At 36.4% G+C, this 72,089-nt stretch overlaps 2 protein-coding genes across 2 annotated transcripts; one reads left to right on the forward strand and one right to left on the reverse strand.

The window, feature by feature from the left end:
* Window positions 1-38,939: 38,939 nt before the first annotated feature.
* LOC127137389 (transcription factor bHLH146) lies at window positions 38,940-39,785 on the reverse strand. Its single transcript, XM_051063858.1, has one exon. The coding sequence runs from the start codon at window positions 39,548-39,550 to the stop codon at window positions 39,020-39,022; it is 531 nt and encodes a 176-aa protein (XP_050919815.1). The 5' UTR covers window positions 39,551-39,785; the 3' UTR covers window positions 38,940-39,019.
* A 7,992-nt stretch (window positions 39,786-47,777) lies between these two features.
* Window positions 47,778-51,686, forward strand: LOC127107700 (DNA repair protein RAD5B). Its single transcript, XM_051045020.1, has 14 exons — window positions 47,778-48,686; window positions 48,856-48,989; window positions 49,154-49,289; window positions 49,373-49,420; window positions 49,552-49,701; window positions 49,795-49,946; window positions 50,037-50,115; window positions 50,209-50,409; window positions 50,552-50,695; window positions 50,782-50,934; window positions 51,078-51,145; window positions 51,255-51,377; window positions 51,477-51,576; window positions 51,621-51,686. Exons 1-14 carry the CDS (start codon window positions 47,778-47,780, stop codon window positions 51,684-51,686), a joined length of 2,463 nt encoding a protein of 820 aa, XP_050900977.1.
* The last annotated feature ends 20,403 nt before the right edge of the window (window positions 51,687-72,089 follow it).

Raw genomic sequence — 72,089 nt, forward strand, 5'->3', positions numbered from 1 at the left:
TCCTCATTTGTAAACTCTTTAACGGTAAATATATGATGAAAACTTTGTTTCTATTTAAAACTCTTTGTGTTGGTATTTGATCGAGAGATGTTTACCGATTCTTGACCTAGGTTTTCATCCAAACTTGTTTGTTAGCTAGAGATAGTAACGAATGATTTTGTTCACCATAAGGTTGAACCAAAAAGTTGTCATTTTGATAGATTATGTTCGAGAGAAACAATGGATCAAAATGACAAAACTCACAATGGGTGTTCGAGAGAAACGCATTGAGAGGACCTTGTGAAATAATTTATCATCTAAAGGAGTTTATAATATTGTTGACCGTGCAAAAACATGCAAAGCAAATGTAATCATTGAAACCTAACTTTGACAATATTTCTCATATTAATCAAAACATAACTTTTACCGCAATTAATTACTTTGTATGCAAGATAACTTGATTAAAACCAAAACCCTAGTGTTACATTAAGTTAAGATTAATTCAACCATTGAACGGCAGTGATATCTTACAATCTCTGTGGATACGATAACAAAACCCGACACTTAAAAACTGTCACAACAAAATGGCGCCGTTGCCGGGGATTGTAAATTGATATTGCGAGCATCGCATTGGTTGTTTTAGTTTTAGCTTGTGAATTTTTGACTTGTGCTTGTAATTCGTTTGGTTTAGTGTGCAGCTTACGTTTTATGCGAGGGAAAATCCCTGTGGACGAACTTCTTTTTGATCCGGAGATCGAAAGAACCGCAAGGAGGCTCAATAGCAAAACAAGACGTAGGAGGCAACAGGCTAGGCAACGCCAAGAGCAAGGAGAAAGTTCTTCAACCACAAATCCACACCCATTCGTACCAAACATGGAGCCACAACCACCACCACCGATTTCTACTCCATGTATCAACAGTCCAAGGAACACTGCTCAGTTTGCCAACCAAACTGGAAGGCAAGCTGAGATGAAGACGGGAACTCTGAATTTATTGTATGGGAGTCCATTCACCGGAATGGACCATGAAGACCCATTTGCTTTTCTCACAAAATTCTATGAGATAGCATTGGCTGCCGGAGTGGATCAGGCTCAGGAGCTTCCGTTGTTCAGACGTTTATTTCCTCACGCTTTGCTCGGTAAAGCAAAGGATTGGTATCTCGATCAAACACCTGCCGTAATGACAGATTGGAATGTGTTAGAGGAGAAATTCATTGAAAGATTTTTCTCTCATAACCGATTCATGGAATCAAAGACGGCCATCTCGGTGTTTTCTCAAGGAACCAGTGAATCGTTGAATGAAGCGTGGGAGAGATTCAAGTCCATGCTAAGGAAATGTAAAGGGCATGGATTTGATGAATTAACTCAAATCCATATCTTCAGAAATGGACTTCAACCAAACTGTAAGACGTTGTTGGATGCCACCTCGGGTGGCTCGTTGATGTCAAAGAGTGCCGAAGAAGCCACCAACATTATCAACCGTATGGCTTTGAATGATCTTCAAAGTCAAAGTCGTGGAAGTTCTTTGAAGAAGGTGGGAGTGCTTGAGTTAGGGACGAATGATGCCATACTTGCCCAAAACAAGCTCATCTCACAACAAGTGGAACTTTTAACGTAACAAATCAAAGAGTTAAGAGAACCGTCAAAAGCTAAACAAATAGCTTGTTGTGAACTTTGTAAAGGTGAACATGACACCGGATTTTGTCCACCTCCCGGTTTTGACGAAGTAAATTACATGGCCAATCAACGGGACTATCAACCAAGACAACAACAACCTTATCAACCGCACCCTCAACAACAACAACAACAACAACAATTCCAAGGGAACCAAGGGTTCCAACCTAGAAGCAACTATTATCATAACCAAGGTTATGGAGGTGGTTCTTCTAGCCGTCAAAATCCTCCCCAAAATCCGTATCAATCTCAACAACCGCCGGTAGTCAATTCTAAATTGGAAGAGACATTGACGCAATTCATGCAAATGTCAATGGCCAATCAAAAGAGTAATGACGCGGACATAAAAAATCTTGAAACTCAAGTTGGGCAACTTGCCAAGCAACTAGCTGAACAACAAACCGGTCCTTCTTTCTCGGCCAATACGCAAACAAATCCTAAGGAGCATTGTAAGGCGATTGTGACGAGAAGTGGAAGGGAGTTGGGTAGTGAAAATGAAAAAAGAGTGGAGAGTGAAAAAAGAGAGAAAGAGAAGGAGATTGAGGAGAAAATAGTGGATGAAAATGTTGACGGTGAAGTAGGAGTGTGGAGTGATGAGGAAGTAGTTGAAAATAATAAAAATAATGGTGAAGTTGAACAAGAAAAAGGTGTGGAGATTGAGGAAAATAATAATGATGAGGTGCTAAGGGAGGTAGTGAAGAAGCCTAGATGGAAAAGTGCTAGAATTGCAAAGGGAAAGGAGGTAGTGAGCGCTACTCCGGTTTAAAATCTTCCTTACCCTCATGCCCCTTCCAAAAGGGAAAATGAACGGCATTACGCCCGGTTCATGGATATTTTTAAGCAATTACAAATAAACATTCCGTTTGCTGAAGCTTTGGAACAAATGCCAAAGTATGCCAAGTTCATGAAGGACATACTAACCAAAAAGCGGAGGTATACGGAACCGGAGACCATCGTCCTTGATGCGAGCTGTAGTGCCATCATTCAAAGGACGCTTCCTAAGAAAGAGGTTGATCCGGGAAGAGTTACATTGCCGGTTAAAATTGGTGATGTGTATGTCGGAAAGGGACTTATTGACTTGGGGTCGAGCATAAATCTTATACCTTTGTCAATTATCAAGAGGCTTGGCAACATCGAGATTAAGTCCATCCGAATGACATTACAATTGGCGGATAAGTCGACGACCCATCCTCATGGCGTAGCCCAAGATGTGTTGGTGAAGGTCGACAAATTCTTTTTCCCGGTGGATTTTATTGTAATTGATATGGAGGAAGATGATGATGCTCCGCTCATATTGGGCCGACCATTCATGAAGACCGCAAGAATGATGATTGATGTTGATGACGGTTTAATGAAGGTGCGTGTTCAAAATGAGGAGGTCACATTTGATCTATTCGAGGCGATGAAGCATACCAAGGATCGAAATGATAGCTTTCGCATCGATGTGATCGAAGACGCTATTATGGAAGTTTCAAAGCATATCCACGAGATATCTCCTATGGAGTTAGCTCTCGACGACTCATTGGAGGTTTTCACTGTTGAGGAGGAGCTAGCTCTTGAGGAATGTTTGAAGGAACTTGATAGCTTGGAAGACCTACAACCGTGGGAAATAGAGGAAGAAAATTTGAAGAAGGAGGTAATTGATGAGAAAGCGCCAATTGAATTAAAAGAGTTACCTTCGACTTTGAAATATGTGTTTTTAGATGAGACCGAGGCAAAGCCGGTCATCATAAGCAACCTCTTGACAAAAGAAGAAGAAGCCCGTCTAATCATTGTGCTCAAAACCAATCAAGAAGCTATGGGTTGGACTCTTTCCGATCTTAAAGGAATTAGTCCATCCTATTGTATGCACAAGATTTTGATGGAGGAGGATTTCAAGCCGGTGGCTCAACCACAACGCCGCTTAAATCCTACAATGAAAGAGGTTGTAAGAAAGGAGGTGGTGAAGCTTTTGGATGCGGGAATGATTTACCCGATCTCGGATAGTCCGTGGGTTAGTCCCGTGCACGTGGTTCCGAAGAAGGGTGGAATGACCGTAATCCGTAATGACAAAGACGAATTGATCCCGACTAAAGTTGCCACGGGATGGAGAATGTGTATAGATTATAGACGGTTGAATACCGCGACTCGTAAGGACCATTTTCCACTCCCATTTATGGATCAAATGCTTGAAAGACTATCGGGCCAACAATACTACTGTTTTTTAGACGGCTACTCCGGGTACAACCAAATTGCGGTTGACCCGGTTGATCATGAGAAGACGGCTTTCACGTGTCCGTTTGGAGTGTTCGCATACAGAAAAATGCCTTTTGGGCTTTGCAATGCGCCGGCGACATTCCAACGATGTGTCCAAGCTATTTTTGCCGATCTAATAGAGAAAACAATGGAAGTCTTCATGGATGACTTCTCGGTGTTTGGTGGGACGTTTAGTCTATGCTTGGCAAATTTGAAGACGGTGTTGGAAAGGTGTGTGAAGACTAATTTGGTGCTAAATTGGGAAAAGTGTCACTTTATGGTGACCGAGGGGATTGTGCTAGGCCACAAAGTCTCTAAAAGGGGGCTTGAAGTGGATAGAGCTAAGGTTGATGTAATTGAAAAATTACCCCCTCCGGTCAATGTGAAGGGCATCCGTAGTTTTTTGGGGCACGCGGGGTTCTACCGGCGCTTCATCAAGGACTTCTCAAAGGTGGCTAAACCTTTGAGCAATTTACTCGCCAAAGATCAGGTATTTCTCTTCACCGACGATTGTTTGCAAGCTTTCGAGGTTTTAAAAGAAAAATTGGTTACCGCTCCAATAATAGTCGCTCCCGATTGGAATGAAAATTTTGAACTAATGTGTGACGCGAGTGACTATGCCGTTGGAGCGGTACTTGGCCAAAGAAAGGACAAAACTTTTCATGCTATACATTATGCGAGCAAGGTTCTTAACGAGGCTCAAATAAATTATGCCACAACGGAAAAAGAACTACTCGCAATAGTGTATGCGCTAGAAAAGTTTAGGTCCTATCTTATAGGGTCTAAAGTCGTGGTGTACACCGACCACGCGGCGATTAAATATCTGCTGACCAAGCCGGATTCGAAGCAAAGGCTCATCCGTTGGATCCTCTTGTTACAAGAATTCGATGTCGAAATTAAAGACAAGAAGGGATCGGAAAACTTGGTAGCGGATCATTTATCCCGCTTGGTGAATGTCGAGGTTACCGCATCTGAAAAGGAAATCCGGGAAGAATTTCCTGATGAAAAATTGTTTAAGATTCAAGTTAGGCCGTGGTTTGCAGACTTTGCAAACCACAAGGCTAGTGGTTGTGTGCCGGCCGATCTAACTTCGAACCAAAAGAGGAAGTTCCTTTCGGATGCGAAGTATTATGTTTGGGATGACCCATACTTGTTTAAGTTGGGTAGCGATAACCTGTTAAGGAGATGCGTAACTGGTGATGAAGCCCAGAGCATCCTTTGGCATTGTCACAACTCGCCTTATGGCGGACATTATAATGGGGTTAGAACGGCCACTAAAATTCTTCAATCGGGATTTTATTGGCCAACTATTTTTAAAGACGCACATACCCATGCGCAAAGTTGTGACAGTTGCCAAAGAAGTGGTGGGATAGGTAAGAGAGATGAGATGCCTCTCCAAAATATCCAAGAAGTGGAAGTGTTCGATTGTTGGGGCATAGATTTTGTTGGACCTTTCCCACCCTCTTACGGGAATGAGTACATGCTTGTAGCTGTTGATTATGTCTCTAAGTGGGTTGAGGCGATTGCCTCACCTCGGGCGGATGCCAAAACGGTGATAAAATTTTTAAAGAAAAACATCTTTTCCCGTTTTGGAACACCCCGAGTGTTGATTAGTGACAGAGGGTCACACTTTTGCAATGCACCTTTGGAAACAATTCTAAAACAGTATGGTGTGTCGCATAGGGTGACAACTCCGTACCACCCTCAGGCTAACGGGCAAGCGGAGGTCTCTAATCGAGAGATTAAGAGAATCCTAGAAAAAACCGTGTCTAATTCTAAAAAAGAGTGGTCCCAAAAATTGGACGAAGCATTATGGGCCTACCGTACGGCCTTTAAAGCTCCAATTGGCCTAACTCCGTTTCAATTAGTATTTGGTAAAACTTGCCATTTGCCGGTTGAATTGGAGCACAAGGCCTTGTGGGCCCTAAAATTTCTAAATTTTGAACATGAGTTGGCCGGTAACAAAAGGAAAGTACAACTACTTGAGTTGGAGGAGATGCGCAATGCCGCATACCACTCAAGTTGGTTGTACAAAGAAAAAGCAAAGAAATATCATGACAAGAAGATCCGAACCAAAGAATTCGTGCCCGGACAATTGGTCTTATTGTTCAACTCCCGGTTGAAGTTGTTTCCCGGGAAGTTGAAATCAAAATGGTCCGGGCCATTTCGGGTGAAAGAAGTAAAAGAATACGGGGCCATTATCATTGAAGACATGGACGAGAAAGACAGTTGGACCGTGAACGGCCAACGATTGAAAGTGTATCTCGGCGGTCATGTGGATCGCGAGAGTTGTGCTCAGCCGCTCGATGCTCCTCTGTGAGCATCGCACCGTCGAGCTTAGCCGACGTTAAACAAGCGCTAGTTGGGAGGCACCCCAACATTGTAAGTATTTCCTGTTTTATGTTTGATGTTGTATGAGTATTGTGTGCTTTTTCAGGCTGGATGACATGCAAGTGCTGCATTTGCAAAAGCACTTGCTGTCATGCTCGCTTGCAGCTCGCTAGGCGAGGCTGCAGCGAGCGCGCTCGCTGGTTGCTCGCTAGGCGAGGCAGTAGCGAGCGCACCAGTACTGTTCTATTTAAATAGTTCAGCAGGGCAGTTTTGCCCTTACCCTAAAAATTCTTCTAAACTGCTCTGCTGAAGAGTGCGATTTGCCTTCTCAAATTCTCTACTGTGCATCCATATCAACAACATTTGTGTGTCGGTCAATTGCAAACACTTCCCACTTCTCCTTTCCAAATCCGTTTACCTCAAGGTTTGCCCTATTGCATGTTTCTTTTGTTGCATTATTTATTTCCAAATTTGAATGGTAAATAGAATAGGTGTGATAGGAACCTTGAGGTTGCATGCAATTTTGGGAGTTTGCAATGTTGTGCATTTAGGTTTTTAAATTGGGGATTTACTCTTACTTAGGTTTTCCATGAAATTAGGTATCCCCAATAGCATAGAACAATTCATAGTCATGAGAAATCATTGGGTTTTGCTGTGGAAACCTTGTATGTACGGGTTTTGGGGGAAACAATTTTGAAAATGCAGAAAACCCCAAAACCCGTAAGGTTCGCTAAGCACTCGCTAGGCGAACCTGGGGCGAGCATTCGCTGCCACTTCGCTAGGCGAAGCAGCAGCGAGCAAACCAGTCCCTTATAAAAACTGTTTTGGTTCTAATCTGTTTGTTTCGTGTTTGTTGCTTTATCTCTTGTTTTGCAGAATGGAGTCAAGATCTAGTGCTGGCAAGAAAAGAAAGGGAGCGGCAACTACTTCACGAACCGTGCTGATCCAATTCGATACCGACAAGTTTGTCGGTGCAAAGCAAGCGGCACGGTACATCGCTTTGGAGAAGCGAAAAATTTTGCCTGAGAAGCGTTTTCTGATCAACCCACAGGGCACGTATAGGAGTTTTGCCGGGTTGATCGATACAAAGAAATGGGATAGGTTGATAAATCCCTTGGAACACTATGACATCGCTACAGTGCGGGAGTTCTACGCTAACGCATTGCCAGATGATGATGAGCCCTTCACTTGGGTCTCTAGAGTGGCCGGTCGGCCAGTTCCTTTTGACAGGGATACGATCAACCAAATTCTCGGGGAGCCGCTTCAGCTGGGTGCTGACCAAAGAGACCAGTACCATATTGACCTCCGGCTGCACAAGGATGTCCCAGCAATTACGGCCGCCCTGCTTTTACCTGGGAAATCAGTTGAGCCGAACCCATCTGGGGTTCCTGTGAGATATCATCGGGAGGACATGACTCCCATGGCTCAGCTGATTCTACTTCTGGTTTTGACCAACATCCAACCCAAATCCCACACCTCTACTGTGCCGATCCCAGTGGCACATTTAGTACATTCCATCCTCGCCAATGTCGAGATTGATGTGGCGAGGATCATTGCCAATGAGCTGAAGACGGTAATAGAGAGCGGACTGAAGTCGGGGGCTCGGGTGAATTGCCCCCTTGCATTCCCTTGTTTGATTATGAGTCTGTGCATTAAGGCACGAGTGCGACTTCCGTCTCGGGGTCAGGTTAGGATCCCGGCTCCTATTGATGATCGGTATGTAGCTAAGTATTGTAGAGCTAAGGCTACCGCTGGCAGTACGGCCTCGGGAAGTACTCGGGCTGCTGATGGTCCTAGTGCTTCTACTCCCAGGGTCGATCCATACCTGCGGGCTGCGTGTGAATTCAATTTCGAGTGGATGGCAGCATCGCAGAGGGCTATGATTGACATGCACGACTCGACGCAGCGTTTGCAGCTGCAGGGTAGTGGTGCACATGCTTTGATGACACGGGAGCAGTTTCTGACTAATGCAAATTGGCCCGTGGACGTGCCAGTCTATTCTGAGGGGGTGGGAGCTGACGCTGATGATGATGATGAGGATGATGATGAGGCGACCGGTTCTGAGGCCGGTAGTGAGGAGGAGTCTTGAGCCCTTTGTGGGTTAAGTTTTTGTTTTTGTATTTCAGTTTTTATTATGGCATTTTTATTTGTACTTTTGAATTTTGTATTTTGACCATGGGTTGTACTATTGGGGTGTTTTGTCCCCCACGAACAAAATTTTATTTTTCAGTTAATGTTATTTATGTTTGTTGTTAATTTTGTGTGTTTAATAAATTTTTGGTTGAATGAGTGGCAAACCCTTCTAGATTGGTTGCTCCTCAAGAAGTACCCAATGAAGGTGCATCCGAGCTTGGATGGCAATGATAAGAATAACAAGTGAATGAAGCTAAGGTACATGGTTACCGTCGGCTAGAATTTTAGAATGCATTAGGAACTTTACTCTTTTTGGTAAATAGAATATTGTCTTTTTGCAACATAATTGAATGAATGTTTCATCTAGAACTTAGAACCATATATTGTGAGGAAACCTCCATTGTACACTTAAATGCTGGAGTCTAATAAGTTTTGTTGATTCATTTGATTCATTATTTGTCTGTTATTATTGTGAAATTGTGGAAGCAATTAGAAATGATCAAGGCACTTGTTTTCTTTCGAGCACAACTACATCCAAAAACAACTTACCTGTGAGCAGAGAGAGTATTTGTTAACCCCTTTGAGCCTAAACAGTTGAATCTCGGCTTGAAATAAAGCGAGATCTCAAAAATCTTTTTTTTACAACCCGGAAAATATTGATTATTGTTCTTTTGCCGTAAGAAGTTAAGAGCATTCACTTAGGTTGTGGAAGAAATAAGTTGGGGAGAACGAAAAAGAATCGGTAAATTCCACAACTCTTGAAAAAGAAAAGAAAAACCGAGCAAGCATAGAAAAATATATGTATAGAAAATGTAGAAAATAAACATCTGTTTTGTATATTTGATGTGAAAGAAAAGAACAAAAATAGAAAATGAATGCTTGCTTGGAAGAAAAATAGTGAAAAATTGAGTTGTGGAATATGTGTTGTGAAGGTTACAAATAAGAAACAAAGGAAACAAAGTCGAGTAGTGTGAATATTACTGTGAATGTCTCTTTTGCATCGGCACTTTCGTTTCAATGGCCTTAGAAATGACCCTTGTTTGTTAACCCGACCAAGCTTCAACCGAAAAGCCCTTAGTGATCTTTTTGTTTCCACAGTACAACTTATAATTGTTAGACATTGTATGAATCTGTTTGATTCATTATTTGTTAGAGAGTGAGATTATTCCCGCGGTTGCAAACGCGTTAAATCTTCAATCCTTATTCGAAGAGGAGAGATAGGGTGATTCATTCAGAATAGTATTGTTGCAGATAGATAAATATTTTGCATTGCTATTTAAGTTTTAGTTCTTATGTATTATTTTATTCAAAACCGTTGGAAACGTGTATTTGCGGATTTCGCTTGTGTTTGAGCCGTTTATCCAACTTCGGAGAAACCGTTTTCTTAAAAGCAAATCCTCTTGTTCTTCAAAGAGGCATACTTTGCTTGAGGACAAGCAAGAATCTAGTTGGGGAGAGTTGTTAGATGCCCAAAAGTGCTTATTTGAGCTATCATATGTGGGCATCTTTCACTCTTATTCCTTGCTAATGTGGTCAAAACCACATTCATTTTACATAGAATGCATCACATTGATAAGCAAGCTTGGTGCCTTTGATTTGTGTGTTATTGTGCAGGAAAAGGCATGAACTAATTGAAAATGAAGACACAAGAAAATTGGCAAAGGAACCAAGTTCACAAGCATTCTATCTGCCAGCTCGCTAGGCGAGGATGTGGCGAAGCAAAACCTTCGCTAGGCGAGCTCCTGGCGAAAGGCTCCAGTAAATTGGTTAATTAATTCGCTAGGCGAACTGAAGGCGAAGTGGCAGCGAATTCAGTCTGCTTTGGTGAAAAGAGCAGCCAGCACTAGCTCGCTAGGCGAGGCTCTAGCGAGTCCCCAGCGAGCATTCCAGTAGCAAAACCTCTCAACCTCGCTGGGGCGAAGGTTGAAGCGAGTTCTTCGCTAGGCGAAGGTCTGTTCGCTAGGCGAACATGACAGTTCCACAGGCCCAGTTTTCTCTGGGCGCAGGGGCATTTTGTGCCCATTTTTGGCCTTCGCTAGGCGAGCCATTCTGCTCGCCTAGCGAACGTGACAGTTCTGCACTTGTCTATAAGTAGCAGGTGCCACTTTTTGAGCCCATACCACTTTTTACCAACTTTTCCATTTTTTTTGTACTTTCTCTTAGATATTTTACAGCATTGTTTGGAGGGATTTTTGATGCCCTAATTTCATTTCTCTTCATCTAGCAACCATCTTCCACAAAAAGAAGGTGGATTCCCATCCAACTTCGATCATTCGACTTGGATGTTGATCAACCCTCTTTTCTTACTTGCCGACCAAGCTACCATGAAAATGAGTAGCTAAGTCTCCATTTGTCAAGGTTAGATGTAGGTGATTTCCAAGCTTTGTGTGTAAATGTAAGGATCCTCATTTGTAAACTCTTTAACGGTAAATATATGATGAAAACTTTGTTTCTATTTAAAACTCTTTGTGTTGGTATTTGATCGAGAGATGTTTACCGATTCTTGACCTAGGTTTTCATCCAAACTTGTTTGTTAGCTAGAGATAGTAACGAATGATTTTGTTCACCATAAGGTTGAACCAAAAAGTTGTCATTTTGATAGATTGTGTTCGAGAGAAACAATGGATCAAAATGACAAAACTCACAATGGGTGTTTGAGAGAAACGCATTGAGAGGACCTTGTGAAATAATTTATCATCTAAAGGAGTTTATAATATTGTTGACCGTGCAAAAACATGCAAAGCAAATGTAATCATTGAAACCTAACTTTGACAATATTTCTCATATTAATCAAAACATAACTTTTACCGCAATTAATTACTTTGTATGCAAGATAACTTGATTAAAACCAAAACCCTAGTGTTACATTAAGTTAAGATTAATTCAACCATTGAACGGCAGTGATATCTTACAATCTCTGTGGATACGATAACAAAACCCGACACTTAAAAACTGTCACAACAATTAGGCATAGGAGCAGTGATGACATTAGGAGTCTCCGGAGGCTCAAATTCAATTTCTCCAGCGTCGATCATATCCTGAATCTTATTCTTCAACAACCAACAATCGTTTGTATCATGCCCGGGGCTATCGGAGTGATATGCACACCTGGCATTGGGATTATAACGAGGAGAAGTAGTGTTGGGATTTGCAGGAGGATCTCTGAGGGTAATTAAATTTGCTTTTAGCATACCCTGCAGTGCTTGTGCTAAAGTCATATTGATCTTGGTAAACTGCCTTCTTGCCCTGTCTTGTCCGTGTTGGAAGTTTTCAGATGGCGGTACTGCAATCGTAACTGCTCCAACAGTATGGTCACGATTTTTCTTGTTATGACCCCTTTGACCGTACACATCATTTGATTCATTCTTCCCCTGATAGGACTTTTTGGTGCTTGCAGAGGTAGCCGCCTGTATCTTTCCACTTCGAATGCCGCTTTCAACACGTTCACCCGTCAATATAAGTTCAGTGAAACCCGATGAGGAACTTCCCAATAGATGGCTGTAGAATGGACCAGTCAGTGTACCCATGAACATGTCCACTAATTCTCGACCAGTCATAGGGGGTTTGACTCTGCCAGCCAAGTCTCTCCATTTTTGAGCATATTCTTTGAAGCTTTCTTTAGAGCCCATAGTCATATTCTGCAGCTGTAGCCGAGTAGGCACTAATTCAAAATTATACTGGTAGTGCTTGTAGAAAGCTGTCGCTAAATCAGTCCAGGTGCGGATGTTAGAGCTCTCGAGCTGATAATTCCACTCTAACTGTGTGCCAGACAGACTCTCTTGGAAGAAATGGATCCATAGCTTCCTATCAGTGGTATACGGCTGGATCTTTCTCACATAAGCTCTCAGATGCATCTGAGGACAAGACGCACCATCATACTTAGTGAAAGCGGGGACCTTGAATTTGCGAGGAATGACCACATCAGAGACCATACCTAAGCTTTCGAAATCCAGATTGGGCGCCTTCTGACCCTCCATAGCTAGCATACGTTCTTCCAGCAACTTATACTTATCATCCTTCGGAGAGTACTGTTCATTTTCATAATTTTCGTAGTCGTCCTCGGGGTTGAAGGGATCAACATTCTCATCTTCCGAATCATTTTCTGTCTTATCTTCTTTATCCTTCAGAATTCCAATCTTGACTCCTGGAGCCTGTCCTTTAAGCCTTCTTCCCGGGTTAATGTAACTCACAGATTTCTTGTCTTTCTTCTTCTTGAGCAATAGAGTCTTCAGTTCCTCCTTCCCTTTGGATAAGTTCAAGATCATCTCCTGGAATTGAGCATTCTGAGCCTGGAGATCCTTGACAGTTTGTTCGAGGACCATTTTTTGGGGATTTGAGAGGAAGATCGTGAGAACATTGATCCTTTAGAGTACCTGTTATGCAATGTTATGTTATGCTATGCAATGTATGAAATGTTTTCAAGGACTTTTGGAATTTAACTTTGCGTAAACCACCAAAAAGGGGAACTTTTATTAATAATTTCTTTAATCAATGTTCATTACAAGAAAAAAATGAAAGCTCAAGTCTCCCAGGGACGGCTTCTTTTTGGGCGGAGATATGCATTGAGACTTCGTTCCTCATTAAGCTGGCTGGTGAGCTCTAATACTTTCTTCCTTTCAGCACAGAACTGAGCTTCAAAAGTATCCCTTTCCTCTCTCAACTGGATCCAAGATTTCTTCAATTCTTCAACATTGGTAGGCATATCTGGATAAGGAATGATCTGAGGGGTACCTCCTTCAACTTTTGGTTCAACAATCAGAGGTCCGATTGCAAGATATGGCATGATAAGCTCACGAGCTCTGGTGCGTACCCATCTGAGATAAGGTTCCATAGGAATAGAGTTTTTCTGTCCTAAAGTACTTCTTTTCACCATGCCCCGAGCTCGTACAAACCTTTGACGGAGACCTTGAGAATCGTTTTCATAGTCAAACACAGTGCCTTGGATAATTATTTCATGTGGACCATCTCTTCAAGCATAACCAAACTGACGTAGGGCTAAAGCAGGATTATAAGTAATACCTCCTCTTATCCCCAGGAGTGGTACGTTAGAGAATTCTCCACAACGGTCAATGATGATAACATTTTCTTTGGGTTGGGGACACCAATGGATGTCTGAATGGTAGAGTGACATTATCCTTTGAGACCATTTCAAATTTTGCTCATTCTTCAAGACTGATTGAGGAAGGTGCGAAATAAACCACCTAGATAATAAAGGTACGCAGCACATGAGAGTCCCTTGCCTTTTCATAGTACGAGTGTGAAGGGAATGCAAAATGTCTCCAAGCAAGGTGGGCACAGGGTTATGAGTGAGAAATATCTTAACAGCATTCATGTCTATGAATTGATCTGGATTAGGAAATAGCACCAAACCATAGATTAGTAATGCTAGAACATCTTCAAAAGCATGGACACTCATAGCTTTTAGGAATTCTCGGGCCTTATTTATCAGAAATTTGGCAAGTAAACCCTTAACTTCACTTCTTGTTACCCAATTAGTTTCAATGTCGGACTTTGTCATGTGTAAAGCCGTGGCAACCTCTTCAGACCTCGGAATCTTTTCTAAACCACTGAAAGGTGTTTGATCAAGGATAAGTATCCCAAGCAACCTGGAAAATTCTTCTAATGTGGGTACCAACTGATAATCTGGGAAGGTGAAGCAATGATGTTTAGGATCGAAGAACTGGAATAGAACTCTCATCATATCTTCCTTGAAACCGGTGGTAACTAAATTGAGGAGATAACCATGTTTCTTGATGAACTGAGCATGATCGGGAAGTTCCGACGCTAAATCCTTGAGTTGAGGAAAGGTCGCTACAAAATTGATCTGGATGGTCTTCCGGGAAGCCATACCCTTACCAAACAAAGCAAAGTTAAATCCCTAAGTCCTCGAAATGGTTAGTACAATGCCATGATGTCATGATGTTATGATGTTATGATGTCAAGTAAGTAACAAGCACAAACAAGTCACACCACAATCATTCCTAGGTTTTAAGGCTTGCATGAGTTCCATAGGTAAGTACCCTCCCCACTGAAGTTTGGTTGGTTCAACCTGTCCCAGAATAGTAACCGGGTTCTAGAAGGATCTCAAATCATTGACCTTTCCTTAAGTCCACTTCAGTGAAACATCAAGCGGTTGACCAAAATTTCCCTAAAGTCCAATCTCAAAGAGTGTAGTATCGAGTATCAACCAACCCTAGTCGGAACCGAAGTCAGTTATCTCACTACTTTCTAATGGCTAGGATGAGTCAATTAGGGTTCTAAAGGTCTGGTTAGTGCTTTGATGACACCACGCAGATGCCAAATTTTTCCTCAAGTAAACATGAGGAACATCAGGACATCCAAAGTGTCACATTAATCGTAGCCATCATTTTAACCATTCCAGTATACGCCGGACAGTCGCGATGATCTCTTGCTACTTACCTAAGGTACACTAGATCCGGGTGTAGGATCTTTCACTCAAGCATAGAATACCCAAACAATCCCTTAAAAGTAAATCAGACAAAGAAACAATTCGAAAACATAAGTGATATTATCTTTAAGGTAACCTCTCTTTTTAAGAGTCCCCAGCAGAGTCGCCAGTTCTGTGATACGGTGAACTGACTTTGTGTTTTTGCTTTGAAAAGCAATATTGCGGATAGCAAGAGTCGCCACCGACTTTTCTTTTATCCAATAAGGAAAGGCGAAAAAGAACAGGAAAGACCTTGATTAGATTTTGAGTTCGGGAGGTACATTATACAAAGGGAAGGTGTTAGCACCCTTTGTATCCATGGTTATCCATGGGCTCTTAATTGCTTAACTCACTTATGTTTTCCTTGTTTGAGAAAGTGTTTGAGAAATGTGGTGTGTTTAGAAAATATTTTGAAAGGAGAGTTTAACTTTGTAATGATTCTTGTACGAATTATACAAAGTGTGTATCTCGTTTGGTTCTGAAAGATGTTTAGAAAAATATAACTCGGCGATGATTCTGGTGCGAATGTATACCAAGTGGTGATTTTCTAAAAGATGTTTTGAAAAGTGTGAGGTGTGAAAAGTATTTTAAGCTGTGAGCAAGCATTTAAGAGTTATACCTAACCAAGGTCTTTATAGGTATTTCCTATCCTTAGGAGGGTAAAACTGTCCTTACTATTGAGAAGTAAGTAGTCTTATCCTTTGGATGTAAAGGGACATCGCGGGGTCGTCGATTGGCCATTGAAGGCAACATTTGTAAGGATACCTTAGCATTCAAAGGGATGATCATCATTTAATCGTAGGCTACAACGAAGGGTCATCGAGGGACAAAGTCATATATTCGAAGGCAACGTTCGAGGGACAAGGTCATATATTCGAAGGCAACGTTCGAGGGACAATGATTTATCTTGTAGGCACATTGACCTTTTGATCGAAGGGACTATGACTTATCTGTTTAGGGATGCTGATGATTTAATCGAAAGGGTCTTTGCTAAGGGTATCCCCACATTCGCGGGACATGACCGTAATATCGTAAGGCAACAAAGAGAAGGTTACCCTAGAGGTGCAAGTGTGGAAATGATTGGATTCGGATATATTATCTTGAATTAATTTATCTAAGTTCGATTATTTATCTTTCCATGCAATCCTATTAGCATACATGTAGACAGTTATATTCACAGTATGGAAAAATTAAAGTGCGAAAAACAAGACTACGCTATTACATGGCTTCGAGATGGGGGGTACATAATTTAAAAGGGGATATATCTTGTAGGGACATTGACCTTTTGATCGAAGGGACTATGACTTATCTGTTTAGGGATGATGATGATTTAATCGAAAGGGTCTTTGCTAAGGGTATCCCCACATTCGCGGGACATGACCGTAATATCGTAAGGCAACAAAGAGAAGGTTACCCTAGAGGTGCAAGTGTGGTCATCGAGGGACAAAGTCATATATTCGAAGGCAACGTTCGAGGGACAAGGTCATATATTCGAAGGCACCGTTCGAGGGACTATGATTTATCTTGTAGGAACATTGACCTTTTGATCGAAGGGACTATGACTTATCTGTTTAGGGATGTTGATGATTTAATCGAAAGGGTCTTTGCTAAGGGTATCCCCACATTCGCGGGACATGACCGTAATATCGTAAGGCAACAAAGAGAAGGTTACCCTAGAGGTGCAAGTGTGGAAATGATTGGATTCGGATATATTATCTTGAATTAATTTATCTAAGTTCGATTATTTATCTTTCCATGCAATCCTATTAGCATACATGTAGACAATTATATTCACAGTATGGAAAAATTAAAGTGCGAAAAACAAGACTACGCTATTACATGGCTTCGAGATGGGGGGTACATAATTTAAAAGGGGATATATCTTGTAGGGACATTGACCTTTTGATCGAAGGGACTATGACTTATCTGTTTAGGGATGATGATGATTTAATCGAAAGGGTCTTTGCTAAGGGTATCCCCACATTCGCGGGACATGACCGTAATATCGTAAGGCAACAAAGAGAAGGTTACCCTAGAGGTGCAAGTGTGGAAATGATTGGATTCGGATATATTATCTTGAATTAATTTATCTAAGTTCGATTATTTATCTTTCCATGCAATCCTATTAGCATACATGTAGACAGTTATATTCACAGTATGGAAAAATTAAAGTGCGAAAAACAAGACTACGCTATTACATGGCTTCGGGATGGGGGGTACATAATTTAAAAGGGGATATAAAATATCTAAATCTTAATTAACGAGTACAAAATTAAAAGGGCATACAAAATAATAAAACCTAATTACACTAAAAAAGAAAGAAAAAAAATATAATTAGATTTTTATTATTCAAAATAGCCCATTTTAATTAATTAAGTGATATATGAAAATTTAATTAATAAACTAGATTAAATTATATCCTAGTTTAAATAACTAATATAATATATTAATTAGAAAATTAATTAATGAGTTTTATTTTAATAATAGAAAAATAGTGGTGAATTAATTATAGTGGAAAGGGAGTAAACATAGTATAGCCATGCACAAATCAAGAAGCTTATATTATTTTACTCATGTATTAGTTCTCTTTACTGCAAGTGATAATGATAAAACAAACCTTACACATACATGTTAAAGACAACCAAGGATTTATATTATCACCATTATATCATCATCATCATTATTATGTAATAACATCATGTGAAATAAACATAATCATGCTAGAAACAACACTCATATAATAATAATTAAATGACAGATATAATTCTTTAATCATGCAAACAGAATTTCTCCAACATGCTATGACATATCAAGAACAGATGCATACTTGAATAAAGCAATATCAACATCCACCAAATCACGAATACATCATCTCAATATATATATTAAACCAATATTATTCATGCATGAATTAAGGAGTATTGCAAGGTAATCATGCTGGATGCAAATTCCCTAATAAACACTTATTGGGGATTTGATTCTTCTAGCTTGCTCACTGTATGTGTGCTGTTCTTATTCAGGCTATGAGTGCTTTATGGTTGCTTCTCTTTTCCTTGCCTGTGAATCTTCTTGCTTCTGCCTCGCCTTGTGTATCTTCTTCTACTGTATCTCCCCTCTTTTTCCCTCTTCCCTCTCGCTGCAACCATATGAAGTATTTATAATGGTGTGGATTAGGGTTTAACCTTGCTAAATATTTGGATCCCTTCCTATACTTTAGGGTTTAACCTTGCTAAATATTTGGATCCCTTCCTATACTTTAGGAGAGTTAGGGTTTAACTTTGCTAAATATTTGGATCCATTTCTATACTTTAGGAGAGTTAGGGTTTAACCTTGCTAAATATTTATTAAATACAAATGTTATTATAAATAATGAATAATTTAAATAAAAATTAATTTAAATTTTAGTTACATAATTGAATTAAAATTTAAACCTATTTCTATTTTTACTTTCATCATTTAAAAAAAAATCAAAATTATTCTTACTTATATCAACCAAAATTATTTTGTAATTTATGGGCTTAAAAAATGTTACTCTTATAAATAAATTTTATTAAGTAAAACACGTGAATTACTAAATAAATACTATTTATAAATAATGAATAAATGGAACATGAGTCACTAAATTATAAAAAATCGTTATTATAATTTAATGAGCTTTAACAAATAAAATTAATTTAAAATTTTAATTATACAATTAAAATTCAAATCTATTTTTATTTATCATTAAATTAAAACTATTTTATTTATATATATAAAATTTATTTATATCATACAGATAACCAAAATTATTATTATTTTTTATATCTGTATCACATAATAAATAAATTAAAATTTATAATTTATATGAGAATGTATGCTAATGAATGAATGCAAATGTGGAATGAATGCCATGCATGAATCAATTTATCATAAAAATTAACAGGCAAATTTTGGGGTATGACACCGCCCTTTCGGGTTTTCAACTTAGCGAGTTGTTCTTTTTCTTTTTAGGCGAAGTATTTCTTGACTGCATCAGCATTCACAGGACGCGTTAACTCTTCACCATCCATAGTTATAAGAATCAAAGCATCGCCTGAGAATACTCTCTTAACAACATATGTGCCTTCATAATTAGGAGTCCATTTGCCCATAGCATCAGGTTTGAAAGATAAAATCTTCTTGAGCACGAGGTCACCTTCTCTAAACACACGAGGCCTGACCTTCTTATCAAACGCTTTCTTCATTATTTGCTGATATAACTGACCATGACACATGGCAGTCAATCTCTTCTCTTTAATCAAATTCAACTGATTATATCTGGTCTGGCACCATTCAACTTCTATCAACTTGGCTTCCATCAAGACACACAATGATGGGATCTCAACCTCCATGGGGAGCATAACTTCTATACCATAAATAAGAGAGAACGGGGTTTCCCCTGTTGAAGTGCGAATGGATGTACGATACCCATGCAAAACAAATGGGAGCATCTCATGTCAATCTTTATATGTCACAACCATCTTCTGAATGATCTTCATAATGTTCTTGTTCGCATCTTCAACAACCCCATTCATGTTAGGTCAGTAGGGAGAAGAATTGTCATGGGCAATCTTGAACTCTTTGCAAAGAACTTCCACCATATTATTATTCAAGTTAGATCCATTATCAATAATGATCTTACTTAGCACACCATAACGACATATAATTTGATTCTTAATAAACCTTACAACAACTTGCTTGGTCACATTTGCATACGATGCTGCTTCAACCCACTTTGTGAAGTAATCAATAACCACCAGAATGAAACGATGTTCGTTCGAAGCTTTGGGCTCAATCATACCAATCATATAAAATCCCCACACGGAGAAGGGCCACGGAGAGGAAATTACATTCAACAGTGTCGGAGGAACATGAATCTTATCTGCATAAATTTGACACTTGTGGCATTTCTTCACAAACTTGCAACAGTCAGATTCCATTGTCAGCCAATAATAACCTACTCTCAACATCTTTTTTGCCATAGCATGTTCATTGGAATGAGTACCAAAGGAACCTTCATGGACTTCAGTCATCAACAAGTTTGCTTCGTGTCTATCGACGCATCTGAGCAAAACCATGTCAAAGTTACTCTTATAAAGCACATCACCATTCAGGTAGAAGTTGCCAGCTAATCTTCTCAAATTCTTATTATCTTTCAAAGATGCCCTTGACGGGTAAATCTGACTTTGGAGGAAACATTTGATATCATAATACCAAGGTTTTTCATCTTTGGCTTTTTCAACGATAAATACATGAGTTGGTCTATCAAGACGCATCACGGTCAAATTGGGAACTTCATTCCAAAATTTCACCATAATCATTGAAGCCAACATTGCAAGAGCATCTGCCATCCAGTTTTCATCTCGAGGGATATGATGAAACTCAACCTTTGTAAAGAAAGTTGAAATCCTCCTCGCATAGTCTCTATATGGTATCAAACTGGGTTGATTCGTCTCCCATTCACCCTTGATCTGATTAACCACCAAAGCTGAATCTCCATAGACGTCAAGATATTTGATTCTGAGATCAATGGCTTCTTCGAGCCCCATAATGCAACCTTCATACTCAGCAATATTGTTTATACACTTGAAGGTCAATCTAGTTGTAAAAGGAAAATTAGTGCCTTGAGGAGTAATAATCACTGCCCCAATGCCATTACCATATGAATTAATAGCTCCATCAAATACCATGCCCCAATGGGAACCTGGTTTTGGCCCTTCTTCAAGCAGTGGTTCATCACAATCTTTCATCATCAAGTACACAATCTCTTCATTAGGAAAATCATATTTCACTAACTGATAATCTTCAATCAGTTGGTGAGCCAAATGGTCATCTAAGGCACTACCCTTGATAGCTTTCTGAGATCGATATTCAATATCATACTCAGATAACAACATCTGCCAACGGGCAATCCTCCCAGTTAAAGTAGGCTTCTCAAAAATCTACTTGATTGGATCCATTTTGGATATCAACCAAATAGTATGATTCAACATATACTGGCGCAAACTCTTAGCATCCCAAGCCAATGCGTAACACGTCTTTTTAGCATAGAATACCAAGTCTCACAGTTAGTGAACTTCTTATTGAGGTAGTAAATTACATATTATTTCTTTCCAGATTCATCTTGATGACCAAGAACACAACCCATACTCTCATCAAGCACAGTTAAATACATGATCAATGGTCTTCCTTCAACAGGCAGAGACAAAATCGGAGTCTCAAGAAGATACTCTTTAATACTATCAAAAGCTTTCTGAAATCTTCGGTCCAATCACAAGACTGATCTTTCCAAAGAAGCTTGAAAATTGGCGCACATGTGGCAGTCATATGCGATATAAATCTTGAGATATAGTTCAAGTGGCCGAGAAAACCTCTGACTTACTTCTCAGTTTTGGGCGCAGGCATTTCTTGTATTGCTTTGACCTTGGCAGGATCAACTTCAATACCCTTCTCACTGACAATGAAGCCCAACAATTTACTAGAACGAACACCAAAAGTACACTTATTGGGATTCAAGCGGAGTTTATACTTTCTTAAACGCTGGAATAACTTCAACAAATGCTCAACATGTTCTTCTTCATTACTTGATTTAGAAATCATATCATCAACATAAACTTCAATCTCTTTATGCATCATATCATGAAAAAGAATGGTCATAGCTCTCTAGTACGTTGCACCAACATTCTTTAGACCGAAATGCATCACTCTATAACAGAATATTCCCTAGGGTGTAATGAATATAGTATTCTCTATATCTTCAGGTTCCATCTTAATCTGATTATAACCGGAAAATCCGTCCATAAATGAAAAGACTTTGAATTTAGCTGTATTGTCTACCAACATGTCAATGTGTGGTAGAGAAAACTCATCTTTCGGATTGGCTTTATTCAAATCTCTATAATCAACACACATACAGACTTTTCCATCTTTCTTTGGAATAGGCACAATATTGGCCACCCATTGCGGATACTCAGAGGTAACAAGAAAACCAGCATCAATCTGCTTTTGTACTTCCTCTTTGATCTTTACTGCCATATCATGATGAGTTCTTATCAACTTCTGCTTGACCGGCGGGCATTCTGGCTTCAACGACAACTATGCTCCACAATCTCAGAATCCAGACCAGGCATGTCTTGATAGGACCGAGCAAACACATCAGAATAATCTCGAAGAAGATCAACCAACCCCTTCTTAGCTTCTGGACACAGTTGAGACCCAATCTTGACTTCCTTCACATCATCCTCGGAACCCAAGTTGACTAATTCAATCCGCTCTTCAAATGGCTGAATGACTTTTTCCTCGTGCTCAAGTAAACGGGATAACTCATCATATACTTCTTCATCATCAATCTCTTCCTCAACTTCAAACACAGGGATATCAAAGTTTGGAGAGGGAGTAAGATCATTGTATTCAATGGGTTTGAGAATCAACCTGCATAATGATTTGATATTTTGATTTTAGAGAAGTGGAGTGCAGACAAATATTATGCAGATGGAAAGATTATTATTTATTTATGTTTTCTTTGCGATTACCATTTTTAGAAAAAGCAAAAAATAAAACATCATAGATGTGGATGAATAAAATTATATTTTATTGATGATAATAATAAAAATGCCCAATAATGTTCATTTCTCCCTTAGGCACAGGAGAAGGATTTTTCTTTAAAAAAAAACAAAAAACAAATTACTTAGAACAGTGAATGACAACAGGAACATCAACAGCAACCCAATTATTGTAAGTCTGGCCATGCGTCCCAAAGTTGGCACAAACTTAGTCTTCATCACCACTGTCTTCAATAATGGCAGTTGAGTGTTGATCATTCCCATGAATGAACCCTCCACTGCTGAAAATTGGTTGCATAACTTTGGCTTTGACGTTGAACGGTCTTGGTTGAAATCCTAGCCCAACTCTATTTTTGTTCTCGGCGATCTCCACAACAAGACCCCACTTGTCAATACTGCCATCCTAAATAGCCTCTTGTGCATCCTTCAAAGAAGACATGGGTGCCCCAGTTTTCTTCAATTCATCAGCAATAGATAAGGCTTGGAACGGTGTTCCAACCTCCTCCTTAGCATCAACATACGTGAAATATGACAAATGGCTCACCAATAATGCCTTCTCTCCACTAACAACGACAAGCTTGCCGTTCTTCACAAATTTCAGCTTCTGGTGAAGAGTAGACGTCACAGCTCCAGCTTTGTGAATCCATGGTATTCCCAATAAGCAACTGTAGGCCGGGTGGATATCCATTACTTGGAAAGTAATTTGGAAATCACTCGGACCTATCTTCACTGGAAGGTCCACTTCTCCAATGACGGTTTTATGAGAATCGTCGAACGCTTTGACAACTATGCCAATATACCTCATTGGGGAGCCTTGATAAGAGAGTCTTGAAAAAGTTGATTTTAGAAGCACATTCAATGATGAACCAGTATCAACCAACACATTGGACAGAGCGTCCTCCTTGCAATTCGTGGAAATATGTAATGCCAAATTGTAATTTCTGCCTTCCTCAATAAGTTCTTCATCACAAAAACTCAAATTGTTACAAGAAGTTATGTTGGCAATTATGTGGTCAAATTGATCCACAGTAATGTCATGTTCAACATAGGCATGTTCCAACACTTTCTGCAATGCTTCTCTGTGCGCTTCGGAATTTGTCAGCAGTGACAACACGAAGATCTTTGACGGCGTCTGGAGCAGCTGCTCCATAACATTGAATTCACTCCTCTTTATTAACCTTAACACCTCATTATCATCGTTAGTCTTCAACTTGTTGGATTCACCAGACTGACACGTTGGAGCACTAACTGGATTCGCTACAGGAATCTCTGCTTTCTTAGTCACTGACACATCTTCTACTTCTTTTGGAAACACTGGACTGAACACACGACCACTACGGGTCACCTTTGCAATATCTGCAATATTCACTACTGAGTCTGCAATTGGTAGAGGAACCTCTCGACCATTTTCAATCATAGTGGCATTGTACTGATATGGCACAACTTTATCGGATGAGTAGGGGATAGGGCCCGCCAACCGTATAACCAACGACAATACCGATTTGTTGACATTATTGGTGTTTCTACTATCAAACTGAATGACTACCCGCTCAGGGGTCTTGAATATTGGCATAATGACATTCACATCATCTCCCATATCCCTCGACTGTTGAATATGGATTACATTCTCATCCATCAACTTCTGGATATCCCTCTTGACAATCGTACACCCACGGGGATTCATGCTACAGATTACACAACCATCATGGTCATGTTCATAATCACTGATTAAACACAAAGTCTTATGCATCTCCACCAAAGATCTTCAGATACGTCTCACATCAAAAACTCGGAAATTCCCTGGACAACCGTCCACCATGTTGATATAAGCGCTACCATGAGCGGGCAACATATTGGCTTTATTCAGCGCTTTATCCTCAAAGGACACCATACCACTCTTTACCAGCTTCTAAACTTCATACTTCAGTGGATAGTAGTTCTCTATATCATGACCAGGGTCTCCCTGGTGCAAAGCACAATGAAGACCAGGCTTGAACCACCATGGTAGTGGCTCAGGGATTTGTGGAGGATTTCTTGGCTGAAATAGATTCTTGAGGACCAATGACGGGTATAACTCTGCATAAGTCATAGGAATAGGGTCAAAGGAGACATTCTTCCTCTCAAAGTTTTATTGATGATTATTGTTATTGTTGTAGTTGGTTCTTTCTTACGGTTGTTGCTGATGTTGTTGTTGTTGAAGTGAAACTGATTAATTAGAATTATTGGAAAAAACCGGAATTACTAAGGAAACTTGATGTTGATGTTGACGAGGTTGAGAACTTTTTCTGACATGAGACCTCCTCTGCCTCCCTACTGACACTGAATTAGTTTCTCACTCCTTCCTCTTGGAGAAACTACCATCGTACTTCTTGATGGCTGATGCCTCTTCTTTAGACAAACGTCCTTCTTCTAGCCTCATCCCCATGTTTACTATTTCTGTAAAATCATTGGGGGCACTTGCAATCATATGTTCGTAATAAAACAGATTCAGTCTCTTCAAGAAGATTTTCGCCATTTCCTTCCTTCAAGAGGTGGACTTATTTGGGCAGCCAGTTCTCTCCATCTATGGACATATTCTTCGAATGTCTCTTTATCCTTCTGAGACATAGACCTCAACTGGTCTCTATCAGGCACCATATCCACATTTTACTTATACTGCTTGACAAAGGCCTCGCCTAAATCATTGAAAGTACGAATGCTTGCATTGTCCAAACCCATGTACCACCTCAAGGCAGCTCTAGTTAAACTGTCTTGGAAATAGTGAATCAGCAACTGATCATTATCAGTCTGAGTAGACATTTTTCTAGCATACATAACAAGATGGATTAGCGGGCAAGTATTCCTTTTGTACTTTTCAAAGTCTGGGACCTTGAATTTCACCGGGATCTTAACATTGGGGACCAAGCAGAGTTCAGCAGCACTCTTCCCAAACAAGTTTTTCCCTCTCAGAGTCTTCAATTCTTTGTGCAGCTCGAGGAATTGATCTTTCGTTTCATCCATCTTCTTGTATACATTTGGACCTTCAGATGGTTCAAAATGGTAGATAGTGTCCTCAACACGAGGAAGAGTGTGAACAACCGGAGGTTGCACTGACATGACCGGGCTAGATGCTGACAAAGAAACAAATGTGGGCTCATACCCTTCTGGCATAAAATTTGATGGCATTCCCCAAGGGAATCCAGTAGGCATAGAAGGAATGGATTGACTGGCAGTGGCAACTGGAATAGTTGAAGAAGCAACCTCAGAAATGACAGTCCTCTGAGGAGGAGGAGTTGCAAGAGTTGGTGATGAATGATTTTGGGCGGCAATGATAGACTCCATCAATGTCGTAAGTCTGGAGATCTCGTCCTTCAGCTCTCGGTTCTCTTGCTCCAGATGCTCCATTCTCTTTGGTTGATAAGCACGGGTGTTATAGCGATGAGTCAGCTTGGCTGATGCACAAAAGAAGAACTGATAAGACATCTGGTGGAAGAAACCTGTTATGCAAATGATGCATGAAATGCAATATTTTTTAATTTTTTTTTAATTTCAAGGAACATATGAAGTCCTATTTTCATATATATATATATATATATATATATATATATATATATATATATATATATATATATATATATATATATATATATATATATATATATATATATATATATATATATATATATATATATATATATATATATATATATATATATATATATATATATATATATATATATATATATATATATATATATATATATATATATATATATATATATATATATATATATATATATATATATATATATATATATATATATATATATATATATATATATATATATATATATATATGGAAGGATCACAAAATCTTTTTTTATTTATAAAATTTGGAAGGATCACACTGAGTACAATTTCAAAAACCAAAGTACAAATACAAGAGAAAAGGAAACTATCATCCTAAGGATCCCTTAACAACTGCACCAGATGACTTGGATATGGGTGCACACTTCCTTCGGATGCGTCGAATCTCGGACTCAAAGGATGTCTTCATCTGAGCCTTCTCAAGGACTAACTGATCAACAATCTTTTTCTAAGCACCCGAAGGTTGAGGCATGCTAGAGGAATATGAACCCTCTAGCTCTCTCTGTTTCTTCACTGCTCGATCTTCAAGAATCTCAATAAGCGCATCATTGTCTTTTGACTCAAGCTGCAACTCTTCATGCTTTTGGCTCAAAGCATGGAACCGTTATTCCCACATATCTTTTTCTTGCTTCATCTTGATAAGTGTGTCTTCCAACTCCTCTACATCTTGGTTAAGGAGAGTTGATGGCTCAACCATAACCACAGACATAGGTCTTTCACAAGCATACAACATCTTGAGCTCCCAAGCTCTCTTCTTCACCCAAATGGTGTAAGCTTCCAAAGCTATACAGTTGCATGGATCAAACTCGGATCTTCCTTTCCTATGCACATTATGCCAAGCATGAACCATCATTTTCTTCAAGTGTTGGGGATCTTTATCCTCTTGATAAAATAGACCTTCGAACTGGGTGTTATTAGGTTTATCTCTCAAGGGGAACCCAAGTTGACGACGAGCCAAAGCAGGGTTGTAGTTGATTCCTCCTTGTGTACCAATGAGAGAGACATTAGAGAACTCACCACAACTATCAATAATATTCAAACTATTCAATGAAGAATCATACCAAACATATTCATCATTAGTGAGAGCAATAAGTCTCTGAGACCATCGTAGACATTGTTTGTTCTCCAAAAAAGCAGGCGTCTGAGGCAAGTGCGAAATAAACCACTTGTACAAAAGAGGAACACAACACACAATAGTACCACCTCCTTCAGAATTCCTCAAATGCAAAGAGAGATACATGTCACCCAACATAATAGGAACATGATTCCCAATCAAGAAGATTCTGATGGTGTTAACATCAACAAAACTGTCAATGTTAGGGAACAAAGCTAAACCATAGATGAGAAAAACAAATATGGCTTCAAAAGCATCTATGCTACTGGCCTGAGCAAAAACAATAGCCCTACCAATAAGAAACTCAGAAGTTAACCCAAGAATTCCTCCTTTCTTTACCAAATAAGCATCAATCTCAGATTTCTTCAGATGAAGAGCTTTAGCTATGATATGAGATATGGGAATCTCCTCTAATCCACTAAGAGGTACTTTGTCAGATACGAGTATACCTAAGAGATGAGCATACTCCTCCAACATAGGCACAAGCTGGTAATCTGGAAAAGTGAAGAACCGATAAAGAGGGTCATAGAACTGAACCAAAACACTCAGAAGTCCTTCAACCACATCAGCAGATAACACAGATAAAAGCTTCCCATGGCGTTGCTTGAAGTCCAAGGGATCTAATACAAAAGATGACAACTTCCTTAGCTCTTTCAAATCAGGGCATCTGAAACTGTACTTCTTAGTGTTCCTTCGCCCACAATCCATGATCTGAAAATATTTGCAAATAAGACCTTAGTTCCTTGAAATTTATTTTCTGTGATGAATGTTATGATGCGCATGTATGCATGAATGCAACAATAACACACAAGGAAAACATAAACAAAGGTCAATGGATGGATCAAGTCATCATCAAGATCAATCATCCATTTTAGTTGATTATAGTTTTCACCTTATCAACACCTAAGTTCCATTGATATTGACAAGACTTGATCGGATCAACCAAGAATCAAAGGGTTTGTTGAGAGTCACGAGCATGGAATCAGGTTAAGAACCATCCCAAAGTAGTGTACTAAGGATAAAAACCTATAGATCATGTTCTAAGAAGTTCCAAGAGTCTTAATCTCATCTATTGGATATTATAGGTTAGGATGACTGACTCCTCAACCCATAATATTCTCAAGAGAAACTCGTCTGAGTGTAGTATCGCATAACAACTGTGATCAAGTCTACACCTGAACAGTCTCCGCACTACGTCCTAAATAGGCCAAGTTGGGTTAAATGTTCTACGGTCCTCAGCTTCTCAGACCCCAAATCAGAGAAAGTAATGTCTATCCACAAATAACTTGTGTGACATCAGTAACTCTAAAGAGGTCTCCACTGAGTAGATGGGTCTCAATTCAACTTGTTAAGGACTAGTCCACACAAGTTGAACATGACTATACCATCCTCCTATCTTAATTACACTCAAGTTCGGGTTAGAACTTATCTCACCACTCAGAGATCCCCAAGCACAACAGATAGATTATATCACACAACAAAATATACAAACATCAAATATACACATATATACACATAACAAAGTAGGCTAAACCCACTGAGGACTACTCCCCAGCAGAGTCGCCACTTAATTTCTGTAGCTGTAAATTCATGACCATCAAGATATGGATAAACTTGACGTCAATAAAACCAGAGTCACCACCGAGCTTTTATTATTTCCGAAGGAAAAGTAAAAAGTACGAACAAAATCCAAAGATAAGAAGTTTTCAAATCAAAACTAATAAAATGCCAGAGATTACAGGTAAGGGGATTGAAATTCTAGTTATCAGACTTTGGATGTCACACTGGTTGTTATGACATCCAATTCTGCACAGACAGGGATTATGCAGAACTTAATTGTAAGTGCAGTAAATAACACAAGTAATTGTTCACCCAGTTCAGTCCAACATGACCTACATCTGGGGGCTACCAAGCCAGGGAGGAAATCCACTATTAGTAGTATCAATTCAAAGCTAAACTCACCCGTTTACAACTTATCACTTAATCCCTACCCAATGCAATTTCAATCTTAACCTAAGATCAGAGTTCCTACTCACTCCCCCTCAATCACCTCAGTGATATTAAAAACACTTTGAAGTCACACTTCAAAAACAATTCTTGATTATGCTTCACAGCTTAAATCAAGATACACATCACTCACGCTTAAAAGCTTTGAGTGACACAACACTTACAACTCAATGAACACCCTATGCCAAAGCAATCATCTACTTGATAATGGCTTGGCTTACAAGATACGTCTAATACAAGACTCACAAAATACAGCAGTGAAGTATGATGGACACACTGACTCTTCACGCTTCAAAAATCCCCGAGACTGAATGAAGGAATGCCTTCCTTTTTATATTGCAGCACCTGGGCTTTTGCACCTGTATTTTCCTGAATTTTAGGTCACACAAGTTCCCTCAAATTCAACATTTAGGTTGCTAACAAATAGGCTATTTGTTAGGTTCATTGAATGTAGCTTGGTTGTTGATTTCCTGGATTTTCTCTCAGCTGTTGAATCCTTAAAGAATAGCCTGAGAAAAAGCTGAAACAGAAAACTGAACAACCTACAAAATAGCATATGCTGTCAGGCACGAATGTCACGACATTCAGCTTGACATCAAGGTCCATATGCTGAGTCTGTTTTTCAGAAAACAGACTGTACAAATTTGCTGACCTCTACATGATCAAAATGACCATACTACAGTAACAGCTTACATTAATAAATGTCAAAGTGTCCAACTTAACATTTACACAATTGGCCTTAAGTTAGTTCTGTAATTCTCTTGAAGAACAAACTAACTAATATGCTGAAGTATAGCAGAACACCACTCTGCCTAATCTTCACCAGCTGCTGTTAATGATGAATGTCACAACATCCAGTTTGACATTCAGTCAGTAGGCCTTATGCCAGGTCTGGTTCTTCCTTGATAACCAGACTGCAAATGAATACTAAGTTCTAACAGAGCTTCTGTTCCTTAGTATCTGTTGACAGGTATGAATGTCACAGCATTCAATAATCCTGTGTTAGCTAGTCCTGCAGTAACTACAATGTAGTTACATATACATGTCATGACATCAGTCAAGACATTAGTGTTTTACCATACAATGCAGCCAATTAAACACCTACAGGGGTTGGTTACACAGAGGGAAGATGTTATCACCCAAAGTGTCCTAGGTACTCCTAGGGAGCCCTTTTTTATGTGTGCATGTATTTTTGGTATAAAATATGTTTGATAAAAATAGAGTGTGAGGATGAGAAAAGAATTTATTGATTATATTTTTGTGTTTGGCAAGACCTTCGGTCTTGTGCCTATGTACCAACATAAAAATGAGGGATCAAAACCTCGTAGTTCGTGGTAAAAATTTCAAATAAGTTGGTGAATTGCTTTTAAAAAAAGTTAATAAAAGAAGGCACAAAGGGCCAAAAGTTTGAATGGAGTTGTTAGTTATTTTTTGTCTTTTGAAATTTTAAGTGAATATGATTAAGTTTATTTACAAATTTGATTTAAGAAAGAGTTTGAAAATTCAATGGCATAAGGCCAAAGTTTCTAATCATTAAAACAATGTCTAAATTTGAAATCACAAGAAAATAAATGTTTTGAAAAGGGGGAGAGATTTTGAAATTTAAGAAGTGGGAGGAGATGAAGAGGCTATCTTAAGCAAAAATTTAAAAGTTAAGGGTTGAAAAGATATGACCAATGGGATGCAATCCAACAGACAAAAATGTCATATAGAAAACCCATTTTCCTTTAGACTTTAATTAAGCAATAATCAATAAGCAATGAACAATATCCAGACATCATGAAGATCAAATCATCAAATAGAGATGGCCACGTCCAAGCAAGCACTTCAATAGCTAACAGTCTTCATTGTCTTCCCAGGTATCAGATTAAATATTCCTTGAGCAACTTATAACAAAACATAAGACACAAGATCAAAATAACAATTAAGCACAGAGACAGAGTAGCAGATGAACCCAAAAAATCCTTCAGTCTTGTATTAGATGAAGACACAGTTCAAAGTAGCTCAGTCTCAAGATGTTGGCATTGACCAAGTACTTTTTAGCACAGGGAATGTTGCTTAATCCTAAGTCCAAAAGTTCAGATCAAGTTCAACAGTCCACCAGATGTTTTTTAGGGTTTTTTTGTTGTTATCAGGTGTTTTAAGGTCCTAAGACCACAAACAAAATCAAAAACACACAAACAATATATACAATCACAAGATATGGCTCAAATGAGCAAAGTGAAAAGGACATAAACATAAACAAGTTATATGAAATGTAAATGGCAATGAATGATAAAGGACTGAAATTTAAATTACATAATAGTAAATGACTTGGAAGTAAAGCAATATTAATAAGAGTTAGTTAAATGTTAGTCAAAGGTTAGTGGTGTTAGAGGTGATTTTTAATTTATTAATTAATTCTTTGGAGAACACTCAACCATTCATTCACAAGTATGAATCCTTAAACCAAGACATCTTCCATGAGAAGGGCTCCAACTTGGATAATTCAACAAGTATGCCACTAGCTCCCATGAAAGGTAAAAAGGTGAAGTCTCCACATAATTCCATGAAGAATAAGAGACTTACAATCTTACTTACTAGAATGATATGCCTTGAGGGTCAAATTTAGCTCTATGTTAAGCAATCGTAATTGGACTTATGTAGAAGCCATAACTATCTGAGGTCGGGCAATAAAAATTTAGGTGTTAATGCATGTTAGAGATTTGGTATGAAGAACCAAACTCCTAAAACATACCACACACTAAAAGAAAAGTCAAAAGGGAGAGACATATCTCAGTCATGCTTGTATTGATTCATCTGACACAAGGTCATTGATGAATCAATTAGCCTTTAGACATTAGAGATTTCATTGGTCAAATGAGGAAATGGGAAAGAATAGGGATGAAGATGAAAAGGGAGGGGGAGATGGAAACACAAATTGATCATGGGAGGAATTTCATCAAATCAAAACCATCCATTCATTTTGGGAGATGAAATGTACATTTCATCAATCCCCTAAATCCAATGGTTTTGATCCAACAAAAGTCAAATCAACCTTGACCAAGGCCCAAATAGAAAGTCAAACAACACAAGACCATAAAAATGTCTCAACAACATTTTTAAACATTTAATCAATTAAAAATCAATTTAAAAATGAATTAAAATGCATTTTAACTTAGTCAAAACCTAAAATCCCTTCAAAACACCAAATAAATGGCCAAGGGATTTATCCTAGGTCAAACAAGGTCAAAGGGCCTTAGAATTTTTTTTTCACAATTTTTAAAAAGTCAGAAGTATTTTTAAACAATTAAAAATATGCACAAAAACATTTAATTCATGAAAAATATCAAAATTACTCAAAAACATAATTTTAATTCAGAATATGGAAGATAAAAATATTTAAAGATTTTTTTGGTGAAATCCCATATTTTTTGGATTAAAAACGAAATTAATATGAATTACACAAAATAAAGGGATTAAATAAAAAGAAATTCAAAAAAACAAGGGCCATCAGATCTCCCTCATTAATTGAGGTGGCAGATCTGATGGCCAAGCGCTAGAGTGCACCAAACACCTGAGTCAAACGCGTAGTAACATGAGTCAAACAAAACAAGGGCCAGGATTAAAACGTGGAGGTGAGATCAGATGGTTCAGGTCATGCCAACGCACCACCAGAGCCCTAGCTCCGATCATCTTCTCTGGTGAACCTCACCAGACTGGTCCACTCTCAACCAAATGAAAATGAAAAGTGAGTACATGTTTTTGAAGGAAAAATGCTCAGGAGCACGAATCTGACCTCCATTTCTTCCAATTCCAAGTATATAGAAAGATACATGGATTTGAAATTTGAGGTTCATGATCTGAGTTGCTTAGATTTGACCTTAAAGTAACTCAATTTTGTTGCCTACATTGGTAGGACTCCAGCCAACCAAAAATCAAAGAGAATGGTAAAGAATTGAGAGAGAATCGAAGAGAGAAAGTTTGGCAAATTTCACCTTCTGTTTGCAGTGATGAAGCTCGATCTGGGTCTCAATTTTCTTGGGCTTGCTTCCACTTGATTGTAGGAGGTGAATTTAGAGCTCAAATGGCTTGAATTCTTGGAGTTTCAACTTCAAAACAAAACTGAAATTGAAGCTCGATTTTCAATTGAAAACCTTCAAGCTTATCCTCTAATGGTGATGGAAAGCTTGGGCAAGGCTTGCATGAGCGTGTGATAGGCCCATGAAATGATATCAAAAGGTCCAAAGATGATCATGAGTGATGCTGAAAGTGTAACATGAATCCATGCATTTGAAATTGAGAAGTGGTCATGAGATTCATCCAAATGGAACCATGAAGAGTAACCATGTGCAAGTCATTCAAACCTTATCCAAATGAATTGATTTAGGAATTTTTGGAAAGGTGAGATCAAGGTGAACAACTTTCATGTTGAACACTTTTGCATTTGAAGCTTGGATCATGATGAACTTTGAGGTGGAAGTTTCGAAAATCAAACATAATTGAAAATTTTCTAAGTCCCAAGTCAAATGTTCACTTCTTCCACCTTGAATACCTTTTGCTATGAGCTTCAAATGGAAAACGTTCTTTCATAAAAGTTGTAGGTCTTTCAATCATATTAAATTTGGTCACAAATTTGACCTCATTTGGATTTGGCATGAAGGATTTATGCATTTTAGAAGTTGAGGAAAATTGCTTGTTAAATGGTATTGGCCCAAAATGCTATAATGTTTCCTCTTGGCACATGCCTTTTCAAGTTGAATTTGAAGTTTCTCAAAGAATCAAAGTTGGAGAAAACATATTGAAATTGATCATGAAACTTATATGGATTTCATCTCATAAAAATTGAGAAGGTATGGTCCTTAGAAGTTGACCTCCTAACTAGGGCACAAACAAAATGACCTATAATCTTTCACCATAAAAAATGACTTTCCAAGAAAACCTAGATCTTTACCTTAACATGAAAGTTGTTTGGAATGTCATAAGTAATAACTTTTCTCTTGTAATCATTTTCATATGATAAACATTGTAGGAGATAGGGTCCAGGGAGCCCCAGTTTTGACCAGTTGACTTTCTCTGGTCAACCACCTTGAACCATCTTGCAAACTTGAATTTCTCTTGATCTTTAGAGCTTATGGAGGATCATATATGCATAATATGATGTATAATTAAGTATCCCTTGATATATTTATTCAATTTCTGAAGAAACTTGTTGAGGAAGTCACACAAGATACCCAAATGAATTAGGGATTCCAAGACAAACAAGCTTCAAACTCTTGATGATTTCTTGATCAAAATGATAACTAAAGATTATAGGGACCCATATATGATGTCTATAAATAATGTGAACCATCTCTTGATTAATTTCCTTGCACTAAGGGTCTCAAACCCTAATTGTGAGTTTGATGAGGCATTAGTGGATGCACACACTACCTACAAAAGAAACAAAGCTATACATAGACATATTTTTTGTATCTTGGTTAGTAAATAATGAAAAACAAAGTATGATACAATCAAATATGCTTGGTGATCTCTCCCAATGTAAACCCAATGAATGAGGGGTAAGGAGGATGCCAATGTGTGACCTCAAAGCCAATGCATATGATGAGATAACATGAGGGATCTTAGGGTCAAAATTGGGGTCTTACAGCAGCACCGGAGCCCTAGCTCGGTGGACCTCACCGGACTGGTCCACCACCAACTTCCATAAAAATGAAAAGTGAGTACACCATTTTGAAGGAAAAATTGACAGGAAATCAAATTTGACCTCAAAATCCTCCAATTCCAAGTATATTGAAAGATACATGAATTTGGAAATTGAGGAGTATGAACTGAGTTTCTTCGATTTGACCTCAAAGCAACTCAATCTTGTTGCCTACATTGGTAGGACTTCATCCAACCAAAAATCAAATGAAATGATGAATAATTGAGGGATAATCAAAGAATAAAAGTTTCACAAAATTCACCTTCTGTTTGCAATGATGAAGCTCGATCTCAATCTCAATTCGCTTGGGCTTGCTTCCACTAGCTTGCAGGAGATGATTTGTATGCAAAAGGGCTTTGAATTCTTGGAGTTTAAATTCGAAAACAGAATGGGAATCAAAACTTAATTTCAAGATAAATCTTCAAGAAATTCTATCAATGGAGGGTGGGAGTGTTTGCATGCCAAAGTTTGGGCTAAGGGTCCTTGATTCTGAGCAGAATGAGTTGCATTTATAGACTTCCCAACTGATTTCCACACACTTCCATTCAAATGCCAAAAATAGCAACTCTAGTGTGCATGCTTGCATGGGCGTATGATAGGCCCACCAAATGAGCATTAACTGGCGAAAACATAGTTATGTTATCGGAAAAAGTTGACGTATTCTAGTGCAAATCCACCACCATCGTTGTTGGCATACCATAAGGTTGCTCTCGGCGAAACATAGGCAATGTTAGACTTGGGCTACAAGGTCTAAAGTCACTTGCCATAAATTGTGTAACTCCGGGTGATACGTGAGTACTTGACACTATTGATGAGAGAATTTTTGCCCCATCTTGCATAATCGAATGCGCAACCGTCATACTTATTATGTAGGCGCTTGCTCCAGTCGAAGGTGCAACAATTATATCTCCACCCGTAGAACCAAGTGATTGTTCTTCATTAGTGTTGATATTTCTAGGATTTACCATTATAATGTATCTTCTTCTAGTTGGAACGAGAACTTCCTTATTGGTTATTTTACCACTTCTCAATCTCATACGCACAAAGCATTGAAAAGTTTAATGAATGAAGAACTTTGATCAGACAATGTCTGGATAAGTAAAAAAACAAGAAATATTTCGCACAAAAAAGATCTCACTGGGCGTGCCAATTTGTTTACCGTGAAATTTTATAAATAAAGACAAGTTTGATTTTACTTAAAGGATTAAACTCGAAAATGTCCCAGGATAGATTTATGCAAAAATTATATGTTTTGAGAGATTTTATATAAACATCAAGAACATTGAATGTAAAAGTAATGTAGTAAAGTAAAGGGATAAAAAGGGAAAATTTAAAGGAGAAAATTAACTTTATAAATGGAACGCAGGTACATACATTGAAAACTCATTTCTCACTTTCATAGTTGGATACTTTGAGTGTGTAATGTGTAAAACTATGGATCCTTAAAACTATAAACAACACTTCTTATATACTAGTTCAAACATAACCGTCTATAATGGTCGACTTAGCAAAACTTGACACGTCTTCGTCTTCATGCATCATTCGTCTTTGGAAAATCTCCACGTGCCCTGGGATAACTGTATGATCTTATCCATCTTTCTTCGATAAAAACATGATAATCACGTAAACTAACAACCCCAAATGTCACTAAGTCTTTTACTTCGACCAAGGTCTTCAAATGACTTCTCGGCCAACTTCCAAACTCCCTTCGATAGGAAATTCTTCTTAAATGGTTAGGTGGTCTTTTGGTCAAAAATGACTGTTTCGATTCTGGGTGAAACCTTAAATTTCCACTATAGCTAGATTTGACCCTGAATCCTCACGTTAATTACTTGTGTCAATAATATGAGGTAACACAAAGTAAATTTAGAAATTTGAAAATTTGAGTATTTTCCTACGCTTTGGTTGTGAGGATTTATATATGGTTTTATTTATATGTATATGCCCTTATGTGTACAATTGAACAAATCAAAATTGAATTGTTGAAAAACAAAGGGGCAACCGTGAAGAATGTTACAAACAACAAAAGAGATTGTGCTAATAAATCAAAGATCTAACATAATAGGCATCATTAGTATGTTCGACTTTTATATTTTAGATGTCTAATAGGCATCATAATATGTAAAAAATGAAGATAAGTATTATGTCACATAGTTACAATTTAATATTAAAATTTGAAAAACCATTAAAATTTGAAAAATCATTCAAGTTATATTGTGATGTAAGACAATCATATATTGCTTTAACAATAGATTTTAAAAAGTTCATTGACTTATAAGTTATTATTATTTAAAGATAATATATATATATATATATATATATATATATATATATATATATATATATATATATATATATATATATATATATATATATATATATATATATATATATATATACATATGAATTTTATGCTAAAAGACTCAGTAATCAAATACTTGACATATAAGGTCTTTCATATGATTGTTGTCACTAATGATGTCTTAAATTAGTGAGAGTTACTTATTCTTTATGTTTTTATAACATTATTTTGATATCGATACATACTTTATCTTAAAACTATCTGCAGAAATAAAGTTTACGATGTTATTATTATGATAACCATTTCTGTATCATTTGTGCAAATATTAAATTTGTAAACTTTAATTTGATCTCAATAAAGACTTTAGTTGGACCAGTTAGAAATAAGCATGATTCAAAGATCACTTTATGTGAAATTTCCATACCACTCATCCATATGAATCTATGTCACTAAGTACATTGACGTGGTGTTCGTCAGAGTTTTGTCACGTTGTACGTCAGTGACAACAACCAAGGGGGTCCCATTATTAATATATAAGGTGGAAAAAGTTGTAAATTTGAAATCTAAAGATAAATATCATAACCGGACGCGCGTCTAAAGAACCATGATATAATTATTAAGATATATTACACAAGTGAAAAATTATTTGAATATTTTATTTTTAAATATTATTTAGTTATTAATATTCCAATAATTATTATGTGGGCATATATATTTACATTAATTACTTATCAAATTAAGAAATTTAACTGATTAATAATTAATTTATTTTGAACAATTGAGATGTCTTAGACTTCTATTTAGTGATTAATTAATTAATTAATTAGTTGGATATGAATTCAAATATGATTGAATATCATAATGATTCATTTTAGAATAATAGGAACTCTAACTAACCATCATATATATATATATATATATATATATATATATATATATATATATATATATATATATATATATATATATATATATATATATATATATATATATATATATATATATATATATATATATATATATATATATATATATATATATATATATATATATATAATATAAAAGCTATGATTCTCAATATAGCATACTACATCTATATTATCTCTTCTCTTTATCTAAAGAGTGCTTAAGACAAATCATTTTTCTCTACACTTTTACCTTTTAAGATTTCCATCATTTATGCTTATACAATTTTCTCCTCATTTATGCTTATACAATTTTCTCTTTAGATTTCATCTGATGTTTAATAATTTCTCATAAACTAATATATCGCAAATCATTGAAATACATACTTGTATTTGTATGTTTACTTCGGCACTAAATTAAAGTTATAATTTTTAATCTTAATGTTGAGTATGTCTTATATAGATTAATTAGTAAATGAACTCCAATAGCATATACTCATGTGTGGTGTTGTACGAGAGAAGTTCACTCGTGGGGAAACATAACAAGTATCTTTCTTGTAGAGATCGAGCCTATTTATGTGACTTGTGTTGATCTAAATAGGCCGTTGGCCTCCGTGCAAAATCCATTACAAATCTCAATATTTTAGAAGAAACTTGTACTAACACTCAAGAAGTGATAGTGGGGGCATGCCACTTTAGGCATCATACACATAAAATAAGACACATCAAACTCTTTCAAATCCTAATTCTTCTTCCCAACCACCTACTCTTAAAAACTCTAGACTTTAGGCAAGCATGAAGGAATTCTGAACTTCACCTCTTGGTCTTTCTTAACTTCACCTCTTTGTCTTATAAGACCGAAAAAATTATTAATGTTGATTAGACAATTATAAATAAAAATAAGAATATGTAACATATAGACTATGTTATAAAATTTCTCCACTTATCTCATAAAATTAAACCACAAAACGTACATGATTATAATTAATTAATTCAACTTATCTAATGGTCAGTGAGACACTTAAGAATATTAACCTGCATTTGTAAACAACTTACATAGCTCTCTAACTCACTCACCATTTCATCATCACACACCATTTCTTCTCCTCCTGGTAACAATTTTCTAAGGCATCTCAATTGTTCATCCACAATCTCACCATCTTCATCATTTTCTTCAACCAAAATCTCATTACTCTCAGATTTTGAACAATCTTGTTTAGAAAAACCAACTTGGCTCATTTGATTTTGGTGAAAATTGTTAACCCTTGATGAACCTTCATCACCATTCTTTTGAAGCTTCGATTTTAGAGCATTACTCCATGCAAAACCTTGAGATGAAATAACCATAGCCATGTCCACTTCATACTTAACAACATTTTCAACTTTCTTATCTTCCATAGAATTTCTTCTTTCCTTAATCTTCTTCAAAGCTGGTGCTAAATAGTTCATGTAGTTTCTAGTAAACTTTGCTTGCACTACTTTGCTTGGTTCAACCGAATAAACGCGTTTGCGTTTAGCTTTTTGGCCTTCCATGAAATCAATAAAAATATATTTTTTTCTTGTAATAATATTGATTGATAAGAAAAAGATGAAGAAGAAGAATGGTTGATAGGAAGATGTAATAATGGATAAATGGAAAAAAGAAAAGTGGGGTGGAAAGTGAGGGAATGAAATAGTTATAGTAGTGGTTGCTCTATGTTGTGGAGAATGAAGGCAAAAAAAAAGCTTTTAGGATGTGTTGGGTTTGATGAAGATCACTTGAAATCAGTTCAAGTAGTTATAGACTTGAGAGACTCAACTTGTGATAATAATAATAAAATAATATTTTTTTCTTGATATGAAAGGGTCCCATCATACAAAATAATTGGAGTGGTAAGGATATTTAATTATCTTAATGAATCTTATATTATTTGTAATTTATGCTAAATCACATGTTTTAAAGCTGCCTTATATAAAAAAATAAAAATTTAATTGAAATATATGGAAAGTCGATTAAACATAAATTTTGAATACCAAAAAGAGTTTAATTTTTATTTTAATTACTCATAAAATATTACAAAAGGGTAGTGAGTTGATTGTGTAAAAAATAATTGTATTCGAATTATTTTATGACATAAAATATGAATTTATTTTTAAATTGATTTTAATATAAAAGATCAAATGTCAAATTTTAGTAAATCTTCGACTTCAATTTGGTTGTGAGAGTATATTTGTAGGATTTTACTAAGGGAGATCAGTCATAAATGATAAATTTTAGGATTTTTATATTAGAAATTTTAATAAGGGAGATCAATCATAAATGATAGCGATCTTATTATCCAACCAACAATAAAATATATATTTAAAACGAATGTATCTTTTGAATTGTTATTAAGGTAGTATACCGTCACTGTAAATTTTCTTTACATTATGATCTAATAGAATTATAACATTCTTTCATGTCATACCAATATATTTTTACACTGTCAGTGCATAGTCTTTTTTCTCTTAAACTATTAGACTTATACTAATTAGACATCGAATGATTAAAAAAATATTAAAAAACTAATAATAGATTTAGTTAATATATATTTTTATATTATTAAGGTAGAAATGATTTAAATAAATAAAATGAAATAAAAAAAGTGAGAGAATATTAATTGCAATGGAGAGGGAGAAATAGAGAGTGATTATAGGGAGTGGTGAAAGGCACATGGAGTCACATGGTTGTTGCTTTTTATCACAACTAACTAGTACCCATAGAAACGAACTTCATACCCATGTGCCACTAGAAAACAAGAACACTAAAACCCCACCTCACTATAAATGTACTCACATGATGAATCACTCTTTGCATTTTCAGCCTCTCCTCACTCCACCCTTTTTACAAGTTTTTCTCCCTCATTTCAAATCAACCAGCTCACCCTAGTACTCCTATACTACTACTTAACCTCTTTTTCTTTTAAGTATCTCTCAATCGTCTGATCTCATCGATCGTTCGATTAAATATGTGTTTGATTTTATAATATAAATGCGAACAAATTCACAATATCTAAATTAATAGCATAATTCTTAAAATTTCATATATACATACATAGAATACCACTATAAAAAAAAACTTCTCTCCAATCACGTGATATAATGACGTAAAAATTACGTGGCAAAAAAAGGGAGTTGCGACGTGATAATCATGTCGTTACATGTTTTTAGTATTAAAAAAATGAGAGTCAGACTTGCACATGAAAAAAGTTGATTTTTTTATAAAAAAAACATTGTAACGTGGTAATCACGTCGCAACTTAAAAAGTAAAATAAAAAAAAATAAGACGTGCAAAGGTTGACAAATGAGAGAAAAATTGAAAGTTTAAAATGTTAAGTTGTGACATAAAAATCATGTGCAAAGTTGTGAAAGAAATTTAAGAAAGAAGTTGAATCTGGATCATGTGAAAGAAAAACAATCTGGAAATATATAGAGCAACCAGCAACGTGATTTTTATTTCACAATTTTGTCACATGAAATAAAAAAGTCAGGTGTGCACAAGTTGACAAATGGAGGGAAATTTAAAATTTTCAAAATTTAAGTTGTGACATGAAAAATAATTTGCAACGTTGAATTCAAAATTACGTAGCAAAGTTGTGAAGTGAAAATCACGTCGCTGATTGTTATATATATTTCCAGACTCTCTCTCTCTCTCTCTCTCTCTCTCTCTCTCTCTCTCTCTCTCTCTCTCTCTCTCTCTCTCTCTCTCTCTCTCTCTCTCTCTCTCTCTCTCTCTCTCTCTCTCTCTCTCTCTCTCTCTCTCTCTCTCTCTCTCTCTCTCTCTCTCTCTCTCTCTCTCTCTCTCTCTCTCTCTCTCTCTCTCTCTCTCTCTCTCTCTCTCTCTCTCTCTCTCTCTCTCTCTCTCTCTCTCTCTCTCTCTCTCTCTATATATATATATATATATATATATATATATATATATTATATATATATATATATATATATATATATATATATATATATATATATATATATATATATATATATATATATATATATATATATATATATATATATATATATATATATATATATATTCAACTTCTCTCTCAAATTTTCTCTTTCAATTTTCCCTCTTCCAACATTTTTCCTCCTCCAACATTTTTCCACTTCTTTCTCAAATTCTAGCTTTCCATTTTCATCTTCAAATTAAAAGATATTTCAAGACAACTCAGATTTTTCATTTTTTATTTGTTAAGTATTGTGTTGATTTTTTTATTTTATAACTAACATTTTTTTATTTTTTTCTTCAACATTCATTGAGGTATTTAAGAAATTTATTTTATTTATTTATTTTTCAGATTTAATATATATTAGATTGTTGATTGTTTTTATTGTAGGATAGTTAATCCAAAATTAATTTATTTATATATTTAAATAGTTTTTTTTAAACAAAATATTATTTTTCATAATATAATTTTTATAATATATTTTTTATAATATATTATTCTGTTTGTATATTATTTTTTTAAAATAGAATATTATTTTTCATAATATATTATTTTTCATAATATATTATTTTTCATGATATATTTAAATAGAATATTATTTTTTAAACATAATGATGTGAAATAGTTTTCATAATAATAATTTTATTATTAATTTTAATATATATTAAAACGTAAAACAATAATTATAGTTTTTTATTTAAAAAAATTATTTTGTAACGTGATTTTCACTTCACAACTCTGCCACGTGAAAATCACGTCACAATTTATTATAACATTTTCTGACAGCACTGCTATTATTGAATTACAACATATAATGTAGAAAAATATGTATAGTATGTTGTATCATGAATATCACTTGACAAACTATTGCGACGTGATTTTCACATGTCAAACTGTGACGTGATTTTCATGATGCAATAGAGTTGTCACACGTACTCCTGCCGCGTGAATATTCACATTGCTAAAAACATGTATTGAAGTGGTTTTTTACGATTTTCTTTGTAGTGTACCTATAAATATAGTAAATTAATAATATAATTTCGAAATTTAAAATACTTATGTATGTTAAAAATATTGAAAGTATATATTGAATATGCAATTTATTTATCTAATATTTCTAGACAGCTAATAATTAAACTAATTTAACGAAATAAAAAGAATAGAATTCAGAATACTACAATTACACAATCAAACAATACAATGTCCATATCTATTGTTGGTTAACATTTATTTTTAATAAATTTCAATTTAAAGTCAATTTCTATTTTGACTATTTGCATATAAGTTCAATTTTGATTTAAATCTAATCATATAATCAATTAAATTAATTACAACTTTACATGTGATTAATTAGACGGCGCATAGATGATAAATACAAGTGGAGTTAATTAAGCAAAGTCAAACACTTGTTTTGATTGAGGAAAAGTGAAAACAAAAAGGCTATCATAGGTAGCTTTATAATTTAATTAATCAAATTAGTTGACCTTCATGTTTGGTAATATTCAACCACTATTCCTATGAGAGCCCCACCTTATTAATAAATTGTTTACACTAAAAAAATAAATTAAATTAATAATAAAAGCTATTATAAAAGTTATTTTTAATATATAAATTATCACTATAACTATTTTTACACTATCAATTATAAAACATCTTAATTGTGACTAAGTAACCTAGATCATTATTATAGACAAATAATATTATTATTAAATAATAAGAGGGGTCCACAAATCAAACTTGACTAAATTTATTATGTCAATCTTGAATCAATTTGACTAGATTATTATTGTTTCGCATTGTGTATCTTCTGGTGGAGTATCATAAGTATCAATGAAGTAAACCTTAAGATTTAAGAGGGCTTAACATTATATATATTTCATACACAAAATTTATAATGGATGTATGAGTCTTTTCTCTTTTCAACATTTGTTTGAGATTTAATCCTTCAAACTTGGATTTAACAATTTTTTTCATAAGTGTGTGTCATTCATATTACTAACTTTAATCCACCGTTGGATCCCACATCCACTCCCTCATATTATGACACCAATTATTGGGGAGTTCCGGAAGCATCAAGAGTGTTAATGGATTAAATGTTTAGATCCAAGAGATCTGAGATAATTGATATATGAGTCATTTCTCATTTATATCCAATATTTCTTTTATTTCTAGTCAATGTGAGATTTAACCACTCACATATGAGTTCAATAATCTCTCCCGCAAGTGTGAGTCACTCACATAATTAATCTTGATCCACACATGAATCACACTTCCACTCCCCCTATCGAGTCTAACTGTGACTCTGATAGCACTTGTTGGAAAGTCTGAAGAGTATCAGAAGTGTCAATGGATTAAATGTTTAGGATTCAAAAAACATTAACACCACATATCCATCCAAAACTTTAAGACCCGTGTATGAGTTCTTTATCTTATATATCTCACGTTTCTTCCATTTTTAGTAACGTAAAATTTAACTACTCACACTTGAATCCAACCATTTCTGCCACAAATATGTCTCACTCACATCACTAATTTTATTACAATCTCACTTACATTCCTTTGCTGAAACTTTGATAGTACTTATTAGGAGAGTCTAAGAAATCATAAGTGCCAATAAATTTAACGATTAAGACTTTGATACCACTTAAATATATATACTTGAATAATATTCTATTTCATGAAAATTCACATTTTTTAAAAGTTGAATTAGAATTTAAAATCATAAACCTATTATCTAAAATCAAACCACTCCGTTTGACTCGTTTTCACTTCAAATGTATTAAAAAAACAAATATTGAATCAAACTTTTTATGTAGGTTTGAGTCATTGGATTGACTTATATTTTTAAATATTCAAGAATTATTTTTAAATAAAAAATGAAACATGTTTAAATAATAATAAAATTCTTATTAAGATCTATTGATGAAATGATAATAATCATTTTAGATATTTATAATCATGAAATATAGGATTATTCAACAACATTGACTTCTATCGGTTAAGATATAATTAATAAATTAGTAATAAAATTCATTTTATAATTATTTTAAACAAATTTTAGCTTAAATTTACAGTCAATTCCTTGTACTAACCAATAATTATGATTGAGTGATATGGTAAAAAAACATGCAAACTAACAAAACATATCAAAACTATATTAATAAAAAAAATTAAAAAAATAAAAATCATAATTCAACTAAATCGACATTATTTAATTAAACATTATCATCAAAATTTAAACTTTAATAACTAGATTTATATGTGTGAATATCTAACTTTTAGTTTGCATTCTCAAATAACAAGAAGAGAAAGAAGATACTATAAGAAAAGTTAGCTAAGAGTCCTTTTGTTTTGAGAGATGATTCTGGACCTACTGGTAGTTTCCAATCTCTTATTCAAAACACTAAATGCCAACTACCCTTTGGACAATTATGTACTATCCATGTGCACAAATTCAGATTATTACTATAAAGTACATTGCTCATTCTCACAGTTCATAATCAATATTACTTCTTTTATTCTATTTCTACCTGATACACAATCACAAATACCAAAACATTAGTATTATTTTCAATATTCAAACAATGACATAATAATAATAATAATAATAATCAACTGTCCATTTTATTAGCTAGTACCTATTATTGCCATGTCAAACTTCAAAACCATGACTAAAAAAATTCAGACATTAACTAACATTAATTGAATGTTTGAAATTGTACTATATAATAAATTTGAGTTAGGAAAAATGTCAGGTGGGTTGTTTGAAATCTCTGTAATATCACGTTATTTTTCATGGTGCAATAATAGAAAGGAATTCTGCATTCACACAGTTCTGTTATTTTAAGTTGGATTAAAATATAATCTAATAACTAAAAATGGAATGTGAAGATAAGATATCATTATAAATTATAATTATATTATTTTCATTTAAATAAATAGAATTTATTATCAAGATATGGTTGGATTTTAAAGGACAACACATGGGGACATAACTCACGTAGTTGAGTTTTTGTACTTTAGCTTAAATTTAGAGTAAAGTTTCAAAGGTGACATCACGTGCAAATTTAACAGGTTGACATATTTAGTGGGAACAGATACAGCAAAATTGTAACCCTAAAATAAATTCAATCTTTATATTATTTATAGGCACATATTGCTCCACGCCATCTTATTTTTTTAACATCACAAACCTGTCTGTACGGATACAACTTTTTTCTGGGTGGATAGAAATAAATTTCACAAAACAACAAAACTCTACTTTGATAGAAATCAACTATCGTATATCATAATCATATCGTAATCGCAGAGATTAATCTTTTAAATCATTAAAAATTATAATGATCGACAAAATTCTTCGTCAAAAGAATTTAACATTTATGTGTGTTCAAATCTGAGTTCGAATTCTAGAAATCTGATTATGAGGTGTCTCTTTTGATTTGCTAATGACTCCGCATGTGCACTAGAATCTTTTATTTTATTTTGTAACTTTTTTGAATGTATATGAAATTTGACAAATGATGATGGGTCCATCTATCACCTGGCTAACTTTGGTCATCGGATCCTAACTGTTTGTGTATGTTGAAGTGAAGTCCCACACCCATGTTACCGGTCAGGTTATTTATACTTCTTTTTCTTGCTGTGGGGTATATGTATCGTTTTGTTTACTCTTTCTATTAATAGGGATATTAATCGTACCCAATAATTAATTGTTGTGCATAAAGTATTTCAAATCCATTGTGTATGTTTTTATCTTTTCATTCAACTTCTTTGGTCCAGAAAAAAAGACTTTAAGTCTATTATAATATTTTGTGGATTAAGTTTCTTTTCAATTTATTCTGTAAATGTGAGATTTTAAGTTTAGTCTCTATTTATATGCTAAGAGTAATTGCGATTCTTCTAAACATAGTAGTGAATTTGATATCATGTATTAAATAATTAATTTAAATTAATTAATGATTTTTTAAAAATCAAATTATATATATATATATATATATATATATATATATATATATATATATATATATATATATATAAATTAAGGGTGATACCTGCAAATATTATGATGTCCAAGCCAATGAATATAGATGTATAATAAAGTATTTTAAGTTTAAAAAATTGTTGTCCTCGAGCAAGTCGAGAGGAGTTTAGTTGCCCAACAAAGAAACTATTCAATAACAAACAAATGAGGCATATTAAACACCATGAAGGTCAAAAAAACCATATGATAAGAAAATGAGATAATCGTTATGAAGTTAAATAAATAAAAATCAATTTTACCAGTTATGGGCCCTAAAGACGGTTCTAGGACCTCAGAAACAAGCGTGAGTTTGTCCTAAAAAGCACTTAATTTAGGAAAATGGATGAAAATGACCATTAAATGACAAAATGAATAAGTGTTTGACACATGTTCTTTTGGACAACTATCTCACACAAGAAGATTATAAACCCTCGGAATCACTACGCCAAAAATGACTTTTAACAGCGCATCTTAGACAGCGCTTTTAAAAGAAAGCGCTGTCTAAGGTTAAAATTAAAATAAAACACGGAAAATGTTCCAAAAAAATAATGAAAGCGCTGTCTAAGGGGGGGTCTTAGACAGCGCTTTCTAAAAGCGCTGTCTAAGACCCCCCCTTAGACAGCGCTTTTAAATATAGACCTTAGTCAGCGCTTTTGATAAAGCGCTGTCTAAAGTCTTTAAATTAAAAAAAAAATTAAAACCAAAAGCGCTTTCGAATAGGTTTGATATTTTCTCTTTTCGTTAAGTTATTTTCTGATATTTCTGTATATCCATGACGGAACGTTCTCGAAAAAAAGAGAAGGTTTTCAGAACAATGGAAAACGACAATGTCGTTTTTAGAAACGGAAATCCAGTTCTCGTCGCTCAGCCACTCACCGTTGTCCGCGCCCTAACCAGCAATGGCGGCGCTCGTGTTCTTGCCACGCCGCCTACTCTGAACCCTAACTCCGACGAGTTCGAAGCATGCAAAACCCCGATGATCAAGGTGAACGACGAGCCTCAAGAAGAAGATGTCAAACCTTCCGTGGAGCGGCGTTCAATGCTCCCGTTTGACGATTTTCTAAAGGCTACGAACACACAAGTTGTCACTGTTGACGAATCGATGAAATCAATGGAACTTGAATCAACGATTCCAAAGAATACGGAGAGTGCCGATGTTGATGTGGTTTATGAGACTCAGGAATCGGTTAAGACTGGATTCGTAGATGAATCGCTGAAGTCAACGGAAGTTGAACTACCTATTCAAACTGAGGAAGAAGCTGTCAATGTCAATGTGATTTGTGAAACACAGGAATCCATCATCGCTGATCCGATTAATGAAGCAACGCGGATTCAATCAAATGAAGAAGCTTCCAAGGAGAAGGAAGTAGATATTAATGATTTGGAGGTGTTGAAGGTAGTGAAAGGGAAAGAAGCCGCTGTTAATGACGAAGTTAGTGTTTTGAAGGTGGTGAAGAAAGATGCAGTGGAAGAGAAGAAGATTCCGAATCTTGAGGATGGTGAGTTTCCTGTTGAGCCTGGGTGGTCATTACTCGGAAGGAAGATTGAGGTTGCTACTTCCACAGCTAGAGGACTAAGGAGATTGGTGGATAATGAGATTGTTTATTTCAATTTCCCTGACCCAAATACCTCTTACAAGTTCCAATGGATTGTTCGCGTCTCAACCAAACGTTCTGGAGTGGTAATAATAATATCAATTGATTGCAATGCTTACTATTTGAAATATTTTATTGTGTGTAATTTCCCTGAATTGTTTTGTTATTAAAATGCAATGTTGCTTGATTTGATGCTTTTGTGAGAAGGAATCGAAGTCATATATTTTGGTTATGTTGTTGTATTTAACACTTTAGGTTGGGAGGCTGCCAATGGAATGGGCAAAATCTGTCATGCCTCTTGTGCAATCTGGAAATGTTAGGGTTCAAGGCCGATGCATTGCCACACCATATAAATTGGAAATGATGCAAGAAATAATGTTGTTAGTGAGGTATGGGTAACTTCTTGTTTCCTTATGTTAGTTTAGTTTAGTTTAAATGATGTTGATGAAAGCTTTCCCTTTTACTTAGTTTTGTGCCTGTAACTTGGCTATTTCATTTGAATATGATGTTGAGTTTATTGGTGGATGAACCCATTCGTTTGATTTATGGACAGTTTTTATGTTCATCAATCTGTATTCTTGGAGTCTGTTGATACCTCTTGGAGGCTAGAGGCTTGTGGCCACATTAACTCTGCTGCTTACCCCCTCCTTACACTGTTAAACATGCTAGAGATTGAGCCATATAGGAAGGTATTGAATCACTATTTTTTAATTGTTTTGTTTGTTTGTTTGTTAGTGTTGCATTTGTAATGTGCTTTTGTTATTTTAACTAGGCTGATTTCACCCCTGAGGAAATGAAGGCTCGGAAGCGGATTCTTAAAGTATGTTCAACTATTTTCTTTCTTTCCCCACTTTTATAGAGCTTTCATGATATTATTGTTTAAATTGAATTGAATGTTGTTGTTGTTGTGAATGCATGCTAGATGCCTAAATTTTCTGTTTATATTACTAGCTTGATTCAGATGAAGCTTCAATTTTGCCTGTTAATAAGCGAAGAAAAGGCATCAGTGAGCCACTTCCTGAGCCAAATAAGAATGAACAAGCTCTTTCAGAGTCAGCTTTGAATAAACTTGTTGGAGCTGCTGAAGTCTTTGACTTAGAGGTGTATAAATTGTGTTCCAATTTCAATTGATAGTCTTCAACTTCTCTTTCTTCTTGTCTGTGGCCAACCCATTTATGTCTTACGTATCTTTAGGAGAAAAAAGCACCAACAACCCTGATGTGTAGTCTAAAGCCTTACCAGAGTCAAGCTCTGTATTGGATGACAGAAATTGAGAAGGGAGCTGATGATGAAAATGCTGATAGAAATCTACATCCTTGCTGGTCAGCCTACAATATATGCAATGGGTAAGTACTAATAGTACATGGTTCCTCAAACAAAACGTAGCTTTTACCTCAATATCAGTATACATTTTAACCTGACATACTTTTTATCAGAAGGACAATTTATGTGAACATATTGACTGGGGAGGCGGCAAAGAAATTTCCACAAGTAACACAGAGAGCAAGAGGAGGAGTGAGTTTGTTTGAAGCCATCAATTTTGAAATACCAAATGCGACATGCACTTTGAACTGTTTGTCTTATTGCAGTTGTGTTTGTTTATTGTAGATTCTGGCGAATGCAATGGGACTTGGAAAGACTGTTATGACAATTGCTTTGATTCTAAGTAATCCAGGCAGGGTGAAGTCAGAAGACAGTAACACAGAGAGCCTATATGACAACATTTTCTCAACTAAGAGGAGGAATATTAACAATGTAGAGGGTGGCACTCTGATTGTTTGTCCCATGGCATTATTGGGTCAGTGGAAGGTGAGATTCCTCTCTAATTAAGCCAATTAAAAAAGCATGGTTGTTCTTTTATATTTAAGCCAATTAAAAAAGCATGGTTGTTCTTTTATATATATCTCAATATTTATGTGAAAGGCAATTTACAATGGTTTATAATATCCAGGACGAGCTTGAAACACATTCAAAATCAGGCAGCATATCCATATTTGTTCATTATGGTGGGGGTAGAACGGATAATGTTGATTTGTTGTTAGAGTACGACGTTGTCTTGACAACATATGGTGTCCTATCAGCTTCATATAAAAGTGTAAGGAAATGTTTATTTGTATTTTATTTTCATAAATTTAAATAGTGAACCTCCTCATTTTGGATTCCCTGATTCTTTGAAACCAGGATGGAGAGAATAGCATCTACCACAGGGTCCAATGGTTCAGAGTGGTACTAGACGAAGCTCACCATATTAAAGCCCATAAAAGTCAGGTTGCCCAGGCTACTATTGCCCTGTCCTCACACTGCCGCTGGTGTCTAACTGGAACACCGCTTCAGGTTAATTATTGAGAAACATTTTGTGTAATTTATAGAATTGCTAGTAGAAAAGTACTCCTCCCATATAATGAGCTCATAGTTATTAAGCAAAAGAGTGTATTGTCAAGAATCTCTTTCTGAAATTGTGATGTTCTCTGTTTCAGAATAGTTTGGAGGATCTATTCAGTCTCCTGTCTTTCCTGCGCGTTGAACCTTGGTGCAGCTGGCAGTGGTATGTCAAATATTAGGCTATCTTGTAGCTAGTGTAAATTGATCAATGTTTTGGAATAAAAATCATTTGAAGACTACTATTTCATTTGTTAATCTGCTTTGTAATATAGGTGGACTAAGTTGATTCAAAAGCCCTATGAGCAGGGTGATCAAAGAGCCCTGAAATTGGTCAAGGGAATTTTGAGGACCTTGATGTTAAGAAGAACCAAGGAAACAAAGGATAAAGAAGAAAGGTAGTCATTCTTACTTCATGTGAATTGTCTCTTTCAGTATGCATGAGTGAATTTCTTAATTTATAATGATAGTTATCAATTATGCTTATGTTTTTTCAGGCCTATACTTGTCTTGCCACCAACTGATATTCAATTGATTGAGTGTGAACAGTCAGAATCTGAACGGGACTTCTATGATGCTCTCTTCCTGAGATCTAAAGTAAGTTGTCCATAGCTTGCTGCTATCTGTAAATATTTGAACAGAAACTTGTTTCACAATTGTCATCTTTTCATAAAGTGGTAGTTTTGGAAACTGTAATTTCCCTCTAATGTTGCTTTTACTAGAAACTTTATAATTGTTAGGATATTCAAAGATACTACCTTAGTTATGTATTTTCGTCTGGATTAATTGTTTACTTTAATAAGTAGGAAAACCATGGATAAAACATGGATCTGTGCCGATCGAATGACCAAAGAGTACGAGAGTGGGGTTGCGGAATTCGTTAAGTATGTTGTTCAACACGCTGAAAACCCCAGACGAATGCATTGTCCTTGCTTGCGTTGTTGTTATATTGGTAAGGTTGACGCACATGGATTGAAATCGCATTTGCTGAGGCATGGAATTGATCAAAGTTATCAGTGTTGGATATTTCATGGTGAGAAAATTAACGAGAATGTTGAATCGAGTGGATTAATAAGTTAGTGACTTAGGTAAATTATCCATGGTTTCTTTATTATTTTTTTTCAATTGTTTTGATTATAAGTTATATGTGATAATGCATGATTTCATTATATTTTTGTTTTCAATTGCTTTGATTATAAGTTATATCTGATAATGCATGATTTCTTTATTTTTTTGTTTTCAATTGCTTTGATTATAAGTTATATCTGATAATGCATGATTTCGTTATATTTTTGTTTTCAATTGCTTTGAATTGGTATATATATATATTTGTTAGCCAAAAATTGGTAGAAAAAAGGCCAAAATGGCATATATAAAATGTGATAATTGTCTGTCAAAATCTGGTTGAAAACAGGTAGAAATTCTGGTTTATAAACCTGGAAAAAATGTGGTTTAAAACAAAAGCTTCAAAAATTTTCGTATACCTTAGACAGCGCTTTTGTAAAAAGCGCTGTCTAAGGGGGGGATTAGAAAGCGCTTTAGGCAAAAGCGCTGTCTAAGGGGGGGGGGGGGGGCTTAGACAGCGCTTTTTGAAAAGCGCTGTCTAAGGTATACCTAAAAAAATTAAAATAGGAGGGTCTTAGAAAGCGCTTTTGGCCAAAGCGCTGTCTAAGGGGGTGGGGCTTAGACAGCGCTTTTCAAAAGCGCTGTCTAAGGTATACCTAAAAAATTTAAAATAAGAGGGTCTTATAAAGCGCTTTTGGCCAAAGCGCTGTCTAAGGGGGGGGGGGGGGCTTAGACAGCGCTTTTAAGATTTAAAAAAGCGCTGTCTAAACCTTTAGCAGCGGAGGTTTAGACAGCGCTTTAAAGCGCTGTCTAAGGCTAAAAAAAGCGCTGTCTAAGGTCTTGTTTGTTGTAGTGAATCCTAGAATCCACCTATAAAAGAAGAGACAAACATAACATCCAAGTACTCATTCTTCTTAACATAAAATACATATTGCTTTCGATAGACACTTAATTGGGCGTATCAGTACTTGCAGCATGCGTCATTGTGTCAAACCACATTTGGAGCATATAATTTCTTCTTGGGAACCACTTGGACCTAACCAACTTCACATCTTCGTGAAAAGATTCATATCAGGAAAGATCATTAGCGTCATTTGTAGGAATGTTCGTCAACGTTCAAATACTTTATTAAAAGATCAGAATGATGAACAGTAGAAGAAGAACCGCATAAAACTCCAATTTACCCCCTCATTTATAGCAAGATCGTTATAGTGAACCAAAGTCTTGATGATGGGTTCACATGTGAGGGTCGAAGAACCGAGACAAATCCAAATGATAAGACTTGGATAAACTAAAGAAGGCATACATGAACATCAAAAGAATGTGGTTTCCTTAGAATATCGTTAATTATATTTTATCGTAGTTTGTTTTAAGCATAGATGGGTTTAGCATCATAAAACTTAGAACATTCCCAATAACCTCTAAGTGTAATCCTAACAAGGGGATACAACCAATGACCCTGTATTTATATACCGATCTTTCATCTTTTTCTCCGTAGACTTACGATAAACGTAAGAAACCTAGTTGAAACCATTGACAAATTCCTAAATAGATAGAAGATGCTCCCCTTCGATTCAAAAAGGTTCTCCCTTTTGAAATTCACTTCTTCCTTTGTTTCATCGAAGAAATCCTAATTCTGACACCGAAAAAACAATGATTCACAAACTATGTTATCAACCCCTTCCTAAAAGATACACATCTTCCAATGGGCTTCGACGATAATAGGTTCGAAAATGACGTAAAGAGACTTAATATTTTTTTAGAGATTATGTAAAAACTTCAACATCTTATGGGCTTATTGGAAATGGATCAAACTGAACGGGGATTTGACATTGTCCTAAGCAACAATGAATATAGTGTTCAACTTTTTCTAAATTTTGTTTGCATTTTTAAATTATAAAACTATTGTTGCAAACATATTTAAATAAATTATTTATATATTTATTATAATAAATATTTAAAATGATTTAAAATAAAATTGTTATTGATATTTATAAAATTTTATTGAAAATATGTTAAATTAGATATTTAAATGAAAATCTATTATTATAAATATTTAATTTAATTGTTTAAATAAATTATGTATATAAATTACAAATGTTTCATAGGGGTTTGTCCTTTGAAAATATTTTAAATTAGATATTTTCTTCTGTTGTTTCCCAGCGAATCATCCTTGATATGTTCATCCTAATCGGTGACGGATGTCCTCTCTGTCAGATTTTTATTATCTCTTTACCTAGTAACAGGTAGTAGATAATAGATTTCTGCTCCTCCTGTGTTGAAGTTCATTTCTCCCCAGTTGAGTTGAGTGCGCATTTCCTTAGTGAAATCGCTTCTCCCTACATGATTCAAGTATTTCAGTTTTATCTTGACTTACTCGCATCCCCTGCAGATGTTGTTGTTCCCCGGCTGAGTTTTTTTCCATGTTTGTATGAAATCCCTTGAGTCCCCCAGTAGTTTTAAGTCGTAGCCTGGCCTGCGCATAACTCCTTCCCCCCCTAGAGTCTCGGTCTCCCTAGTGAGTTTTCCTTACGGAATGCATTTTACTCCTGCGGACTTTCGGTCTCTCCAATTTCTTTTCCTTTATGGCAATATTTCCCCACAAATAATTTACTTTTGCATTCATATCATATGCATCATGAGGTCTCTTAGGGACCAAAATTTGTTTCTATATGTTGTTATTTAACCCTTTTCTACTGAGTCGACATGAAGATTTTAACCTTCGCCTCCTCAGTTAGAATGTCCTTAAATAGGGGCAGCTGTAAGACCCCAATTTTGACCCTAAGATCCCTCATGCACTTTCAATATAAGCATTAGCATTGGGATCATACCTTGGCATCCTCCTTACCCCTCTTTCATTGGGTTTGTTTTGGGAGATACCACCAAGTACTTTGTGATTGTATCATACTTGTATATTATCATTTTACTAACCAAAATACCAAAAATATGTCTTTGCATTTGCCTAACACTTTTGTAGGTAGGGCATGATCTCCATTGACCTATCAAGTTCATATCTAGGGCTTGAGACCCCCATGACAAAGAGAATAACCATTGAATTGATACAAGAATGGTTATGGGCATCATATATGAGTTCCATTGATTCCTACATGTTATATTAATCAAGTTTTCTTCAAGATTTTGGGGGTAATTTGCCTTGGAAACCCTAGTTTGATTGGGTATCTTAAGTAACTTCTCCAACAAGCTATCTCACCAATTGATCAAATTTCTCAAGGGACACTTCAAATTTCATCATCTTATGCATATATGATCTACCATGAGCCTATAAAGTCAATAGAATTGAAGGTTAGCAAGTTGGTTGATGGTGGTTGGCCAGATGAATTCATTTGATCAAAACTGGGTCTCCCTAAACCCGATCTCCTACAATTTTCACCATATGAAAATGATTTCAAGAGAAAACTTACTCTAAATGACATTCCAAACAACTTTCATGTTGAGACCTAGATATAGTTTTGCTTGGAAAATCATTCTCTATGTTGAAACATTATAGGTCATTTTGTCTAAACCCTAATTTGAAAGTCAACTTCCCAAGGCCATAACTTGCTCAATTTTTATGAGATGAAATATTTCCAAGTTGCACAATCAAATTTAAGATGTCTACTTCAACTTTTATGTTTGTATTGAGAGCTAATTCAACTTTTTTGAGCATGTGATATAAGGTTACATTATAGGTCACTTTTGACCTATACCATTGAACAAGTGATTTTTCCAAACTTCAAAAATGCATAACTCTATCACTTAAAATCCAAATGACATGAAATTGGTGACCATTTTGAAGGTATTTGAAAAGATACAACTTTGATGAAGACACATTTCTCATTTGAAGCTCACATAAAAAGTTAAGCAAGGTGGAATATTGAGATATATGGCTTGACACTGAGAAAATTTTTCAACATGTTGAAATTTCCAAACTTCCACCTCAAAATTGATCATGATACAAGATCCAAATGGAAAAGTGTTGAACATGAAAGTTCTTCTTCTTGATCTAACCTTTCCAAAAAGTCCAAGTTCATCCATTTTGGACAAGAATTGCTAGGGTTACGCATGGCATGAACATGGTATCATCATTTGGCAAAGATCAAACTTCAAATCTTCAGACACACTTGCCTTGCAATCCAAGTTGATTTCAGACTCTCTCACACTCATTTGTGGACCTAAGGCAGTGATCTCATGGGCCTGTGCATACCCATGCACCCATGCATCATCATTTGCCAATTTTGGAAAGTGAATTTGAAGGTGCAAATATCATGAGCTGCAGCTATAAATAGAGCCCTCTAGCATCAGAATTAGACACACATTCGCGCCAGCTTTAATCCTAAACCCCTAACTCTTCCATTTGAGAGGATAAATCTGAGAATTTCATCTTGAAATTGAGTTTGAATCTCACTGTTATGAGATTCAAAACTCCAGGGATCTAAGACCTTTTGTGCATTTCATTCTACTTCTGCAAGCATTCTGAGTGAGATCAAGCACGAGCCAAGGCAAGAACAGTTATATCCAAACCTACATTGAAGGTATTTTCCAGAAAATTTCATCTCTTCGATTCTCTCTCAATCTTGCTCAATTCTCTTGATTCTTTAATTGTCTGAAGTCCTGCCAATGTAGGCAAGAAGATTGAGTTGCTTAGAGGTCAAATCGAAGCAACTCAGTTGACATACCTCAAATTTCAACTCCTCATATCTTTCTATATGTGAAGAGTTAGTTAAAATTGAGGTGATATTCGTGATCTACACCATTTTTCCTTTCAAATCATGTCCTCCTTTTTCATTTATGATGTGGTGATGAATGGACCAGTCCAGCCAAGGTCGCTTGAGAAGACGACCGGCGCTTTGCTCCGACAATGATGTGGAGTGGTCCTAAGTCATTAGATGAGTTCAATTTGTTTTAATCATGAGTGTACGTTTTAATTACCAAGCGTGTGGACGTTTGACTCAGGCGCACCAAGGAACGCGCGCTGGTGGCCACTTGATCTGCCACCTCAATTAATGAGGGAGATCAAGTGGTCCACCTTTTTCTGATTATTTGAATTTTATTTTAATTGCTTTATTTTAATTAATTCATATTAATTTTAATATTGATTCAAAAAATATGAGAGTTTCACCAAAAAATTTCAAATATTTTCCTCTTTCATATTCTGAATTAAAATTATTTTTTGGATCATTATTAATATTTTTCATGATTTAATTGATTTTTCATTTTGTTTTTTAATTGTTTAAAAATACTTTTAAGTCTTTAAAAAATCTGAAATTTTTTCTCCAAGGTCCTTTGACCTTGTTTGACCTATGATAAATCTCATGGCCATTTATTTGGTGTTTTGATGAGGTTTTAGGAATTTGATAAATCATATTTAATTTAAATGAATTATTTTAGTATTTTTAATTGGAATAAATGCCAAATAATTTTGTTGACCAATTGTGATGACTTGTTTATGTTTGATTCTTGTTGTTGGACCTTGATCAAGGTTGATTTGAATTTGTCAAATTAATATCATTGGATTTAGGGGATTGATGGAATGTACATTCCATCTCCCAAAATGAATGAATGATATTAATTTGGTAAAATTCCTCCTTTGATCAATTTGAGATTTCATCTATTCCCCTCCCACTTCATCTCATTCCCCTTCTTTATGCATTCATCTCATTTGGCTTATGATATCTCAAAGTCCTAAAGCTAGTTGATTGAAAAATTAACATGAGTATGGATGAGATTAGGCCACACATTTTGCATATTCTTCTTGTGTGTGGTATGTTTCATGATCATACTTCATAATACTATGTCTCTAACATGCATTAACACCAAAATTCTATTGCCCAACCTCAAATAGTCGTGACTTCTACATAAGTACAATTTCGATTGCTTAACATAGCGCTAAATTTGTGACACAAAAGGCATAACATTCTAGTTAGTGAGATTGTAAGTCTCCCCTCTTTCATGGTATTGTGTGGAAACTTGGCCTTTTTTCCTTCCTTTGGAAGATGTCTTGGTTCAAGGATCCATGCTTGTGATAAGTGGGTTGAGTGTTCTCCAAAGAATGTCTATGAATGAAATGCAAAAACAAAACAATACTAACTTCTAACCTACTAACTACTAACTTTTAATTTTAAGTCATTTACTTTAATGACATTTAGTTCTAGCCTTTATTCATTTGCCATTGTTCATATCATTCTAATTGTTTATGTTAATGCAATTTTCACTTTGTCCACTTGGACCATATTGTGTGATATTTCTTGTTTGTATATACTTTTCTTGTTTGTGTGTTCTTTGATCATTAATGCACATAATAATAACAAAAAACCCTAAAAAAAACTTTTGCGTGGACTGTTGGCTTGACCTTGGACAAATGGACTTAGAACCTAGGCAACATTCCTATGCTAAAGGACTTGGCCAATGCCAACTTATTGAGAAACCAAGTGCTTGCAATTTGAAACTTCATCTGATACATCATTCAAGATCCCTCTTAGTTCATCTGCAACATGATCATTGTAAAGTTATTATTTTGAACTTGTGACTTGTGGAATTCATCTGTTACATGGGCTAATTTGAAGAAGATCATGGAGTGGCTAAAGCTTGGAAGTGGCTATCTTTATTTGATGCCTTTTCTCTTCAAGATAATATAATTGTGCATTTGTGTGTTGCTTGATTCTAAAATGCCCAAGGGAATTCTGGGTTTCTATTGACATTCTTGTCTATTGGATTGCTACCCATTTGGTCAGATCTTTTCAACTCTTAACTTTTAATTTTGTACATAGGATTAGTCTCTTCATCTTCTCCCCATTTCTTTAATTTCAAAACATCTCCCCCCTTTTTCAAAACCTTCTTTGATTGAACTTATTTTTTTCTAAACCTTGACCACTTTGTAAAAAAGATAGAAACTTTGGCCTCATGCCATTGTGTAACACCTCAAAATTTGCCCTCCTCTCTTGGGACTAGCTTAGCATATTGCATTTCATTTTTAGGGCATTAGTCATTGCATCTTTGCATATCATGTGGAAACATTGAGCAAGTCATCCTCCTAGGTCTTAATCAGAAGATAAAGAGGTTAAAGGATTCAAGCCTGAGGGTTTCATGAATTGATCACTAATCATCTGAGGGTTTGTGATTCAATTAGGGTTTCTTGGTTCCTCAAGGAGATTGATCATTATCTTGTTTGGAATGGTACATCATCATCATCAGGGTTTATGGTGCCTGATCAGATTCCTTGGGATTAGGGTTTTGACCTCTGGTCAACCCTAATCAGTTGACTTGTGTCTAGCAGGGTTTGTTCAAGGAGATGAGCTCATGTGGCCTGGGGATCATTTTGAAGTGGTTTGATCAAGCATTGAAGGTTCAAAGCTCATCAGTCAAGATGCAATTCATCTGAAGCCCTAGAAAGTCAACCAAAGTCAATTGTCAATTCAATCATGGATTTGGAGGTGGGAGATGGTTAGAGATGCCTCATTCATGTCCATACAAGTCTCATTTGACATTGCAAACATCAACAATGGAGAATTTGAGGTCAGATGAAAACTTTCCCAAAATAGTAAGTGACCTGTAATTTGGAATTGCCAAAAATGGAAAGGTTTTCAACTTCAAATTACATCACCAAAAATGCTTCAAATGGAATTTTGTTGAACATGAAAGTTGTAGATCTTGCTCTCACCTTTCCAAAATGTCCAAGAACATGAATTTCCCATGTGTGGTTGGCAAGTTATGGATCAATCATTGTCAAGCAAATTTGAACTTCACAAGTGCATAACTTTTGAACCATAAGGCCAAATGGAGTGGGAGTTTTTGCCACATTCTTGTTTTGACATGCTCTATCCAATTCAAGCATAATAATTCATGCATTTTGATCATAAAAATATTTGAATTTCCATTTGAATTTTGGAGGGAAAATGGTAATTTGAAAAATATGCTTTGTTTTCACTTTCCACCAATTACATTTGCCTCCAAACATCATTTCATGTGGATTAAAGCTCAGGATTCGTGCACTGTAGCATCTACTTCATGCACATGAGGGTGAATTTTCAATTTGCCATTACACCTTCATTTTCCTTAATCACTTGCATTTGGCTTAATTGGGATTAAGAGTTTGATTAGCAGACCATATATATTGCAAATCATAACTGTTTTTGTGATTAACATTGCATAATTCTCAGATCTAGATCTAGGTTCCAAAATCTCTTCAATTTTCTCTCTCACTTTTTCTTCAATTTTCTCCATAAACCTTACTATTTCCTTGATCAAATCGTCACCAAGAGGCATAATTGAGTTGGATTAAAGCAAGATTACAAGGATTTCTTCAAGATTCGAGGACTGTTGAAGCACACCATCATCCATGGCAGTTTGATTTTCTGGACAAATCAGGCACGATTAACACTCAAGCATTCATCCAAATCATCATTCAAGAGCTGAAGATCTTCTGTTTGTGCCTTGCAAAGCTTGAATCCACGTGTTCCGGTTCTGCACTTCAATTAAGGTTGGAATTCGACTCTCATGATTCTTGAAATTGTTGTATGCTTTTGGTAGATCCTTCCATGCTGATTCCACTGAACTTTAGATCATGAAATTCCATGAAGAAATGAACAAGTTGTGTTGAATTTAAGTTTTATGTGTGGAACTTCCATGGCTCGAATCTTGTGATATAGGATGAATTAGGTTAAATCGATTTTAGATTCATGATGCTGGTTGAAAGATGAACACGGTGGTGTAATTGTTTGTTATTTCTGGTACAAAAGTTCTTGAGCTGATGAACATGCATGAAGAATGATGAATGTAACACCCCGATAAAAATAAGATAATTATTTAAATTAAGTTAATAGTATATTTATTAATTTAATTAAATAATTGGAATATTACTATTATAATTATTATTATTGGAATATAATGTTGGAATCAGTAAAAAGAGTCCCATTTGGTAAAAAGAGGTTTTCACGTGAAAACAGAGAAACGACTCTAAAGTGGAAAAAGGGCAAAGAGCAAGAGATCGAGGATAGAAGAAAGGAAAAAGTTGGAAGCAAAAGGTTGCCGGATTAACTCAGGTAAGGGGGTTTATCGTCGTTTAATGGGTATTATGGGTTAACATGTACTGGGTAGTGATAAACCATTGATTTGACTCTAATTGGAATGATGCATGATGAAATTGTGAACTTTTGGATGAACGAAATTTGGATTATAATTGAAGGAAATTCGTAGGAATTAGATGTAATAATGTTAGAATTTGTGAAATCGAATAGGGTATGATTCGTGTTAGATGATATGAACGAATACTGTGTAAAATTGGACTGTGGGAGGTTGGATCTGAGGAATCTCGTGGTAGAGAAAACCATAGCAGATATGGAAATCTGGTTTCTGGTCATACGCGTATGGCACTAGGCAATACGCGTATGAGATGGTCTGGTACGCGTATGGCACTAGGCAATACGCGTATGGATGAGGAAGATGATGTTTTGAACGTGGTTTGGTCTCTGTTGGTACGCGTATGGGGAAGTGGTACGCGTAGCATACGCGTATGAGACAGGTGATACGCGTATGGGATTGGCTGAGAAATGGGCCATACGCGTATGGGACTAGGCAATACGCGTATGGGCAGAATTGTGATTTTTCTGTGCTGTTGTTGTGCAGTTTTTGGTTGTTCAGCTGAGTAATGTAATTTAGCTGATGTATGATATAGTAGGGATCATTTCCCGTTGTTTTCGAGCAGTGTAGGTATTAGTAGAGTGTGCTAATACTGTGATTAATAATTGGCATGACATGATATGATTTTATGATAATATGCTGATGATGTATGATGGTATGCATAATGCTGTGAATGTATGTATTATGTATGCAATTGTGGAATGGATTGTTTTATGGCTTAGAGTGTGAGCATATGTCCATTGTGGATTGTTGATGTTGCATGCTAGGTGATTTAGCGTGTATATTATGGCCTTTATGGTGGTAGCTAATTCCCATGGTGAGGAATTAGTGAGTGATGTCATTGTGGATTGTTGTTGATGTTTGCATGCTAGGTGATTAGCGTGCATATCATAGCCCTTGGGGTGGTAGCTAATTCCCATGGTGAGGAATTAGTGAGTGAGTCACTAGGTCTCAAATGAGTGGGACTAGTGAGCTTGGTAGCCGTATCTGGATTTGATCGGTGAGGTTGAACTATATGTTCACGAATAGTCGGTACCGCATGCATGGAGTCTCATTGCATAATGTATGTATGGCGTATAATATGAATGGATGTATTCCAATATTATACGTGTGTTTTGTATTGAGTTGAGTATGATGATGATTATGAGTTGATGTTACTGTTGTTGAATGTGTGATATGATTAGGGTGATGAAATGTGTTAATTTACTTAGCATTACATGATATTTTATAATGCTTATTATATCGATTGAGGAACTCACCCTTACAACTATGTTTCAGGTAACGAGCAGTGATTGAGTAGAAGCTAGTCCTTGGAGTCTAGTGTAGTTCCTTAGTGGGTCATGCTCTGGTAGATGTAACATCGGGATGGGATGTTTTACCTTGTTTTCATTTTTGGTTGTTGAACAACTTTACATGTGATGTGTTACATGTTTGAATGTTGTTAGATTTTATCCGCTGCGAGTTATGCAATGGTTTGTTTTGATTAAATAAATGAGCATGACAGGATATTTTGATGATTGGTGTGAAGTGTCAAGTGTGACACCCTTAAATTGCATATCTACTCTGATTTATGTTTTGTTGTTTTAATTAAATATTGGGGTATTTTAGAAGGGTGTTACATTAGTGGTATCAGAGCATAGTCGGTCGAGTCGAGTTGTAATTATTCTGTTTCCCTGTACGTGATAGGTGTTGTGTAACCCTATCAGTACTTATTGTTTTAGCTTGTTGGGTTTTCAGAATAGAGATGGCTGGAAGAGGTAGAGACGATGCTGCGATTGCTGAGGCTCTGGGTATGCTAGCTGGAGTACTTGGGGGGAATCCGAATGTTGTGGGAATGGGAGCTGCTCGTCAACTGAGTGAGTTCCAGAAGAACAATCCCCCAATGTTCAAGGGAGCATACGATCCAGATGGCGCTCAGAAGTGGTTGAAGGAAATCGAGAGGATCTTCCGAGTGACTGAGTGTGCCGATAACCAGAAGGTCAGGTTCGGTACGCATATGCTGTCAGAGGAAGCAGATGATTGGTGGGTTGCTACCCGCACTGAGTTGGAAGCTGCTGGGAATGCTGAGATCACTTGGGCGGTGTTCAGAGAGAGATTCCTGAGGAAGTACTTTCCAGAGGATGTCAGAGGAAAGAAAGAGATAGAGTTCTTAGAATTGAAGCAGGGAAACCGGTCTGTTACTGAGTATGCTGCTAAGTTCACAGAGCTGTCGAAGTATGGTGATTGATACTCCTGCGAAGGGTTCAGTGACTACTACTTCAGTTTGTTTAAATTGTCCTTTGAGTATTTTTGGTAGAGACTTTGGGATGGACCTAGTGTGTCTTCCCCTAGTGCAGATTGATGTTATTCTGGGTATGAACTGGTTGGTGTTTAACCGAGTTTATATCAACTGTTTTGATAAGACTGTGATTTTTCCTGAGATTGAGGAAGGAAAGAGTTTGTTTCTATTAGCAAGGCAGGTGAATGAGGCAGTGGCAGATGGGGCAGAGTTGTTTATGCTGTTAGCGACTTTGGAGGCTAAAGATAAACTGGTGATTTGCGATCTAGCCGTGGTGTGTGATTTTCCTGATGTGTTTCCTGAAGAAGTGAATGAATTGCCGCCAGAACGTGAAGTTGAGTTCTCGATTGATTTAGTACCTGGTACTAGGCCGATATCGATGGCTCCGTACCGTATGTCTGCTGTTGAGTTAACTGAATTGAAGAGTCAGTTGGAAGATCTGTTGGATAAGAAATTTATTCGTCCGAGTGTGTCACCGTGGGGTGCACCAGTGTTATTGGTTAAGAAGAAAGAAGGTACTATGAGGTTGTGTGTGGACTACAGGCAACTGAATAAAGTGACGATCAAGAATCGGTATCCTTTTCCGAGGATTGATGATTTGATGGATCAGTTGGTTGGTGCGAGTGTGTTCAGCAAAATAGATTTGAGATCGGGTTATCATCAGATACGTGTGAAAACTGAGGATATTCAGAAGACTGCTTTCAGAACAAGGTATGGACATTATGAGTATTCTGTAATGCCTTTTGGTGTGACTAATGCGCCTGGGGTATTTATGGAGTATATGAATAGGATTTTCCATCCGTATCTAGACAAGTTTGTTGTGGTGTTTATTGACGATATTTTGGTGTATTCGAAATCTGAAGAAGAGCATGCTGAACATTTGAGAGTGGTTTTAGGAGTTCTACGAGAAAGGAAGTTATTTGCTAAACTGTCTAAGTGTGAATTTTGGTTAGAAGAGGTTAGTTTTCTTGGTCATGTGATTTCAAGAGGTGGTGTTGCTGTTGATCCTTCTAAGATAGAAGCGGTATCTGAGTGGGAAGCTCCGAAGTCAGTTTCTGAGATAAGGAGTTTTCTTGGACTTGCAGGTTATTATAGGAAGTTCATTGAGGGATTTTCTAAGTTGGCGTTACCGTTGACGATGTTGACTAGAAAGGGGCAAGCGTTTGTTTGGGACTCAAAATGTGAAGAAGGCTTCCAAGAGTTAAAGAGAAGGTTAACTACTTCTCCTATTCTGATATTACCAAGTCCGTCGGAACCATTTGAGGTTTACTGTGATGCTTCACTGTTGGGTTTGGGTGGTGTTTTGATGCAGAATAAGCAGGTTGTAGCTTATGCTTCGAGACAACTGAAGGTTCATGAGAGGAACTATCCGACACACGATTTAGAGTTGGCAGCTGTGGTATTTGTTCTGAAGTTATGGAGGCATTACTTGTACGGGTCAAGATTTGAGGTTTTCAGTGACCATAAAAGTTTAAAGTATTTGTTTGATCAGAAAGAGCTGAATATGAGACAGAGGAGATGGTTAGAGTTTCTGAAGGATTATGACTTTGGTTTGAATTACCATCTGGGTAAAGCAAACGTAGTGGCTGATGCATTGAGTCGGAAATCATTGCATATGTCTATGTTAATGGTTAAGGAATTGGATTTAATTGAGCAGTTTAGAGACTTGAGTTTGGTGTGTGAGAGTACTCACAATAGTGTTAAATTGGGAATGTTGAAGTTAACAAGTGGTATTCTGGATGAGATTAGAGAGGGTCAGAAATCCAATGTGCTTTTGGTTGATAAGTTGACTCTAGTGAATCAAGGTCAAGGTGGTGAATTCAGAGTTGATGAGAATGGTGTTTTGAAATTTGGTAATCGGGTGTGTATTCCGGACGTTACCGAACTTAAGAAGAGTATTCTTTAGGAAGGACATCGTAGTGGCCTGAGTATTCATCCTGGGGCTATGAAGATGTATCATGATTTGAAAAAGTTATTTTGGTGGCCGGGAATGAAAAGAGAAATTGCGAGTTTTGTTTATTCTTGTTTGACTTGTCAGAAGTCAAAGATTGAGCATCAGAAGTCGTCTGGGCTAATGCAACCGTTGGCTATTCCAGAGTGGAAGTGGGATAGTATCAGTATGGATTTTGTTTCTGGTTTACCGAGGACAATTAAGAATTTTGAAGCTATTTGGGTGATTGTTGACAGATTGACAAAATCGGCTCATTTCATTCCGATCAGAATGGATTATTCGTTAGAGAGATTAGCCGAGTTGTATATTGAGAAGATTGTAAGTTTGCATGGTATTCCGTCGAGTATTGTTTCGGACAGAGATCCTAGATTTACATCGAATTTCTGGGAAGGTTTGCAGAGGGCTTTGGGAACTAAGTTGAGATTGAGTTTTGCATATCATCCGCAGACTGATGGTCAGACTGAGAGGACGATTCAGTCACTAGAGGATCTTTTGAGGGCTTGTGTTTTGGAAAAAGGAGGTGCTTGGGATTGTTATACCTTTGATTGAGTTTACCTACAACAATAGTTTTCATTTGAGCATTGGTATGGCACCGTTTGAAGCTTTGTATGGTAGGAGATGTCGGACACCTTTATGTTGGTATGAGTCCGGTGAGAGTGCTGTGGTTGGACCGGAGATTGTTCAACAAACTACGGAAAAGATTAAGATGATTCAGGAGAAGATGAGGATTGCTCAGAGTCGTCAGAAGAGTTATCACGACAAGAGGAGGAAGTCACTTGAGTTTCGAGAGGGAGATCATGTGTTTCTTCGTGTTACTCCGATAACTGGGGTTGGTCGAGCTTTGAAGTCGAAGAAGTTGACACCTCGATTTATTGGTCCTTATCAGATTTTGGAGAGGATAGGGGAGGTAGCCTATCGTATCGCTTTACCGCCGTCACTTGCGAATTTGCATGAGGTTTTTCATGTGTCTCAGTTGAGGAGGTACATTCATGATCCGTCGCATGTGGTCCAAGTAGATGATGTACAGGTGAGAGATAACCTGACTGTTGAAACATCACCTATGAGGATCGAGGATCGAGAGTCGAAGCGGTTGCGGGGTAGAGAGATTGTTTTGGTAAAGGTAGCTTGGGGAGGGCCAGCAGGTGGCAATGTGACTTGGGAACTTGAGAGTCAGATGAAGGAGTCTTATCCGGAGTTATTCGCTTGAGGTATGTTTTCGAGGACGAAAACTCTTTTAGTGGGGGAGAGTTGTAACACCCCGATAAAAATAAGATAATTATTTAAATTAAGTTAATAGTATATTTATTAATTTAATTAAATAATTGGAATATTACTATTATAATTATTATTATTGGAATATAATGTTGGAATCAGTAAAAAGAGTCCCATTTGGTAAAAAGAGGTTTTCACGTGAAAACAGAGAAACGACTCTAAAGTGGAAAAAGGGCAAAGAGCAAGAGATCGAGGATAGAAGAAAGGAAAAAGTTGGAAGCAAAAGGTTGCCGGATTAACTCAGGTAAGGGGGGTTTATCGTCGTTTAATGGGTATTATGGGTTAACATGTACTGGGTAGTGATAAACCATTGATTTGACTCTAATTGGAATGATGCATGATGAAATTGTGAACTTTTGGATGAACGAAATTTGGATTATAATTGAAGGAAATTCGTAGGAATTAGATGTAATAATGTTAGAATTTGTGAAATCGAATAGGGTATGATTCGTGTTAGATGATATGAACGAATACTGTGTAAAATTGGACTGTGGGAGGTTGGATCTGAGGAATCTCGTGGTAGAGAAAACCATAGCAGATCTGGAAATCTGGTTTCTGGTCATACGCGTATGGCACTAGGCAATACGCGTATGAGATGGTCTGGTACGCGTATGGCACTAGGCAATACGCGTATGGATGAGGAAGATGATGTTTTGAACGTGGTTTGGTCTCTGTTGGTACGCGTATGGGGAAGTGGTACGCGTAGCATACGCGTATGAGACAGGTGATACGCGTATGGGATTGGCTGAGAAATGGGCCATACGCGTATGGGACTAGGCAATACGCGTATGGGCAGAATTGTGATTTTTCTGTGCTGTTGTTGTGCAGTTTTTGGTTGTTCAGCTGAGTAATGTAATTTAGCTGATGTATGATATAGTAGGGATCATTTCCCGTTGTTTTCGAGCAGTGTAGGTATTAGTAGAGTGTGCTAATACTGTGATTAATAATTGGCATGACATGATATGATTTTGTGATAATATGCTGATGATGTATGATGGTATGCATAATGCTGTGAATGTATGTATTATGTATGCAATTGTGGAATGGACTGTTTTATGGCTTAGAGTGTGAGCATATGTCCATTGTGGATTGTTGATGTTGCATGCTAGGTGATTTAGCGTGTATATTATGGCCTTTATGGTGGTAGCTAATTCCCATGGTGAGGAATTAGTGAGTGATGTCATTGTGGATTGTTGTTGATGTTTGCATGCTAGGTGATTAGCGTGCATATCATAGCCCTTGGGGTGGTAGCTAATTCCCATGGTGAGGAATTAGTGAGTGAGTCACTAGGTCTCAAATGAGTGGGACTAGTGAGCTTGGTAGCCGTATCTGGATTTGATCGGTGAGGTTGAACTATATGTTCACGAATAGTCGGTACCGCATGCATGGAGTCTCATTGCATAATGTATGTATGGCGTATAATATGAATGGATGTATTCCAATATTATACGTGTGTTTTGTGTTGAGTTGAGTATGATGATGATTATGAGTTGATGTTACTGTTGTTGAATGTGTGATATGATTAGGGTGATGAAATGTGTTAATTTACTTAGCATTACATGATATTTTATAATGCTTATTATATCGATTGAGGAACTCACCCTTACAACTATGTTTCAGGTAACGAGCAGTGATTGAGTAGAAGCTAGTCCTTGGAGTCTAGTGTAGTTCCTTAGTGGGTCATGCTCTGGTAGATGTAACATCGGGATGGGATGTTTTACCTTGTTTTCATTTTTGGTTGTTGAACAACTTTACATGTGATGTGTTACATGTTTGAATGTTGTTAGATTTTATCCGCTGCGAGTTATGCAATGGTTTGTTTTGATTAAATAAATGAGCATGACAGGATATTTTGATGATTGGTGTGAAGTGTCAAGTGTGACACCCTTAAATTGCATATCTACTCTGATTTATGTTTTGTTGTTTTAATTAAATATTGGGGTATTTTAGAAGGGTGTTACAATGAACACGTTAGGGTTTTTGAATCCAGATTGCTTTTGATCCCTGAGCGCGCGTTTGCATGATTTTTTGGTGTTAGTCTGCATGTATTGGACCACGTGTCCTGGTCCTTTAGTGAAACGCAGCGTTTCACGTTATGAGTGCGCCAAGTTCAAATAATACCTCACTTCGATTCCAGCCGAGGGACATTCCAAACCAGGCCATTTGCATTTTTCATCATTATTCCATGTTATCCATGTATGCTTGCCCATGTGTTTTTTATTTTTCTCTTCACTTCCAAAAATCATAAGTCCATGAATACTTATCCAAATCACATGAGGTTTTTTGCACAATGATCTTCATGATGTCTTCTATTTTATGGTGATTTTTCCAGAAATTGTGCATGCATGGATTTTAATTTTGGTTAGGGAATGTGTGTACATGTGTTTTCTTGACATGCCTTGCCATTTTGATTGTGAAATGATGAGATTTTATCCAACACTCTTGAAATTTTGCATGCTTAAAATAGACACTTTAATGGTCATTTTGGTATAGAGTTTGCATTTTTCTCATTTCTGGTTGATGAGTTATGACATGATTAATGTAGGTGTGACAATGTGTGTCACACCATTGCTTGCTTGACTTGTTGATTTTATTTGCCATGCCAATTCAATGCCAATTGATATGATTATTTTTCATGATGATACTTCTGGATGTCAGGATTGCTTGTGAATTTTTATGGAATTTTTGGATTCAATTTGGATTTGTTTGGAATTTTCTCTTCTGGCTTGTCATTTGTGGACTTTTGATGAGTCATGAACTTAGATGATTTGTGAAATGCTTGATGTTTATCATATGGAATTGAAATTTTGCACATTGATTCTAGACACTTTGAAGTTTATCTTGGCTTTGGTTTGAGACATTTATCATGTGTAGATTCTATTTTAGGCTTGTGTGAAGTTGATGCATGAAATTGTGCCCTAATTGAGCTTGTTTGTGCATACCTTGCCTTATGGAATTTATTTGACATACTTCCACTTATCCAAATGACTTGAATTTTGGTATGATGATCATGTGATGTGTGCTGTTTAGCTATGATTTTTCTTGAGATTTATTGAATTATTTTTGAGTTAGTTTGGATTGGTTCATTCTGTTTGCTTCAATGAGCTTTCAAATTGCATGCCTGGCCTTAAGTGCTTTGTGAAATGAAATTGGTTGATGCTATGAACATGAGACCACTTGGATGTTGTTCTTGATTGATTAAGCGTGATTCATACCAATTTTCATGTTCTGTTTTGAATTATTTCTCCCTCTTTGACCCTAGGCCTTGTCCTAGTGGTTAGTGCTTATGTTTGAGTTGTGTTTTCAGGACAAGAAGCATATGGCCTTGAGGAGTTTGATTCATTTGCTCATTTGGATTTATATTTGGTTGATGTTGATTAACATTAAGTTGTTTTGTAGGTGGATTAGCTCCTTTGAGTTGAGCTTGTGCTTTGCCTTGATGCATTGCTTGTTGTCTGTTTGTACAGTTAACTGTGGACTTTTAGTTTGTCTGTTTGACTGTTTGAGTTGTGTACTGACTGAGTTAGATTGATTTCAGGTACATTAGTTGCTATAGTTCATTGTGAACTTGCTTTTGCTGTTGCTTGGTTGCTTAACCAATTTGAGGTATAACCCACTGACTTCATGTAGTCTGGAAGACCTGGCCTGTTATTTGGTCAGGCACCTGTCTGAAGCCCTCCTTAAGAGGCAATGCTTGTGTTTGTTTATCTTTGTCCCCTGTACATATCAAAGACCTCCTAAGTGAAGAGGCATTGGCAGATACAAGAGACGTGTAGTCCATCTCCTGCTATTCAGTGTGTCATCCCTTGGCTCACATCACATGTTGATGCCTTGTGGATCTTAACCCAAGATCTATGTTGAGTCAGTCATAAGTGTAGAAGGGTTCCAACTTTCTGAACCCACACTTTCATCTGTCTAAAAGCTCTCCCAGGCCAGGGATAAGAGCTGTGAGGCACACCCCTCACTTCCTAATTCACCTGCTTCACCCTAACTCTCAATGTTAGGGTTAAGAGCTAACATCACCCTGATACAGTGGCTTGTTTGTCGAGGTTGACATGACCCCTTTGACTAAAGCCTAACCCTGTGTGAGCCCACTTTGTTTGTATATAGTGTGTGCTATTTGTGATTGCTTGCTTTGATTGCTTGTGCTGTTTAGGTTTAGCTTGCTGCCTGTGCAAGTTAGCTAGAAACCTTAACCTAGGACCATGGTGAATTTGCATGATAACTATTAGGCTCGAGTTAGTCTCCCTTATAGTTGGTCATTTCCCAGTCTCTGGTTAGGTTAGAATTTCTTTCCCGTTCAGGGGAACTACGTCGCCCTGATCCTCATACCAGATGAGGTATGTATGCAGGAGACCGTGCGAGGTCTCTCCGGGCCCCCTTTTTCTTTTTTTGTGTGTGTTTGCTTGACAGTTACTAGGCTCGAGTGCCTGACTCCTTAGTAACTTGTTTGTTTGTTAACCCTCTTGTGTGTCAGGATATGGATGTAAGTCCAGCGATTGGCTGTCCGTATCCAATTAGTGTGTTTGTTGGTTCGGAGGCTGATGTAAGTCCAACGATTGGCGTTCGGTTTCCATGTTTGCCTGTTTGTGTGGAGTCTAACGTAAGCCCAGCGATTGGCAGTCGGTTTCCTGTGTTTGTGTTTTGTTTCGGCGTGCGTGAGCCGAACTACGGTAGCTCTGATTCTCATTCCAGATGAGATACGTAGGCATAGGATGCGATATCCTAGCGAGCCCTCTCCCCTCTTCTTCCATCTGTGTTTTATTCTAGTGTGTGTGTGCATTCTTTTGAGCAGTGTTTAACAACCTTTCTTCTATCTTTTGAGCGTGGATCCCGTCGAGTACGACGGATGCGTAGGGGTGCTAATACCTTCCCTTCGCATAACCGACTCCCGATCCCATCTCTCTCTGGTCGCGAGACCATGTCTTTTCCAGGTTTACTTCGAGCGTTTCCTTTCCCTCTTTTGGGATAAATAACGGACGGTGGCGGCTCTGTGTTGTTTTGTTTTAGCCCGCCGGTTGTTTTTCGCGGATGCGACACATTGCATTTTCAAACTTCTTTTCTTAAATCAAACTTGTAAATAAACTTAACTATACTTGACCTAAACTTTCAAAAAACCAAAAATAACTAACGCATTCAAATCATTTTTAGGCCTTTGTGCCTTTCAAACTTAATTTTTGTTAAAAGCAATGCATCCACTTTAAAATTTGTATCACGAACTACGAGGTTTTGATCCCTCATTTTTATGTTGGTACGTAGGCACAAGACCGAAGGTCTTGCCAAACACAAAAATATAATTAATGAATTCTTTTCTCATCCCCCCATTCTATTTGCTTGTAAACATAACTTTGTACCAAATACAAATGCACACAAAAAGGGCTCCCTAGGAGTACCTAGGACACTTTGGGT

This window comes from Lathyrus oleraceus, chromosome 1 (genome assembly GCF_024323335.1).
Source record: "Lathyrus oleraceus cultivar Zhongwan6 chromosome 1, CAAS_Psat_ZW6_1.0, whole genome shotgun sequence".
Classification (NCBI taxonomy): Eukaryota; Viridiplantae; Streptophyta; class Magnoliopsida; order Fabales; family Fabaceae; genus Lathyrus; species Lathyrus oleraceus.

Bases quoted from the DNA above. Each gene is read 5' to 3' on its own strand.
- LOC127137389 (XM_051063858.1), bottom strand. From the start codon at position 39,550: ATGGAAGGCCAAAAAGCTAAACGCAAACGCGTTTATTCGGTTGAACCA.
- LOC127107700 (XM_051045020.1), top strand. From the start codon at position 47,778: ATGACGGAACGTTCTCGAAAAAAAGAGAAGGTTTTCAGAACAATGGAA. The intron at 50,935-51,077 runs GTTAATTATTGA...TCTCTGTTTCAG, and splicing joins TAACTGGAACACCGCTTCAG to AATAGTTTGGAGGATCTATT. The intron at 51,146-51,254 runs GTATGTCAAATA...TTTGTAATATAG, and splicing joins CCTTGGTGCAGCTGGCAGTG to GTGGACTAAGTTGATTCAAA.